Source organism: Cryptomeria japonica, chromosome 2 (genome assembly GCF_030272615.1).
Source record: "Cryptomeria japonica chromosome 2, Sugi_1.0, whole genome shotgun sequence".
NCBI classification, from domain to species: Eukaryota; Viridiplantae; Streptophyta; class Pinopsida; order Cupressales; family Cupressaceae; genus Cryptomeria; species Cryptomeria japonica.
Window position 1 is genome coordinate 104771543 of NC_081406.1, and position 72089 is coordinate 104843631.

Genomic DNA, 72089 nt, shown 5'->3' on the forward strand with positions numbered 1-72089 from the left:
AAAGCTGATTGTAGTACTGCAGGAGAGAGATCAGGCTATTGACAGGGTGGTCCAGTTGTAGGAGAGAGTGAGGGTTTTGGAGGGAGTATAGGGACAGGGGCCATCTATAGAGGCATTGGCGAGGGAGGTACGGAGAGCAAGTGGAGAGGTTGATTATCGGCGGGGCCTATATGAGCAGGTGGTACCATCTAGTCAGTGAGCATTGAGCTATTCACAGATGTGGCAGGCTAGATCAGAGCGATCTCAGAGGATGCAAAGCAGTGGGGGTGTGATGGGTCCTCTACGAAGAGATAGGTCAGGGGGTGCAGGAGCTAGTGGGGGTTTGATGGGGCCTCCACAGAGAGATAGATTGGATGGTGCGGGGACTAGTGGGAGAGCAGGTGGCGATGGTGGTGCAGCATCTGGTCAGAGTGGCATCTGAGAGAGAATTGTGCATATATATATTTGTATTGTTATTTTGGACTATGTCTTGGATGGCTCTTGGTAGCCGATTTTGTAGACTTCATTGTACTTTGATACATGAGATGATATATATGAGGAGATCCCATATTTTGATTATATGCATATTGTGATGTACGGATGCTATGCACGATGGTGTTTTTATGAGTTTATTTCTTAGATGGATACGTGTATATGTATGCATTTATGAGATGATTCCTATATGCATGCTTTTATGATGACTTATGATGTTGGATACTGACATATGAATGTAGGTTTATACATGTGTGCATGTTTTGTTTGATGTAATGCTTTATGTATGTAATACCATGATGATGATGTATGCTTATGATGATTTATGAACACGATTTTGGTGTTTCTTGTTTGATATATTCGAAATGATGCATGCAATATTTTGAATGAATGGTTAGATAATGATATGCAATGATGTTAATGCAAAGAATGAATGGTTTATGTATGGATATGCATCTAGATGTTTATAGATGAATGTAATATGGATAAACAAAATGTAAAGTACAAATGTTTATATGATGATGTCTAAATGAATGCATATGTATAATGGATATATAAAATGGCATGAACCAACGTTTGGAGACAAATGGTTTTATGATTTTAAATGCCTAAATATGATTAAGTAAAAATGATAATGTGATGATAATGCAACTTATGGTTTAATAAATGCACCTTAATTCAATTAAAAAAGGATAATGAATGCAATGTAAATGAATCCTAAAATGAGCATAATAAGACACTTAATAATGGATGAATGAATGCATTTTTCAACTAATGAATAGATAAATGAATGGGTGCAATGATAAATGAGAAAGGATGATAAAGGATGATAAAATGATAATTGATAACTGACACTAGATGAATGCATAGTAAATGGTTAATACAATCAAGGACAATTTGATCATATGAATGAATCTAATGATTATGCAATGATGTAAATGATATAAGAAGACTAATGTCAATGAATTAAATGAACTATATGCAATTTAATTAAAAAATGACATGAATGTACTTGATACAAAATGCAACTAAATGTGATGATGATATGACCATGATGAATGCAAGGTTTTTTGAGACTTTGCATGATGCATTGATGATGTATCAGAGTACTCGGTCGTGATTGTATCCAAGGCTAGCTCAATTCTTACATAATTGTTTAGATTAACCTTGTTTATATTTGCATACAAATCATACATATGAATGAGTGAATGGATGGGTGATATGCAACGAAATGCAATATATAAACAAATGAGATGAAATGACGATCCATAGTGCTCTATTTTCATCATTGAGCTTTAAAATGTTGTAAGAAAATACAAGCATCTTGACACAATGATTCAAGATTACCAGAGTAGTTCTTACATAGATTTTGATATAGCAAGTTAATACAAATGACTTTATATAATGGGTCAAGTTGACCAGAGTATTGCTTGCGAAGCTGACAAGGATCATCTTCGTTTATGCATGATTTGGATCGTCCTCCTTGATCTTGGGCTGATCATATCCTGAGACAAGTTCACACCTTAATAAGAGACAAAAACCTTTATCCAAATTGGATGAGGAGGAACCAAAGAAGGAGCATTGTTCTTGTAAGCAAACATTATGTACATAAAGAATAAAGAATATGGATCCTTGGTAATGGTTCATGCTCATATGGTCGAGGTATACGCTGTAGTCAGCAAGCCGTAGTGATCTATGATTGCATTTTGCATAAGATCATGTAGCTTAGTGAAATTCCCACGTAGACACCATTAGTACATGCCCCAGAACTTCATCAGGATAAAGCGCAAATGATACACAAACAATGTGGTAGGAACCTGATACAGATAAATGAATGACTGTACTCATAAATCAACCAAGTATTTGATAGCTTAACATAATTTCTTGTCAAAGAAAACGCCATTTTTGTCTTTGTTTTGGTAAGGAAGGATGCATCCTTGTTGAAGACAGTTTTTGAGTGTTGATGTTGGTTGTTTAGTTGATTGGAGAAGTGATCATCATGCGAGAATTGTTCAATGTTTGTTTTGTATCTGTTTGGATGAGTATGTACAATGTGTGGCCATGTTTTTGTGTGATTTTTGATGTTTTATCATGTTTTTGGATTTTGTGATTGTTTTGAATGTTTTTGGTATTTTGATGATTGTTTTGAATGTTTTTGGTATTTTGTGAGATAGTTTTCAATGTTTTTGGTATTTTGTGAGATAGTTTTGAAGAAGAACCCAATGAATCACAAGATAATGTAGAATCTAATTCCATCGAATAGGTTAAGGGCATTGCCCCCAATTTAGGACATGACTATGAATAAACAGGATGCAAGACGCATGAAGTACTTTCTTGATTGCAGATTTATAACAAGCCATGGTTTGGACAGATGGATGTGTGTATGTAGTGGATGTGATCGCAACAAGCCTGAAAGACAATGGAGCCATAGCTGCTACAAGTGGTGCCTGTTTGCCAGGTTTTCACCATCGCACTTACCCAAGGTGCCACCAGAGTGGTTGTTCATCGTTTGGATGCATGATTTCTTTTTACTCTTTTTTTTTTTTTTTGATGTTTTTGTATTTTCTTCAGGTCATTTATCTGGATGTTTTGGTATTTTTTCCCGTATATATGGGAGCCTGATGCTCTGTACAGCTTTTAGGTATAAAACTGTTTGAGGTGCATGTTGTTGATCGGATCTGCTAGCAATTCTCCTTCTGACATAGCCAACTGATATGCCCCGGACCCAAATACAATAGTGACAACATATGGACCCAGCCAATTTGATTCAAAATTTCCTTGATGTTCTCGGTTGGGTTAGTTACGAGGATTTTCTCGAAGAACAAGATCACGTACCTCGAATGTATGAGATCTAACTTGATGATTATAGCTTCTGCTCATGCGCTGCTGATAGGCTTTGAGGTGATTGTATGTAGCTTGTCGCTTCTCATCAAGTAGCTCTAAGTCTTGGAGATGGGATACTCTGTATGCTTCATCATCGATGAGATTGTGCAGGGAAACCCATAGTGATGGTATCTCGACTTCAATCGGTAAAATAGCTTCTGCACCATAGACCAATGAGTATGGAGTTGCGCCTGTAGGGGTTCGAATGCTAGTTCGATATGCCCATAGTGCTGGATTCAATTGAACGTGCCAATCATGACCAGCATCATTGACTATCTTCTTTAGGATCCTCAATATATTTTTATTTGATGCTTCGGCCTGACCATTGCCTTGTGGGTAATAGGGTTAGTGGAAAAGTGATGTTGGATGTGAAATTTCTCACAAAGTTCACGGACATCCTAATTTTTGAAAGGGAGACCGTTATCTGTGATGATGGACATGGGTACACCATACCGGCAGATGATGTAATTAAGGATGAATGAGGCGACCTTCTTTCCAATGACTTGGGTAAGAGGAACAGCTTCGATCCACTTTGTGAAGTATTCAGTGGCAGTAATAATGAATTTGTGACTATTTGATGAAGATGGATGGATTTTACCCACAAGGTCAAGGCCCCATTGACAAAAAGGCCATGGTGTTGTTATTGGTTGCAGTTCCTGTGCTGGCACATGTATCAGGTCTCCATGAACTTGGCATTTCTTGCACTTTCTGACAAAGTAGTAGGAGTCTTTTTCCATGGATGGCCAATAGTATCCATTGCGCAGGAGTTTCTTGGCTAGTGACAGACCGCTTGCATGAGTTCCACAAATTCCTTCATGTACCTCTTCCAAGGCCTTTGTTATCTCATCTTGTTCCATACATCGAAGGAGAGTACCATCAAGACTACGTCGGTATAGGGTTTTAGTAATAATGGTATATCGAGCAGTTTGGCGAATGAAGGTTTTACGTTGGTTATTTGATTGGTTAGGAGGAAGGGTGTGATCATGGAGATAGGTGTAGAACTCACTGTACCATGGGGATTCGAAACCGACAAGGTGGAATATCATCTTGGATTCGGGGATATCATAAGCAGGGATCCAAAGTTGTTCAACCAAGAACTCGTAGCGTGTTGAATTCTATGGAAGATCTAGGAGACATGTGATGGTAGCCATAGCATTAGCAGCTCAATTCTGATCTCTTGGTATCTATTCAAAGGTGATAGTAGTAAATGATGCCTTTAATTTGTCCACCATGTTTTTGTATGGGATGAGTTTGTCATCCTTGGTCTGATATTCATTAGTTGCTTGTCGAATGACCATTTGGGAGTCGCCATATACATGTAGTTCTTGTAATTTCCATTGTACGTCTAGCCTGAGTCCTGTGATCAAGGCCTCATACTCTGCTATGTTGTTGGTGCATGGAAATGTGAGCCTGTAAGACTTTGGGATGCTGTCACCTTGAGGTGTGATAAACAGAATGCCTGCCCCCGAGCCATGCCTAGTGTACGAACCATCAAAGTATAGTTTCCATGGTTGTGCTATTGTGATCATGAATATCTCTTCATCTGGAAAATTGGAAATGAGGGGATGATCACCTATGAGGGGTGCATCAGCCAACTGATCTATAATGACTTGTCCTTTGATAGCTTTATGGTCCACATACTTTATGTCAAATTCACTTAGAATCATCACCCATTTGGCCAAGCGGCTTGTCAATGCTGCTTTACTGAGTAAGTATTTGAGTGGATCAATCTTTGCAATGAGTTGTACCTTGTGTGTCAACAGATAGTGCCTCAGTTTAGTGGCTGCTAGGATTACTGCTAGGCAAGCTTGCTCAATAGGTGTGTAATTGAGTTCATAGCCCACCAGTGTACGAGAGATGTAGTAAACATCGCACTCTTTCCCTTCTGCATTATGTTGTGCCAATAGTACACCCAATCCTGTACTTGTTGCTGATATATAGAGTAACAGAGGTCTACTTGGATCTGGTGAGATCAACAATGGTGTATTCATGAGATAATCTTTAAGCATCTGGAATGCTTGCTGGCATCTTGTATCCCATTGAAAGCGGATGTTTTTGTGTAGTAGATGTGTAAAGGGGTGACACTTATCTACCAGTTGTGCAATGAATCTTCAGATGGATTGTAGCCGTCCTTGTAATGTCTTTAGCTGACTAATGTTCTTTGGAGGTGGCATGTCCATGATTGCTTTTACCTTTGTTGGGTCAACCTCAATATCTTTGCTTGAGATAATGTATCCTAGAAGCTTCCCGGAGGTTACTCCAAAGACACATTTCTTTGGGTTGAGTCGAACATGATATTGTTCCAGTCTATCAAAGATTTTATCTAATATGTTGAGATGCCCTTCTCTGGTGAGTGATTTTGCTAGTAACTCATCTACATAATCTTCCATCATAGTATGCATCATGTCATGGAAGATGGTGGTCATTGCTCGTTGATAGGTTGCTCCTGCATTCTTTAGACTGAAAGACATTACATTCCAGCAGTATGTACCCCATGGACATGTGAAGGCTGTCTTATGTTGATCCTCTGGTGCGATCATTATCTGATTGTGTCCTAAAAAGCCATCCATGAGTGAAAGCATGGAACACCCTGCTGTTAGGTCTACTATGATGTCGATGTTTGGTAGGGGGAAGTCATCCTTAGGACATACCTTATTCAGATCTCTGAAGTCAATACAAATATGGATGCCCCCATTTGGTTTGCCGACCGGCACAATATTGGATATCCAATCTGCATAATCAATTGGTCTAATGAAACCAACATCCAGAAGTTTCTTGAGTTCTGCTTTGACTAGTACTGCAATCTAAGGATGCATCTTATGAAGCTTCTGCTTGACAGGTTTGGCTCCTTCTGCTATGGTGAAGTGATGCATGGCTAAATCAAGATCAAGTCCAGGCATGTCTGCATATGACCATGCAAATTTAATCTAGCACTTCTGAAAGAACTCTATGAATTTAGGTTGTTCCTTTTGAGTTAAAAGAGATGCCAGATGTATGAGGTGAGGAGTTTCAGGAGTCCCCACATTGTATTCTTTGGTTTCCTCGATGAGAATCATTGATCGTTCCTATTGTGTGCTGCAAGGAAGGATGTCAAACCTTTCATCCTCAGGTGCCTCAGAGAGGTTTTCACCATTGGATACACTCTTTCTTTTTACTTTTGTTGAATCAAATAGTGCCACGGTGTGGTTTTCACTAGAAGATCCATGTTTTATTGATATATTTTTGCAGCTGAAAGGTTTGGCATCTGCCCCGAAATATGTTGCGCTATTAAGTTCAATGGCGAATCCAGCTTTGTGATCCCCACTTGGTATGTTATCCCTTAATTCCAAAAAGTCAATGATGGCCTCATCATTTTGGAAGTGGTCAAGACATGGGGGATTAGGTTGGTTCCATTCGATGAGTTCTGAATAATGGGCATTACTTCATCGATTAGGTTAAGTTCATTAGATGTATCAGTGCAGGTTAAGACGTTATGGTGAAGGTCATTGATGGTACTCTCCCTATCAGAATCAGGCGTAGGATGTGATGTAGGATCTGTGGAAGAAGTTTCCAGCTCAGGAACCCAAGAGGTCTTTATCTGTGCTTCTTCGTAAACAGGGATGTCTTTGCGAGGTGGAGGTATTGATGTGTCTTCCTCATCTGAAGTATTAAGCTGAATGGAATCAAATTCCCATTCATGTGAGTCGGTCTCTGAATCACTTTCCAACATCCAATTACTATACCATACTGGGATGTCCTTTGTGTTAAACATTGCAGGTGTGATCGTTTGATGTACCTTTGTAGATGAAATGATCGGTGTTGTAGGAAGGATGATGGGGATCAATGAATCCAATATGGGGAGTATCAGTAATGTTGACTGAGCTGCTTCTGCTGGAACTGCTGGTGTTGTAGATACTGCTATGGGTTCTGATACAGTTGCTGCTGCTAATGGTGCTATTGATGTTATTGTTGTTGCTGATGGGATTACTAGTTTGATTGGTGGTATGATTGGCATTGTAGATGGTTGTGTTGGGATTTTGAGCCTCGGTGGGGCAGTTGTGATGGTGTTTGATGCTTCTTTGATAATGAAAGGTGTCCTCTTTGCAATAGGCTGATATAGTGCTTTGTTGGGTTTTCCTTTGAATCTAAGCTTAGGAAAGATCTCCTTTTCAAAGCCTAGGCCTGTATTATCTTTGGGCTTTAATTCCGGTAGCAATGGTTCATGTCTTCCTTGTTTGCAAGGTCCCAAAGCACTCTGACCATCATAACCCATTCTTTGCATAATGAGGAGGCCTTTGCCATACTGATCCGTGGGAAGTGTAGCTTGCGGTATATCAGTGGTGATGGGATCTTTATAGATCCATTCCACTAAGTCCTCATCTTTGGTTTCTTCTTCTTGACTCTTCCCAAGGATGAAAGGCATTAAAGCACATGCTGGCGTGATCAGTGGTTGTTGAAGTAACTGTTGCGGTTTGCCATGTGTTCTAGGAGAAGTGGGCATTTATCCCACACAAAAGAGTTGACTTAAGTTGTATTTCCCAGGACCTTCCTCTGCTATTTTCATCTTAAGCTTTTCTTGCTTGGGTATAGTGGCGTTTGAACTGGCAAGAGAGGCTAGACTTATATATGATGTGGAGGAAATGGCTTCTCTATTGTTAGGAATGGTAATCTCTGGTTGATGACTAATATTATGAGAATATGTAAAAGGATTTGCATCGCCCAGGATTGTGATCTCTACACCGTTATGTGGGAACTTGATATATCGATGGTAGGTAGATGGAACGGCTTGCATGACATGTATCCAAGGTCTTCCTAACAATAGATTGTATGGAAAAGGAAGGTCTAGAACCTAATAGATGGTGTGTTTCACCGCAAGGCCCACTCAGATTGGTAGTACCACAGCTCCTTTGGATGAACGCTCTGCGTCGTCATAGGCTTTGATTGTGATCTTCTTACAGGGATCCACTGATTCGATTGCATATCCCAAAGCGGTGACCAACTACAGTGTACAAATATTTAAGCCTGCTCCATTGTCAATCAAGACTCACTTGATCCTATGTTGGTTGATAAAGCCTTCAATGTGTAGTGAAGCGTTATGAGGTTGCTGGAAGGAAGAGTTGTCACTTTCAGAAAAAGTGAGACAAGGTGATGACTTTAGACTTCCAACCATGGCTTGGAATTGATCTGTATTTAGGTTTGTAGGGTCTTGGAGATCTTGATCCAAGATTGTTTTATGAGATGGAGATAGGCGCAATAGCTCTAAAATGGATATAAGCGCAGGCGTTTTGTCTAATTGTTCCACAAGATTGTACTGCTTTGGTATGGAGGTGGTGCCTTATGGAGCTACCTTTATGGTAACCTTTCCACGACGTGTAACAACATTACAATTGGAGCTGGGATTTTTGATGGTTATAGTTGCAATTTGTTCACTAGCATCATACAGGTGATTTACAGTATAATTATACGCAGCCTGCGTATAATCAATGGTATCAGTTCCTCTCTTGGAAGTGGAAGGACCCCTTTGATCTTGTGATGGAAGTGGATTTTTGAACATCAGATGATCATTGTTTGTTGTCTTTGGGTCATGCCCTTCGATTTCGATTTCACCTCGTTCAATAAGATCCTGAATAAGATCTTTCAATCTGTGACAATTACTTGTCTTGTGTCCTCTCCCTTGATGGAAATCAAAATGTTCAGTATCCCTCCACCATGTAGGTTTGACTTGAGGTTCATAGTTTCATGTTTTAGGTAGAGTTACCAAATTTTGAGAAACCAGTTGTCGTAACACTGTTTCGATGGGTTCCCCTAAGGGAGTGTATGTTCGCTTTTGTTTTTGTTGACGAGGTTTGGGTTCATCATGAGATGTGATGTGGCCTTGATTTGAAGGAACGACTGTGTTAGTCTGAGGTGGGGGATTCTGTCCTGCAAATCGAACTACAGGTTGTGCACTTTTGATAGTTCTGGCATCCACAACCCCATCGTTGACGATATTTTTGTTTTTGTTCTAGAAGCTTGGTTTGTCACTATGGAAGCATGGGCGAGGACCATCCTTTGGTTCATTATAGATTTTGATAAGTCCTTTCTTGATGAGAGCTCACTCACATTTTAAGCCCTTGGTGATCATGTCATTAAAAGAGTTTGTGTCTTTGACATCTAGGTGAAACTCCATTTCTTCGTTTAAGTTGGAAATAAATATTTTCACTAGTTCTTGTTCAGGTAACTGAAGAGAACGTCTGCTAGACATTTGACGCCATCATTGCAAGAATAATGAGAATAGTTCACCTGGTTTTTGTTTAGTGTTACACAGATCAGCCATGGTGATATCATGTTCAATGTTATGAGAGTAATGTGCCAAGAACTTCTGAACTAGCTCTTCAAAGGTCCTAATGCCACCTGATAGTTGGGAAAACAATGATGTGTTTGTTCCTCCCAAGCTTTGGGGAAAAAGTCACATTAGGTATGTGTCCTCATATTGAACTTCAAGGCAAGCTGAATGAAATTCTCTAACATGATCGCGAGGATCTCCCTTTCCTCTATATTTTTTGAATTTGGGTGTTTCGAATCCTCGTGGAAAAGGTGGCATATAAAGATTCCTATCAAAGGGATAGGGATAGATGTCATTGAGTGAGAATTGATTAGTTTTCACACCACTATGAAGTTTTTGGGCGAGATTTTCAACTTGTTGCCGCAATATCTCTATTTCATTTGGAGGAGGAGGTGGTGGGTTACCTCGAGGAATGTTATATCTGATGGGATCTCTACCTCTTTCTTCTTCATGGCGACTTTGTCATTCTGATGCTTGTCTTAATTGGGCAAGATCAAAGTCAGAGGGGAGCTTGGCTCCTTCTTGAGAGAGCTTTAAAAAGTGAGCATCCGCATTGCTCCTGAGTATTTCATCAAAAAGTCTGTTAAAAAGAGGGTTATGCTGGGCCCTTTCTATTGTTGTAGGAGTAGGAGTACTTGGGCTTTCGTCATTCGCATTTCCTCCAAGTGCTTCTTGAAATTCATTGATATTTTCCTCCTCTTCTTCTTCAATTTCTATTTCTCGTTGCCTTGACTGTAATTGGGTTTGAGCCATTTTGTTTATGAGTCTTTGTTGAAGTTGGGTGAAAATGATGATGAGTTGTTGATGAAATGAAAGACTAATGGTTGATGAATTGTGTTGCATGTGGATCTCTAGCACTTAAAGGTAGATGTGACCAAAATTCTTTCTTTGAATTGCTTGTTTGTTTTTGATAAGGTTTGTTGTGATAAGGTTTAGAGAAATCTGAGATGTGTTATAGACTTAACTACCTAGTAATGAGAGGATTCACTCATGAACTAGTTTTAACCTGCGTAGATATGTCTCTTAGGATGAGCTTATCCTAGATGTAGAAACAATCTAAAAAGTGATGGGGTGTGTTTAATTCAAGCAATATCCAAAAGAGAACTTAGGACAAGAACCTCTTAATGTTTTGAGAGTTGGAACAGATTGATGATGAAGTGATGATGTATGAATGAGATAATGGATGAAACGTTTTAACTTCAATAAAAGCTTTGTGTCACAAATGGAACAAATTCTACCTCTTCCCTTTCGGGCATTGGTGGCATTTCTCGAGCTATGTTGTATGTGATACAAACATTTGGGAAGAAGTTGGGATTAATCTTGCCTCCTTGGTTTTTGTGATAACTCAAAGCTCTATATTGCATAAAAGCTCTGCAGTTTAATGATTTTGAATCAAATTCGTTTGTTTTGCCTTGAAGGTAGAGACGCATGTGATGTAGAAAAACTCTATGAGAGACAAAGATTTGTCTATTTAGATAGAAGAATTTCCTCCTTTTGATCAAAGCCTTTGAACTCAATGGTCTTCTTTTCAAGTTGATGTTTTGGTGAAGATTCTTCTTTCTCAAGATGTGAAGAATGGTCATAAAGTTTGATACTTTTCTCTTTGTTTTTGATCTTTTGGTTGTTTTTGAAAGATGTTTGGTTGGATGAATACTTTTTTTGATTTTTTGATTTTATAATGTTTCTTTGACAAGAAAACAAAGCAAGCACACAAACACAAGAATGTTGCCTTAAAGGCACAAATGAGTATGGGTCTAGATTAACCCAATCCTTGGACTTTTTATGACCCTTTCCTTTAAGTGTATTTTAGGTGCTTTTCTATCCAAAGCCTGAAGTCAGCTCAATTTGTACTTGGTCTTGACTCAAAATGAAAACACTTCAAACACTTTGTATCCCTAAGGTCAAATGGCCAGTTGTGATAAATTTAGCCCACATCTTGATATTTCTTCGACTTTGGTACTACATACCTTATGAATCCCGTTGTGACAGGTAAGGATGTGATATACTAAGTCTTGCGCGAGTATAAAAAATAGATGATCCCTATGATGGGGGAGTCACCACTTTTATCAAGCCACAAGTGACTTTTCAAAAAGCTATGTTTCTACTCAAGGAAATATGTATGGTGAGTATCTTGGGAGCAAAACCATCTATGCTCTTGCACTAAATTGTATCTCAAATATTCTCAATCAATAGAATGGGTGGGCTACTACTTAAAGGTGTTTAGTAATGTTCGATGTTTTTGGACATAAGTTCATTCTGCAGTGACTCACTTAAGAGCCTTGTAACTTGTGGTGGGGCCCATTTGTCCTTTCGGCAAGTTACACTATAGGAACAGCTATACCCAAGGCTACAACTTTTGCTCTCACCTGATTTCTATAGCGGCTCGAAGGATTTACCACGTGAGGTCGTTCCCAAGAGTGATGTGTCTCTTGGCAGGTCTCTCTTAAAAATATAAACTTTGAGTGTTACTAACACTTTTCTCTTGCACCTAGGACCACAAAAGTCAAGGGAGAGGATAGTGTGTGTTAGAATTAGGACCACTCGATCAACTCTTTTGCACAAGTGTGTCAAACACGAAATGCACTTGTTCTTTTTAACTTGCCATCGCAATGTGTTTTAACTATTTAGAGATGTTGCTCCAACAATCATAGTGTTCTTTTTAACTTCAAATGCAAAGTTTTTAGCAAACTAGAACTTTGAAAATCCTAGTCAACTTAATTTGAAGCATGTATGCATGAAAGAAAATCGCTTTGCAAAAATTGAAACAAGTTGATTGTGAGTTTTATTTGCACCAAAAGGGAAGTGTGGATTGTGAATTCTTAGTTTTGATGCAAGAAATAAATTTGTTTTGTCTTGTTTTAAGCACCAAATAAAGTGAACCTAACTTGCAAGAAAACAAATTTGTTTTGTTCAATTTTAAAGCACTAAAAACAAATGATCCTAACTTGCAAGGAAATGGAAGATTGTTTTTGTCCAATTTTAAACACCAAAAACAAATTTATCCTAACTTGCAAGAAAAGGGAAAATTGTTTGTTTTTTTTTGTTCAATTTTAAAGCACCAAAAATAAAAATTTTTATTTTATTTTATTTTTAAGGAAGTTAGCTTTAGACTTGCACAAAAAGTGAACAATTAATAAAAACCGAACCTATGGTGGGCTTCTACAAGCCTAAGAAATTTTACTTTTTTGGTTACAGGGTCTTTTTTACAACGTTCTGTTACAATAGCACTACTTTGTGTTTAAATAGAAGCGCTATTTAACACAAATGCGCTAATATAAATACAACAACGCTAAAAGAAAAAAAATTGACAGCAACTGCAAAAGCACCAAAACAATTTCAAAAGTGCAAAAACAAGTTCAAAAGCGTTGAAACAATGTCAATAGCGCCAAACTTGGTACAATAGCGCTATTGTAAGAACAATAATGCTAGAATAATAGGTTGCAATAGTGCTACAACGCGATCAAAAGTGCTAAAGCGCGACCTGTTGTCAATTTCAACATTCAAACATGTTGGTTTTTATTAAAAAAAATTAGGTGTTTGGATTCACGTTGGGTTCACCAAATGATACTCTGCAAAAAGGACAAGGTTAGTCAATGATAACAAAACACAAACAAGAAGAAAAGCCGAATTGTTAATGTCAGAAATTATAAACAAAATACTTTCCTACACAAGCATATCAAAAGAGATACCAAAAGCATGAGAGAATATCTAACTAGGAAGGTAAATATGATGAGACATCTCCAAATGCCTCCTAACATGCTCTTAGCTTCTTCTCCCTTGTTCCTCTCCTCTCCAAGTTCCAAACTAGTGTAGCTCTCAGCAGCTTTTTGCACTATGGATGTTTATGGAGATTCAAGATTAAAGTATTTGCTCTAAATATGAATGAAAGCTAATACTAAATGCTTTAGATACTAAGATGATTTGTTTTAAACCAAAATGACAATTATATGAGTTATTATGCTAAAATGCTCTCTAAACTTCACTATAGATTAAATGCATACAAGTTTTCAAGATCTGGATTATGAAGAAATGGGCTCTATTTATAGGAAAAATAGAGCAGGGGATGGTTGAGATTGAGTAATCTCAACAAGGGTCAGGATTGAATGATTTGAGATCCATGTGAGGGCTTTCAACCCAATCCGAGGATGACAAGTGTCAATGTGAGATAGGTTGAGAGGAGAGGAAATAAGCATTAAATGCTTGACATGACCTGAAGGTTAACTTGGGAGTTAAGGTCAATGGTTGGGTTGAGTGAATAAATTCTTTATTCAAAGAATAAAGCTTTTATCCAATGGATAAATTCTTGTGCAAAGGCAAAAGGGATAAACATGGTCAAAGCAATAAATGCTTGAGGAGACACATGAGTGCAAGTTGAAATAACCATAAATGGCTATGTAAGAGCCATTAGTGGTTTTGGAAGACTTTGGAGGTTAAATTGTTGAACACAAAGCATTAAATGCTTTTCAAAGACTTTGAAGTCTTTGAGAAGTGACTCCATGTTGCTTAGGAATGTGACAATAATTAGGGGATGGATTAGGTTAATTAAAAATGGGTTAGAAGAATCTAGAAGGGGATTAGATTTACAAGTGGGTTTGGTGGGTGAGGGAAAATAGGATTTTTATTTAAAATAAATTAATTTATTTCAATAAATGTGTGCAAGTTGCATTTGTAAGAAAATGCAAGTGGGGGGGATAAATGATTTAAATAAATGTTTGATTTAATTTATTTAAAAGAGGAATAGGGGATTTAAATGAAATAAATATGATTTATTCATTTAATTGATTTGAATTTGGTTTAATGAATTAATTAAAATAAATTGAATAATTTATTTAATTAATAAGAGAATGTTTGGAGATGAATTAATTAAATATTAATTTAATTAACTGATGGCTAGTGGATTTTTAATTAAATAAATAGCAAATATTCATTTAATTAGAATGGATAGATTTATGTGACTATAACTTCTATAAGTGTTTTATTCTTGACTATGTGCAAATATATTTTCTTATTGTAGTCCTCTTATTGTTCACACATATTTATAGTCAATCATCATTCTGTGCGCTACCACATAATATTGTTGAGTCCACCAAAATAAAAATCATACTATTTTAATGGTATCTTGAAGATTTATATGTGTGTCCCAATCTATATTTTGATAAATGATGGGATATGCTAGAGGGTCTTATTTAGACTATTTTTCTAATGAGCATTGGTTGTAATTTTTCACTAAGCAAGCATGCGGTTTCCTCTGCTCATTTAGTATTCGAGGCATCAAGAAGGTAGCTTTCCTCTGCTCATTTAGTATTCGAGGCATCAAGAAGGTAGCTTTGGAATTTCAACTCTTATGGAATTGCTTAATAATTAGAGGAGTGCACTATGAACCACAAGCTAGGTTCCTCCAAATGGTATTGATCGTGCATCATACCTTGTTTGGTCATTCATAGGCATGATCATAGTCCTTTCCACATCGTGATCATTTTCATTATCACTAATATAGCATGGATGGTTTGCTTCCCCTCATTGGAAAGCATCATACACTTTCACCCATATTGAACCCTTCAAAGTTTCATGACAAGAAGTTAAGAAAAAAACTCCCATACGTAAATAGCAAAAGAATGTGCAGAGAGGGCATAAACCTCCCATATCTACATACTCAAAGCACTTATATCACAATTCTTCTGATATCTAACTAACAGTGAACTTTGTTAGCGGCCGAACCTGACAAGACCTCAACCTGTACTCCCATAGACTTGTAAATCTCAGTAATCATCTTATTGTTGAAATCTTCAACACGCATCTTTTTGGGGGTCTGTTTAATTCTCAATTGAGCAAGATTGAACATCATATTCACATATGAATCTCTCACTTTGGCAAGCCATGATTTTGCAGAGAACTTTTCTACAGATTTAGTATATCTCAGCTTCAGCTTCGGCACAAATTTGAGCCTCCAAACAATCCTTGCTTTACTCCCACCCAGCTGTATTGATCTCAATCGCCTTCTTTCTCCATTAAACTTATCAAACCTTGTGTATCTTCGTCTCTTCATTAACCTCTTCACAGACATAGACAATCCTGTTATATCAGAAATGGCCGCCATTTTTGATAAATTGGAAGAACTATTTAGACTTTCTGTGCAAAAGTTTTCAGCATTTCTGGCTATTTATCCATGTTAAGTCAAAAGTGCCATTGCTTTTCCTTGTTTTCATAATCTGGTCAATGTCAATTAGTTTACTAAATCAGCAATAGCCAGACAAGATTGACGTAGTCAGCCCTAATCATTCAAACAACCCATTTAATAAAATGGGTATTGATAGATACGTATTGAATGAGTTTTTCTTTTGAAAGCTTACGCAAACAATGCATTTGTATTACAAACCGACAAACTTATGGATCAATTTTTTTTTGATAAGGAAAACAGTCATTTGGCAACATGCTAAACTTGTCACACAAGCAAGACTTGAAGCTATTGGTTAAATCATATTTGATTTGAATGATTGGCATGAGTGTAAGCATGAGTGTACTCTATTGGAGAAAGTTGGGGATAGAACATTTAGTTTTATCTATTAATTTATTTATTTTCTCCAAAGGAATATTATGAGTTAGTGGAAGTTTGAAATAATTGAATTATATGATAAGATGTAATTGTATTTAAAGAAATATTTTTATTTGTTTAGAATATTTTAGAAATCATGGATTGAGTATTTTGAAGTGTATATTACAAATTTTAAAAGGAATTTCATTTAGTAGTATTATCATTACATCAACAATCTAAGAAACTTACATGATTATTTGTTATTTTCAATCTTCTTTAAAGCTATTGACTTTAGTATGGCATAACTTTTCTATAACTTATTATGAGTTTTGATAGGAAGCCATTCGTTTGGCCATATGCTAAATCCATTGCAAATATGACGAAATTAGGGATAGAGCATGTAGTTTCTATTATAAGATTTGATTTATTTGTTTCTATTCTAAGTGAATATTATGAGTTAATTAGAAGCATGAAATAGTTAAACTATATTGTAGGATATTATTATAATTCAAGACAATTCTTTATTTGTTAAAACAATCTTATGAGTCGTGTAATTAATAACTTCTAGCCTATATTAATTGTAAAATTTAAAAGGAATTTCATTTAGTGATATTAGCATTACATTATCAACATTCTAAGATATAATTCATGACTACTTGTTATCTTGGGTTTTATTCATCACATCATGTATAATAAAAGTACAACTCTATATGAGATGTCATATGATAATTTAAGCACCTAAATCAATCAACCAAAAGTCATCATCAATGATATTAGTAGAAACAAATGCATGACTACTATATTCATCATTATTATAGGACATGACAAAAGAATCACCTTTCTTCTTAGACTTGTAATCCCTATTTATGTGACCTTTCTTCCTACAATTCTAAATATTTAGACTTGTCTTTGCCCTTAGAATTTGTATCCCATTCTTTTCTTACCTTTATTCTCCTTAAACCTCTCTCTAATAAGTAGGGTACCAAAAGAAGTATCATCCATTTTCTTCTTTCTAATTTTCACACTTGACAAAATACCAATTACTCATATAAATTATAAAGTTTTCTCATGTGTGTATTTGGTAAGGAACAAAGTAATAAAATACATTTTTCCTCTTCATCCATCTTGACTTTTATTTATGCAAGTTGACTTATTATCATGATAACGTAATAGATCATTGATTCTCGCACCATTTTTTGAGAATATAATTTATTTTTCAATACAATTTTATTAATTTAACCCTCAAAATAAAATAATGTATTTTCCTTCTGCCATAATGATTTTGTAGTCTAGTCCTTAAACACAACTATTCACATAATCTGATAAACATAACCACATATTACGTCAAGTTTTCTTATATAGTTTTATCCAATCCTAATGTTAAATAGACTTAAGGATCTGGTCAAAGAAGATATCATAACCCACAAATATATTTGTAACAAAAGATATTCCATTTTCAACTTCCATAATTCAAAGTTCCAACAATTACATCCTTAATATTGTCAATGATTTCATATTTTCTACGTGTAGCCACCACTACTAGGTCCACACTAGTAGTAACACATGGAAACATAAAATCATTTTTTACTACTTTTGGTACCTTGTGTCAACTAATAGAATATTGTCTTGTTAAAAAATTACATCACATAAACTTTAGCTTTACGACAAGTGATCTCGCATCACTTTTCATGCTTCTAAAATATCTTTTATATGCAGATATGAGTGCTTCTTCTACATGAATTGTAGTTTTGGACACAACACTAACATATGTAAACTAATCATATATATTGTACACCAACGTGCCACCACAACTTCACCACATGCAAGTCAACATGTATAATATACCCTAACAAGTTTGAAAATCACTACATTTCATCAAAGCGCATTCTATATACAAACTCTTCTTACATGGATTCTTTATAGTTAAATATCACCCAAGTCCCAAAAGTGAATTTTTGTTTAGTTTTGGGCCCATATGAGAGAATGTATTAATGCAATTACATAAAATGAAATGATTCAATCTTTTATGATATTGTCAAATTTCCTGATCCCTTACACATCTCCACCTATGCCCATTCCTATAAACTTGAATTTATCTTTTTCATTTCCACACACATTCACATAAATCTAACATTATATCATCTTTCATGTCCAAAGATCTATTTCTCACTTAGATATTATTGTTCCCATATCTTGTATCAATCTATGGGTATGGGATCAACCTCACACCCCCATATCTAAAACTTCAAATGTTAAATTTATATTCAAATGTTGGTCAATTTCCACCTATTATTTATTTTCCCTAAGATAGTTCAAAATATGTTTCATATGATTATTTCTATGTACTTGTATTTAAATGTATTTACTTGCATTCATTTCTCATCCACATACATTATTGATTATCATTTAGATTAAAGGAGAAGATTCATGTAGGAGTAGTTTCGTAATTGTATAATCTTGCTTTAGTAAAAATATTTACTTAATGTTTATTTGTATTCTATGTTTTTTCTTTATTTCCATAGGTTTTTTATTCTTTTTGCAAATCTATTTTCTTATTCCAGTAGATGTTCACACAATTATAATTAACCACCTCCCATGTGGTACAATATATTATTATTGAATCCTCCAAATTGGAATGATACTATTAGGACCTTGAGCATGTTCATGTGTGCCCCAATTTATATTTTGATAAGATACAATATGTTCTTTTGTGAAATGAGGCCTCATTAAGAATATTTCTCTAATAAGGATATTGGTTGCAATTTCTCACTACCTAAGAAAGTAAATCTAGTTTCCTCTACTCATTTTAAAATTCACTTAAGTAGGCACAAAGAAGGTGGCTTTGGAATTTGAATTCTTATAAGGCTTTCTCAACAATAGAGGGAGTGCCTTATGCACCATAATTTGGGTTCCTCCAAATGGCATCTATCATAGCATACCTTCTCTACTTATTCATAGGCACCATCATCCTCCTTGCCACAATCATGATCATTTTTCATCATCGCCAAAATAGTGAGGGTGATCTATAAATCCTCACAAAAGAAAACATCTAGTTCCAAGTAAGCTATTGCCATGCACTCGCCTTCCACCACAAATTAGTAGATTATGAATCCACTGTCAACAACGAATCCTTCTTCTTGTTGGAGTGTTTTGATCCCTTGAAAATGTAGGAATAATTGACTTCTCGGGATGGAATCTAATGACTCTAAATACGATAAATGAACATTGTCTAATCAATAATACACATGAGTGATGATCCTCCTCGTCCATCCCCTAATATAAATTATATTTGATTATATAAACTTTACACACAACTTTGTGAACACCAAATTTTTACCAATCACCCAATAAATAAACTAACCTTCTAAACGTTCTCAAAACTTTACAATACTTAAAAATCTTATGATACACAAACCCACATATTCGACATTAAAACCTCCACTGGGATTAGTAAAATCTCGAAATATTCATGCATCTGTTAATGGATTTGTGTCTTACATATCATACATAATGGATATTACAAGTATGCTTCATCATATGTGAACCCTTCACCCATAAGGGAAGCTTCATCATACAAGCTCACCCATTCTGAGCCCTTCAAAGTTTCATTACAACAAGTTTCAAAAAAACCTTCCATAAGTGAATAGCAAAAGAATGTGCAGAGGGGGCATAAACCTCCCATATCTACATACTCAAAGCACTTATATCATAATTCGTCTAGTATCTGGCAAGACCTCAACCTGTACTCCCAACGACTTGTAAATCTCAGTAATCATCTTATTGTTGAAATATTCAACACCCATCTTTTTGGGGGTCTGTTTAATTCTCAATTGAGCAAGATTGATCATCATATTCACATATGAATCTCTCACTTTGGCAAGCCATGACTTTGCAGAAAACTTTTCTACAGATTTAGTATATCTCAGCTTCAGCTTTGGCACAAATTTGAGCCTCCAAACAATCCTTCCTTTGCTCCCACCCAGCTGTATTGATCTCAATCGCCTTCTTTCTCCATTAAACTTATCAAACCTTCTGTATCTTCGTCTCTTCATAAACCTCTTCACAGACATAGACAATCCTGTTATATCAGAAATAGTTGCCATTTTTGATAAATTGGAAGCACTATTTTGATTTTCTGTGCAAAAGTTCTCAGCATCTCTGGCTATTTATCCAAGTTAAGTCAAAAGTAGCATTTCCTTTTCTTGTTTTTCAATTAGTGAATTAAAAATAGCAGTAGCCAGACAGGATTGACGTAATTCAGCACTAATCATTCAAAGAACCCATTCAATAAAAATGGGTATGATAGATAAGTATTGAATGAGTTTTTCTTTTGAAAGCTTGCTTGAATTACAATCATGAGGATATGTAAAGGAGAGTCAAACCGACAAGAATAAGATGGCATAACTTTTGTATAACTTATTACGAGTTTTGATAGGAAAACCATTTGTTTGGCCACATGTTAAATCACTGCACTCCAAAGTTAGTGAATGACACACAAGCAACAATTAAATTATTGGATAGAATAGCTGTCAGCATTATCATTCATAAAGAAATAATATTATATATTAAAAAAAATGGGTGGGTAGATATAAAGTCACATTTCAGTAATCCAAACAAGATTTGGATATCTCTTTTAAATTTTTCATTATATTTAATTCTTATAATAAAAATTAATGTAGTCCATTTTAAATATAGAGAAATTAGGGATAGAATATTTAGTTTCATCTATTAAAAGGCTGGGTTTAGTTGTTTCTTCTTTAAGTGAATAGTATAAGTTAGTTAGAAGCATGAAATAGTTAAACTATATTGTAGGATATAATTATATTTAAAGACAATTCCTTATTTGTTAAGAACGTCTTGTGAATTATGGAATGAATAATTTCTAGTCTACATTGTAAAATTTAAAAAGAATTTCATTTAGAGATATTAGCTTTACATCAACATTCTAAGACATGTGTCATGACTACTTGTTATCTTAGACTTTATTCATCGGGTCGTGTATAATAAGAGTACAACTTTCTAAGATATCATACATGATAAATAGCACCTAAATCAATCGACCAAGAGTCATCATCAATGACATTAGTAGAAATACATGCATTGCTATTGTATTCATCATTATTATAGGACCTAGTAGAAGCATCACCCTCCTTTAAGATTAGAATTGCAATCCTTCTTTATGTGACCTTTCTTGCTACAATTCTAAAGTTATAGACTTGTATTTTCCCTTAGATTTATTATCCTCATTCCTTTTTTACCTTTATTCTCTTTAAGGGCACCAAAAAAAGTATCATCCATGGTCTTCTTTCTAATTTTCATGCTTAAAATTTTTTAATGACATTTTTTAACTTTAGCGATACAACATTATGACTCATCTTGACATTTATTTATGCAACTTGACTTAATATCATAATAAAATACATTTTTCCTCTTCATCCATCTTAACTATTGAACTATTCAATCTTAAGCCTTGATGACCTAGCCACACATTTAATATTACCTTCTCACAAGATCTTTAAAACTTCTTTGTTACCAAGTATACTTAAAAATATATAAAATAAATCAATTATTGTATGGTTTACCACCACATAGACTAGGCTTTGGACTCCCAATGAATTAGTAAATGTTCAAACTACAAACATGTTCTTTATCACAAAATTATTGGGATTTGTAACCCTATTGAAGATTATTGATAGATAACACTTAAAAAACTTAAGGTTATGTGCACAAAAAATATTCATTAGTATTTGGAAGATCTATCTAATAGATTCATGGGAATAAATGTAATAACATGCATCCACAAGACATGGGAAACTCTTACAAGAGAAAACGAAGCACCAAAAGTGCTTGCAATTATATTATTTAGAATCAAAGACTCAATACAATAAGGTATTTTTATAGAGCCTCAATCTATAACATACTTCTTCAACAATTTCTCTTATTTTCTCACACTAGAAATGCTCACTCAAGTGTTAAGATATTTAGTCTATACAATCATACAACCTTCCAACCTTGGCATCATCACATGAAATGATATATTTAGATATGAACATGGGAATAACAACCATCTAACTATCCAACCAATATGTGGAATACTAAGAGTCCTAAAACTATATTATGCCCATATCATATAATGTCAACATACTACACATATCACTCAATCTAGTGTCTCTGTTTGGATAGTTGCCCTACATATGTAGATACTCCAACAAACTATGAATTAATATTTACATATTTATTATTGTCAATAATTTAATACTTTGGGTTGGGTCCTAGATCGATTCGTTCAAGAATCTTGTTATAGGACCAAGAGGTCATGATGTCCTATATCCCCCATCCCCACAATACCAGATGACATGTCACATCAATTGTTGGTCACAATATAAGTTTATCAAACACACTACAAATTATAGTGGGGATCATTGATTCTTTTAGTCTAATTTTTTTTTTTTTTCATATCTTCTATACATATAGCCACTACTACTAGGTCCATGCAAGTAGTAACACATAGAAACATAACACCATTTTTTACTACTTGTGGTACCTTATGTCAATTCTTAGATATTTATTATCTTGTTCTAAAATTGCATTGCATGAACTTTAGCTTTATCACAAGTGATCTTGCATCACTTTTCATGCTTATAAAAAATATTCTTTTTATATGCAATGATGAGTTCTTCTTCCATGCGAATTGTAGTTTTGGACACAACACCAACACATGTAAACTAGTCATGTATATTGTACACCAACATACTACCACAACATCATAACATGTAAGTCAACATGCATAATATACCCCAACACTTGAAAAACATTACATTTCATCTTAGTGCAAATTCTATATACGAACTCTTCCTACCTGAACTCTTTATTTTGAATATCATCCAAGTCCCAAAAGTGAATTTTTATTTAAGTGTATGTGCAGGATCATGAGGGGCCAAAAAGTGGTGACATTCTAACTAAAGTCCTAATTCATAGGTTGATTGAAAAATATATGTAACCTTCAAATGGTATCACATGTTTTGAATCCAAAACATGCATCACATTCTATACTTCATATAATATAGGATTCAAAAGAAAATAATTGAATTTCATAAATTTTTAACCAAATTATGGTGGTCAGACATATGAGTTTTTATATTTTTCAAAAGTTGTAGTAAAAAAATCATAATTAATTATTTATTTTAAAAAAATACAAAAAAAATGTGTCACATTCAAACATGAATCTTCTACTTATATCTAAAATCTTATTAAAAATATTATGATTTGATTGTGGTTAGGCTAGTTAGACATACACCTGCTTCTTCTTTTTTTTCTGAAATTTTAGTACTACTGCATTGAAATTTCAAATTTTTGTCAAATAGATTTTTTTTTTCCTTTAAAAAACAGCAGTAGCTTAAAAACTACATTCAATTTGCTACATATTCTATTCTTAAATATTTTTGTAACATTTTTTACAACTTATTCAAATTTTTACGTCAAGTTGCCTAACTCTATTTTTCTGAATTTCATTGCCACTTAAGAATCTGTTTGCCCCACCATAATCCTACACATACCTTTAATTTTATGTCGATTTGAAAGAATTTATTAACACAATTACATAAAAAAAAAATGATGTAATCTTGTCTAAAGTATGCACATTTCCTAATCCCTCACATATCTCCACCTACACACATTTCTATTTAAACTTAAATCTATCTTATCTATTTTGACACACATTCACATAGAACTAACATATATAGTATTCCATGTCCAAACTTCTATATCTCACCTAGATCATAGTCCTTGCCACAATCATGATCATTTTTCATCATTGCTAAAATAGTGAGGGTGATATATTTTTCCAAATGGAAAAGCATATAGTTCCATGTAGGCTATTATCATGAACTCACCTTTGACCACTTATGCGTAGATTGTGAACCATTATTGATAATGAATCCTTCACCTAGTTGAGATGATTTTATCCTTTGAAAATATAGGAATGATAGACATCTACTAAAATGGAAGACACACTCTAAATATAATAGATGAACATGTCTAATCAGTAATGACCATGGGTGGTGATCCTCCTCTCCATCCCTTGATACAGCTACTTAAATTATATTTGATTTTACACACAACTTTTTCAACAACAAATTTATATAAATCACACTTTTATTCAATAAACCTTAGAAACATTCTTTAAAATTTACTATCTTTAATATCTTATAAAACACACATTTTCGACATTAAAACCTCCAGTGAGATTAGTAAGTTTCACAAAATACAAGCATCTTCTAATGGATTTGGATCTTACTTATTATACATACTGAACATTAAAACCATCCTTGTCTTATCCTGATAAGGGAAGCTTCATCATACACATTCACCCATTCTGAACCCTTCAAAGTTTCATTACAAGTATAAGAAACCTCCCATAAGTGAATAGCAAAAGAATGTGCAGAGGGGGCATAAACCTCCCATATCTACATACTCAAAGCACTTATATCATAATTCGTCTAGTATCTGGCAACACCTCAACCTGTACTCCCATAGACTTGTAAATCTCAGTAATCATCTTATTGTTGAAATCTTCAACACGCATCTTTTTGGGGGTCTGTTTAATTCTCATTTGAGCAAGATTGAACATCATATTCACATATGAATCTCTCACTTTGGCAAGCCATGACTTTGCAGAAAACTTTTCTACAGATTTAATATATCTCAGCTTCAGCTTTGGCACAAATTTGAGCCTCCAAACAATCCTTCCTTTGCTCCCACCCAGCTGTATTGATCTCAATCGCCTTCTTTCTCCATTAAACTTATCAAACCTTCTGTATCTTCGTCTCTTCATTAACCTCTTCACAGACATAGACAATCCTGTTATATCTGAAATGGCCGCCATTTTTGATAAATTGGAAGCTCTATTTTGATTTTCTGTGCAAAGGTTTTCAGCATCTCTGGCTATTTATCCAAGTTAAGTCAAAAGTGCCATTGCTTTTCCTTGTTTTCATAATCTGGTCAATGCCTATTAGTTTACTAAAACAGCAGTAGCTCGATAAGATTGACCTAGTCAGCACTAATCATTTAAAGAATCCATTCAATAAAATGGGCATGAGAGATACGTATTGAATGAGATATGCAGAGTTTTTCTTTTGAAAGCTTCCGACAAACAGTGCATTTTATATTACAATCATGAGGCCATGTAAGGGAGAGTCAAACCGACAAACTTATAGATCAAAATATTTTATTTTCGGTCAAATATAGCGTGGCATGAACTTTCTATAAATTATTGCTCGCTTAAATGAGGAAAACGATCGTTTGGTGATATGCTAAACTCTTGCACTTCAAGATGCGTAAAATGTCAGACAAGCAAGACTTGAAGCTATTGGATAACAACTAAGCTCAGTATAATTTTGAGACGTGGGTTTTACAAAAAAGTAAAAATTAAATCATATTTGATTTGTATGGTTGTCATGAGTGTAAGCATCACTCTAGTCTATTGTCAATATGGAGAAATCTAAACTAGAAGATTTCCACAATCCATTCAAATATTGTTAGCAGTTTTTGGATTTGATTGTGTGAAAAATTTTGACAATCAACGTTTTGAACCACACTCTGTGATTCATCATCAGGATTCAAGGAGTTGTAAAATCATGGAGTGTGATTCGAAAGGTTGATGGTCAAAATTTCTCACACAATCAAATCCAGAAACTGCTAACAATATGAAGAAAGTTGGAAATTTTACATTTAGTTTCATCTATTTAAAGATTGGGTTTATTCTTTTTTCTAGGGATATTATGAGTATGAATTAATGAGAAGTGTGAAATGGTTGAATTCTATCATAAGATGTAATTGTATTTAAAACTGAAGTAAATATTTATTTTTTGTCAATAAAAGTGGAAGACCATTAATTTTATTAATTATAATTTTGTATACAAACCTGGTTCAAAGAGCACTGGTAGGAAAGAACCAGGCAAATAAAACCTTTGGTCTTACTCATAAAAAGTCCCAGTGGGAAGATACAACCGATTACATATGAAGAAGAGAAGTGAAAACCCAAACCAGCCCCAAATCGTTCCCAAAAAACCATAAAGGCCAACAAAGCTCGTTACAAAGATAGTACCCATCCCCCCAAAATATGTGAAGCAGATACACAACTATCAAAGAAGAAGCTGAGCAAAGAGCATCAGGAGGGCAGATACCAAGTACTAGACCTCTCCTCAGGAGGAGACAAAGGCTGGGAAGCAGCATCATTCTGACTATCCGGAGCAACCATGAGAAGAGGCACGACTACACTCGGAAGAGACATAACTGCCTTCATCGAATCAAGGAGGAAATGTATACCTGAAAACACATTAATAGTCATAGCCAAAATATCTGGTGAAACATGCTCTAAAAAAGCTACAAGAGCAAACATTGTGTCATCATATAGGTTAGAAATCAAACCACCTCTTAAAAGTGAAAGTAATTCATAGTGCCATCCACTAGATAGTAATTCAAATCGAGATACAAAACTACCATAAGGAAAAGCATCATGCTCAAAATGATAAGAAGACAAAGCATAATCGAAATTAGAATCAGAATAAAGAGAGGGATGAAAGTATGCATCCAATAATGCTCGAGCCAAAGAAGCATCCAAGAGCATGTATCCATACACACAGTAATAAAACAAGAAGCAACTTCAGCAAGGAAAATATTAGTATTCTCCACCAACCACCGTCTGCCCACCACCTTACGAAAAGAAAGAGAAAACTCCGAAGAATGAATTCTAAACAGTCTGCCAAGTTTCTCATCGTCAAAAGCATGAGGATCCTGAAAATCACACTGCTTAATATGCAAAGAAACTCTATAACCAGCAGCCTCCATCACAAGAAAAGAAAAATGAAAAATAAGAAAAACAGCAGGATGTCGCGAGCGTATAAAAAAGAATTGAGACATCATTAATAAGGAAGCCTATCACACAAGTGGCCAGAGAAAGACCCAAGTGTAATAAAAATGATATAAGCTCAGAGATCTACACAAGCTAAATCACAGATCACCGTACCAACAAGCATACACAAGCCACCAACTCATAGGAAAAACAATCAATAAACAACATTAATGAGCAAGCATAACTTTGCATAACTCCTGTAGCCATTTGAAAGATATTCGCACAAGTCATATCCCCAACACCGTACCAACAAGCACACACAAGATGCCACCTCTGAAAACAATAAACATAAGCAATGCCAAATAACAGATGTGCAAGCCATCACTGTGGACTATAATCATTAACTCATAGAAAACATCAAAGATGTTGTGCAAGCATTCCCGTACAGGCTTTATGATAATGCAAATAAGAAAGGATAGTCAGAACGAAATCAAATCAACTCTAGAGCTAGACACCGACCAACACAATCTTTGAAATAATGAACAAGCATGCAAATTTAATGTGGTGAAGTAAAGCGGCCAGAAAGGCCCCATACACCATTGCACTAAACTACATACATGTTAACAATTCCAAACAAAATGTAAGGTCAAGGCAAAGCAAAAGAGTATGACCGAAAGGAGATCTTAAGACTTTGAAGGCAAAAGAGGAAGACAACTCTCATCTACATCAACCAAATTTTGAATATTCTCATTTAAAGCTTTATTTGCCAAAAAAATAGCGACATAATTAGGCTCTCTGTAACAATGAGAAATAGAGAAAGAATTCAAGAACTTAATCTGCAATAGAACCTTATCCAACCAATATTGTGAATGCCAAGAATTACAAGTTCGATTAGTAAAGGCATAAAAGATAACTAAAGAATCTTCTTCAATCACAATGTCTTTAAGATTTAATGAAATTAGCAAATCAAGCCCAACAGAGAGAGCATGAATTTCAACCACATTATTCGTACCATCAGGAATACATTGACATCTAGCTTTAATCACTCTAGAAGTTTCATCAGTAACCACAACTCCAATTGCAGACTTCCCTGGGTTACCCCAAGAAGCACCATAAAAAATTAACTTAAATTTGGATTTGGGGGGGGGGGGGGGAGCTAACCAAACCACCTCCTTTCTGTTAGTTAAGGACAACCTTTTCTTAGAAAAAGCCCCTTGAGAAGGAAGTAAATGTAAAGCCGGCCAATGCCTTATGATCCAGTTATCCCAAGAAGTGAAAGTGCATTATAAGTTAATGAGAAGTGTATAATAATTGAATTATATGATAAGATGTGATTATATTTAAAGGTAAAAAAAATTATTCGTTGAGAATATTTTACAAATCATAGAATGAGTAATTTCAAGTTTATATTACAAATTCTAGAAGGAATTTTATCTGGGATATTAACATTGCATTCACGTTTTAAGAAATATAATTTCATGATTACTTAGAATCTCTATTAGGATTTGACATAAAGAAGAAACTACCATTGTCATGTGCACTCACAATCACAAAAAAATGAAGTTTTAATACAATTCTTATTCAAAACTTTGCTACACATTGATAACAAGCATCTAAAAATTAGTATAGATTTGATTCAACATTTTGGTTCAAATACATAATCATAATTTATTGATCTATAGTAAAAATTAAGCTTGATAGAAAAAAATAGAAGTTTTACATATTTTGATATGTTCATCTAGAAATATATGCACTTCATTGACAAATTGTTGTTAGACATTTAACAATGTTATACTTTGTATCAATCCAACTTGCTAATTGTATTGACTATTCAAATTTCTAAATAATAATGCTAGCACATTTCTCAAAAATTTAAGTGATTTAGTACTTCAAGATAGCCAATGTTCTTTAAAATTTAAGAAAATGTCTTATGACGAAAAAAAAGACAGCATATTCACACTCTTTCACACACCAGCAAAACACAAAGCAATTGCCTTGGCTTCCACCTAGAGGGAGGCCAAAAGGAGCGCAAGAAGGGGTAGGGAGAGATTGGGAAGCATGAAGAAGACAAAACCTTGGTATACAAATCAAGACTTTGTTAGGCATTCACAAAATAGCAAGTTGTAAAACCATCACTCTAAATTCTACCACTTTATTAAAGTGAGAAGCAAATCTAGAAGAAAAATGTTTCTTTATGAAAAAATTGGTGATTGATTGGTAACGACAAAAGTAGAAAAATGGTGTTTAGAAAATTGGGGATTAGGTTTCAAGATCACTTTTGTGTTGAAGGGCATTTCTTTGGTAAATTACCCTAATGGAGGGACAAAGAATGAAGTACTTGCATAGAAACATCATATGATAGACATACTAGGGTGGTACATTGTGAACTGGAGACCAAATTTCAATCCTTTGGGAGAAGAAATAAGGAAAGTCCTGACTTGATAATTTTCTATAATCATCCTTCGGAATACTAGAATGAAGATTCATTGGAAACCTTAGCTAATAAAATTGGAGAATTCATTAAGATAGATGGAAAGAAGCAATCAAAGAATGTGTTGTGTATGGTAGAGTTTGACTATTAATGAAACCAAACACACATGTACAAGATGAACTAGTGATCATCACAAAACAAGGCATATGGAGGCAAAAGTTGGAAGTGGAGTAAGAAATGAAATCATGCAAAATATGCCTCAATATATAGAACATAAGACAATCAAATGCCCACAAAAGATGAGGAAGGAGAACAAGGCTCAAGGATCGGGAGACCCCTAGAGGGCAAGACAACATGAGCCAAGATATAGAATAAGAGACATAGGAAATGTGAAGAAAACTGGCATCTCCACAAGATGTAGAAAGAAAAGATCATCTAATTGAAGAACAAAATAAACAAGAACAAGGAAAAACAAGAGGCTCATTCGTGGAGGAACCACATTGAGATGATGAGAATTGAATCAAATAGTTTGAGATAGATAAAGATGCAAATGGCTTTGAAGTTTAAGGTTAAGTTTTGCATAAAAATGATTGTAGGGGAATCACACAAAGAAAGTAGCAAGGAAACAAAGAAATTGTTTGTATTTTAAATGAAAAACCCATGATAGGAGATGGTGAGTAATCTAGAAGAGTGAGAAATTGGAGAAGAAGAAAAGTGGGAGGAAGAAGACAATATAGAGGGTGAAATTGGAGAAGAGGAAAAGGGGGGATAATAAAATCTAAATTTAGATGAGGAGGAAGAGAAGATGTGGAAGCTAGGGCTATTTCAAACAAATTTGTCAAAAACATTCCCAGATTGTAGGGAGGCAAAAAGAAGAGGTCGTAAAACTTTCGAATAAAATCTTTACCTAGTTGGAGAAGCGAAAGGCCAACAAAAATAAACAATGATGCTAAAATCAAGAAAGGGAATCACCCTTCCCTATGGTCCATGACGTTCTTTCTAATCATGAAATGTTAGAGGCATGAATGCCCCTAACAAAAAAATGCTTAGTCAAGTTGTAGTTGGATAGGTCAATTTCATACATCTATTTTTAATTTACTAGAACCTCAGGAAAAATAATAACATTGTGGAATCTATGATAGGTGGGATACATGAAGATGGTAGAGAGCAGAGACTAGTTGGTTAAGGTAAATTTCAAAGCAATTCTTATAAATGTATGAGACAATCTCTTGTATAGAGAAAAAATAAGCCTGGAGTGGTCTCACAGAGGTCAGACGAGCCTCCCTAGATAAATTTATCATTTTGGAGGGAGATTTCAATGCTATTCTCTATGGAGAGGATAAGAAAGGGGGCGTGTGCAAGAAGTTGAGTCCACTTTTTGGCCAAAAAGTGTAAGTGTTTTCCTTGATTTTCAAAATTTGCCACATTTGACCAAAAAATTTGAAGCACTTAGAGATTGAATTTTGAAAAATGTTATTAATATGAAACGTAGCATTTGGAGTCTAGTTTCCAAATATACATAGTTTATTTTAATACCTAGTTAATATAAATTGATCTTCAAAAGGGATTTCTAAAAACCACTATTTAAAAATGTTTGTTTGAAGACCATACCATGCATGTGTATCATGGTCACCACTTTTTGACATAAATAAAAGTTTCTTTTTGTGAACCCTCTTAAGAAAAGATCTGTAAGACATTGAAGATTCATGAGGAAATTTTTTTGTAATTTTTTTATTAGTTTTTTATTGACCTTAATTATTGTTTTAAAAAACCCTTATGTACAACCACCATAATTAGACATAAACTTATCATTTTATGAATTTTTTTTTCATTTTGAAAATATTTTTTATTAAATAAATAAGAAAAAATGATATTTCAAGTTTATGGACCAGCTTTAGTACAAATTAATTGAAAAATAAAAAAAATCAAATCTAAAAAAAATTACATATTTGGAATCTGCACATTGTAATCTCTAATGGATTTTAATTTTGTCTAAATTTTTTGTAAAAAAAGGCATCAAACATATGCCAATAGTTAGTATTTTCTTATTGACATGGTCCAACATTGTACTTACAACTCCAAAACTCAGGTTTGGGCATTTCGGGCCTTTCCCAACCTGAATCCCAAGGCACATGGCGGGGTGGGTTTTCAAATTTTAAATAGCAAGGCCCCATTATTCAAATGTAATGGGTACCCGTTATTTAAAGTGCGAAAATGAGTTTGTAGGCTTTAAAAAATATACTTTTACAAAACGGAGCCCCATTTTTTAAATAATGGGGTCTAGTTATTTAAAAATGGGGTCCTATTTTTTTACATAATGAGGTGCCATTATTTAAAAATATATGGGTATGTGAAGGATCATGAGGGGCCAAAAAGTGGCAATATTCTAACTAAAGTCTTGATTGATAGGATCTATAACTTTCAAATGGTAACACATTTTTTGAATCTAAAAAATGCGAAATATTCTATAATTTGTATACTATATGATTTTTAAAAAATGAATTTCATAAAGTTTTGACCGAGTTATGGTGGTCAAACATGCAAGTTTTTTTATATTTTTTACTAGTTGAAAAAAAATCATAATTAATTATTTATTAAAAAAATACAAAAAAATATGTGTCACATCTAGACATGAGTCTTCTATTTATATCTAAAATCTTATAAAAAAAATATTATTATTTGATTGTGGTTAGGGTGGTCAGATAGACACCTGCTTCTTATCTTTTTCCTGAAATATTAGTACTACTGCATTCAAATTTCCATTTTTTGTCAAACAATTTTTATTTTTTTCAGAAAACAACTAGTATTTTAGAAACTACATTCAATTTGCTACAGATTCTATTCTTGCATATTTTTAAAATAATGTTGGTAACTTATTCAAATTTTTACGTCAAGTCGCCTAATTTTTTATTTTCATTGCCACTTAAGGGCCTATTTGGCCCACCATGAGCTTGCACATACCCATATATTTTTAAAAAGTGGGCCCCCATTTTATCAATTTTTGGCTCAGGCACCTGAAGCGTAATGAGTGCCCATTTTCCAAAAATCGGGTCCCCGTTTCCAGCAACATTTTTCCTCACAAGAAAAATTTCCCCAAATTGACCATGTACTCATCTTCTTGCACTTGCCCAAGGGGGAATAAGAAAGAGCAATCACAAATTGACTTTGAAATATTTGAGGAAGATAATAGTCTCACTAAAGTTCCACAAAAATGGAGCATATACTTGGAGGAATAGAAGATTAGGTTTCAATTATGTAGTAGAGAAGTTGGATCGCTTCTTTTGAAAAGAAAATGTGTATCAACCACAAAGTGTTTTTGAATGTTTCATAATTCCCCTTCTAAGGGTCAGATCACTATCTAGTATAGTTGCACATTAAAGGGGATAAAGCTCCCAATAGATGCCCCTTTAGATTTGAAAATATGTGCATGAAGCCAATGGAGTTTATGAAAAATATTGAATATTTGTTGAAAGAGGCAAATCAAGATGACTCAAAGATGCTGAAATTATCATTAAAACTAAAATTTGTAAAGGGAAAATGAAAAATGGAACAAAGAAGAATTTAAAAACGTCTTTGAAGAAAATAAAAAAGTGGAAGAAGAACTAGCAGTTTTAAATAAACATGTACTTTTGGCTAGGATGAATTGAGACAATTATTTGGAAGAAAAAAGGTTGTTAGGTCTACATGTAGAGATTTTGGCAAAGGAGGAAATATTTTGGAGAAGGAAATCTAGGGAGGTGTGGTTAAAAGAGGGAGATAAAAAATCAAATATTTTCCACCAATCAACAAAAGTAACCTGGAGAATGGTGAACAAGATTAGTCAAAATAGATTACAAGAGGGTGAATCACTAGAAGATCAGGAACACATCAATAAGGAAGAGGTGAAATTCTTTCAAATTTTTCTTAGTAATGCATATAAATCCCTTCACAAATAATATCCTAAAGCTCATTACAAAGAGGCAAAATAAATATCTGAAACAACTATTTATAGAGGATGAAGTTAAAACAATTTTTCTACAATTGCACTCAAATGGGTTCCTAGAAAGTTTTCACAAATGTTGGCACATGTTTTGGGCATGATGTGTGGGAAGCAAGTGACAAGTCAAACAAGCAAGGCAAAATTATGAAAGATTCAAAACATCACATTCATAGCTCTTACTCCTAAAAACGAGTAGGTTTGTTCCTTGGAAGACTTTTGATCAATTTCACTTTGTGACACAATATATAAGATTTTCGCCAAGGAAATAGCAAACCGTTTGAAAACAATTCTCCAAAAAATAATTGTTGAAGAGAAAAGCAATTTTTTTCTTGGAAGATGTATTGCAGAGGGAGTAGTCATTTCAGAAGAAGCAATACACGAGCTATAATTTCAAAGGGTTTGAGTGTGATGGTAGTTAATTTGGACATTAAAAAAGACATATGATAGACTGTATAATGGAGATTCCTCTTCAAATTCATGGAGGCATTTGGCTTTGATTAAAGTTGGTTGACCTAGATTTTCAACATATTTGCGAGCCCAAGATTCTTAGTGATTGTCAACGGGAGCCCACAAGGATTTTTTGAGGTTTCAAGAAGTTTGAGGCAAGGTGATTCACTCTCCCCTTTCCTTTTTATAATCATGGCAAATTCTCTAGGAAGAACATTCAATGGTTATGCAAATGGGATTGCTAGAAAGTATTTCAATAACCTTAAATCTTCCTCTTGTGTCCCATCAACAATTTGTGGATGATATGATAATTTTCAAGGAAGAAAAGAGAAGGGATGCAAAGGTCATAGGATATTTTGAATGATTTTTCTTCGACTTCAGGGCAAATTGTAAGCACAACAAAACCAAAGAGTTTTTTACTAGGAAAAAAATCAAGGAAGTAGGCATAAATAATGAGGATATTAAGATTCAAAGTGGGGTCTCTACCCATCACATATTTGGGTCTTCTCATTTCCAAGGGCCTAAGATCTACCAAATTGTGGGATATTTACTCACATAATACACTACGAATATGGCCTTATGGAAAGGAAAATGGTTGTCATGGGTTGGATTAATTATTATGTTAAAGGCAATAATATTGGCACTCCCTATTTACTTGATGTCTTGCTTGACTATGTCAAATGGGATGGCTAAAAATTTGATACAAAAAATGAGAAATATCTTTTGGAAAGACACCGACAAGGAAAAGAAAATTTCTTTGATCACTAGGAAGAAGATTTGTAAAGAAAAATGTGATGGAGGGGTGGGTCTGACAAATCAAACTTCACAAAATAAAGCTCTTGGAGCTAAGCTAGTTTGGAGGATGTACTCATAACCCCAAGAAAAAAGGGCAAAGATATTAAGACACAAATATTTAGATAATACAGAGAGAACAAGAATATTCACTATTTGTAAGGCCCCTACTAGGTACTGGATTTGGAACTTTATGTTGTGGAAAAATCTAGTAACAATTGTATGTGCAACAAAGGAGCACAATGGGTGTGTATGTTTTTGAAGTTGAGAGGCTATAAGATTGTTATGAAGGTTAGTATTAAACTAGTTAAGTCTGTAATGGTTTTAGAGGGTGGTATCTAAATTAGAAGAGTCTACAAGTGGTAAAGAGTTACTATAAAGTATATTTGGTGTTGGCATGGATGAATTCCATGGGCGTTATAGTAAAGTCTGATGGTTGTATAGATGGATGGGCAATGATTGTAGATCTAGTTGTACATTATGGAGATTCATGATAGAGGGAGGCAAATATCAAGTAGGTATTAGAGGGGGTGAGTAGTAAAAGAGTGGTAGAAGAAAAGGGCTACAATAGTACAAGTGGTGCTATGAGCAACATGGGTAATAGAGAGGAGACTTGAAAGGATAAGGGAATGGTCATGTTGGGGTGGTGAAATAAATGCAGGAAAGGATTTCACAATAAGGGAGGCCACAACAATAGTGAGGAAGCTATTGGGATGAATGAATTATGGTCATAAAGGTCCTAGAGAAATTTTAGGTGAAAAAATAGATAGGTTATGTATGATGGAGATAGACCTTTAATGCCAAAATTAGGTGGTAGGTGGAAAGGGTTATTAGTCCAGGCTACAAAACATTCATATTAATTATAAAGAGGATGTTGTGTAGGCTCAAATGAGTTGGAAAGATTTGTTTAGTGACCACTTGTATCCTACTAGCATCCATGAGAAGCATGATGTACACAAAGGAAGGATCATAGGTGATCTAACGGAGGTTATGATGCAGAAAGCGTCGTCATATAGCATTTTGAATGTTGATAAGAATGTCAAGGCAAGTGCATTTTTAATGCCTAAATATTTGGCTAGGATCCAAAAAGGCTCATGGTTAGACAAGAAGGTTCCAAAAAACCAAAATGCTTGCATAGATTTTGAAAGGAAATAAGTAAAATAATAGTCAACATAAAAGAAAGTTGCATAGAAAGGAAAGAGGAGGAGAAGCATGAGGAAAGAGGAGATATCATCATCCCAAGATACATCATGAGACTAGAGATGAAAATGGCCAATATAGAGGTTGAGGAGAGAGAGAGTGGTGGTAGAGGAAGAGTATGTGAAAGTTAAAGAAAATTTATTGGGTATTTTGGGCATGAAGAGGAGGTATACATAAAGTTGAGTATACCATGAAGCCATGTACAAAGATTAGAGAAAATGAAGACACCTAAAACTTGGGTAGAGGTACCAACAAGAAAAAAGGTTGCGAATAGGCCAAAGAAGGGATAAGTTGTCTATAAGACAAGGTTGATAGCATGGAAGAGAGAAAAGGAAGTTGCATGGGTGAGTAGCTAGAGAGAAAAGGCATGAGTGAGTAGTAGAGAAAGAAGCTCTTAGTGAGGCCAACAAGGTTGTGTGCAAGGCCAATAGTGAGGAAAGGGAGAGGATTAGGATTACAAACAAAGAGTTCTATGTATGTAAGAGAGGGAACTAGGGAAGCACAATTTCCTATAAGTAAAAAAAGAGAGATATGTTATGAATTAAAACATGTCATTTAAGTTTGTTGTTCAAAATAGTGTCATATGGATGTGCTTGGGTTCATGTATTGTTTAGTCTCCTTTGTTGTGTGTAAATGTTTGTATACGAGGAGGACTATAATTAGTAGTGCTTAGACTATTAGTCATCATAGGGTGATTTGCAACAAAGGGAAACTCTTTTGGCTTCCAAATAACACCCTAATAGAGATTTGAACCTGATGACAAGAATTGCAACGCCACGAATTGACCATCACATAATGCCATTATAAACACATCTAATTCAGTACCTTAGAACAGTTATAAAGCTCCGTGTTGTTATGCATCACATTCAGTTTCTTACCATTAAATTTAGTTTTAAATTATCTACTCCTACAGCTGCAACTGAAACTATATTTGCATTATCTTGATAAGGAAATCTTCATCATATATCTTTTATACATTCTGAAGCGTTCAGATTTTTTGTAAAACAAATAGAAAGAAGCCCACATATGTGGACAGCGGAAAAATGTGCAGAGAGAAAATAAACATTCTGAAACAAATTACATCAATTGTTCTCACATTAACTGACGATGAACTGTGGTAGCCGAGCGTGGCAATATCACAACTTCTACTCCCACCGACTTGTAAATCTCAGTAATCAACTTATTGTTGAATTCTTCAACACTCGTCTTTTTGGGTGTCTGTTTAAATCTGGATTGATCAGGATTCGACATCATATTCACATATGAATCTCTCAACTTTCTAAGCCATGACTTTGCAGAAAACTTTTGTGCAAGTTTTGTATAGCTAAGCTTCAACTTTGGCACAAATCTGAGCTTCCAAAGTAACCTTCCTTTGCCCCCGCCCAATTTAATTGCTCTTAACCGCCTTCTTTCACCTTTAAACTTGTCAAGCCTTTTGTATCTTCGTCTCTGCATAAACCTCTTCACAGACGCAGAAAATCCAATTATATCCGAAATGGTTGCCATCTTTGATAAAATCTAAGGACTCTTTTGATTTTCTCTGCAGAAGTTTTCAACATATCTGGCTATTTGTACAATTCTGTACTGCAATTTCATTTCCTGGTTTCTGTTCCGGTCAAACTCAAAGAGAAAATGTATGACAGATACGTATTGCACGAGATATGCTTTGAGTGTTGTTTGCAGTACAAGCAATTCATTTCGCATATGAATCACGATTTTAATTAAAGGAAAGAGTCAAACTTAACAGCTGCTGACTAAACAAATTATAAAGGTGCACAAATCATTGAGAGAATATATCGATTCTAGACGAGGATATCAAGGTAAGTGTATTTTTAATGCCTAGAGATCCAAGAAGGCTCCTGGGTAGACAAGAAGGTTCCAACACAAAGATAAGTGTGTTTTTAATGCCTAGAGATCCGAGAAGGCTCTTAGGTCGACAAGAAGGTTCCAACATAAAGATTTTGAAAGTTAATAACTAAAATAATAGTCAACATAAAAAGAGAGTTGTATAGAAAGGAAAAGAAGAGGACACGCAAAAAGGAAAGAGGAGGAGAAGCACGAGAAAAAAGAGGAGAAGCACCAAGTATATCATGAGAGTAGAGATGAAAATGGTCAATAGAGAGGTTGAGGAGGGAGAGTGGTGTTAGAGGAAGCGCATGTGAAAGTTAAAGAAAATTTATTGGTATTTTAGGCATGAAAAGGAGGTAAGAGTCGTCTATTCTCCATACAAAACAACATCTAATCAAAAATACAAAATTTGCAAATCACAACGGATTTTTACGCAATTTCTACTATTTTGATCCTCTTAATCTGCCTTCTCAATGCTGTAAAAATGCAAAATCTGAGCTAAAAAACAATTGTATTATGCAAATTTGTGTTTTTGATCAAGTGTCGTTTTGTATGGAGAATAGCCAGCACCGAGGGGGTATACATAGAATTTAGTATACCATGTATCAAGGTCAAGTAGAGAGTAGGGAAAATGAAGACACCTAGCATCTGGGTAGAGGTACAACAAGAGAAAAAGGTTATGACTAGGCTAAAGAAGGGATAATTAATGTATAATACTAGGTTTGTAGCATGGAAGAGAGAGAAGGAAGTTGTGTGGGTGAGTAGCTAGAGTGATAAGCCATGAGTGAGTAGCGAAGAAAGAAGCTTTTAGTAAGGTGAACAAGGTTGTGTGCAAGGCCAAGAGTGAAGAAAGGATGAGGGTTAAGAGCATAAACAAAGAGTTGAGTATATGCATGAGAGAGAATAGGGGAAGCACAAGTTCCTACAAGTAAAAAAAGGGTTATTTTATGTAGTAAAATGTCATTTAGGTTTATTGTTCAAAATGGTGTCATATGGATGTGTTTGGGTGTACATAGGGTTTAGTCTCCTTTGTTTTGTGTAAATGTTTGTATTTGAGGAGGACTAGTATGTGTAGCTATTATAAGTAGGTGGTAGTTAGTAAGGGTTAGGCTATAGTTATCATAGGGTGATTTACAACAAAGGGAAACTTGTTTGGCTTCATCATTACTATGTTTTGGTCTCTAGGTGTCACGAGTAGGGTGCCTCCATGAGAGTACCACTAGAGCACCCATGGCCACCATTACACGTGCAAGATTGATCACACACTCATAGATTTAACTCTTAAACTCTAAAATTCATATTTAAGTTCCTATATATTCTTGTCCTAACTTGATTCAACTTGTATATCTACTTGTATCTAAAAATATTCAATTACATTCATTTATCATCCACAATTATTATTGACTTTCATTTGCATTAAAAGAGAACATCATCCAATTGTATATTAGATTGGTACACTAAATGGAATCAAAATCTCCATAATTATAGTAGGATGCAAGCTTATTTGTTGAACTTGCCAATCTTAGCGTGACTATAAGGTCACCTTATCAAAGGAAATGATCTAGGAGAACAAATCCCATGTAATACATTAATATCCCCTAGACGTTTCTAAACAAGTTGTCAATCCATGACATTCAATGAAAGATAGACAATTCGGTAAAACAAAAAGTAAGCGTATAGAACCAACATGATTAGATCCACACATTATAAAACAAATCTATGTTTAGAAACAATAGTAGAGTAACATAAAAATTTAATAATAGACGCAACATGTTTAGATCCACACATTATAAAATAAATACATGCATACAAGAATTAGGGTGTGTGCCACATCAAATTCAAGACCTTTTTAAAAAAATTGGAGGCAAATGCTTTTGATTAGAGCTATGAACAGGTGAGGTCATATTTGGGAACCTCATCCCCAAACTAATATTTGCAATTACATCCTAATAGAAGTTCAAATCTTAAGTAAATTGTATACCATGAGGTCAAGTATAGTGAGTAGGGAAAATGAAGACACCTAAAAGTTGGGTAGAGATACCAACAAGAAATAAGGTTGCGAGTAGGCCAAAGAAGGGATAAGTTGTGTATTTAAGACTAGGTTGATAGCATGGAAGAGAGAAAAGGAAGTTACATGGGTGAGTAGCTAGAGAGAAAAGAAGTGAGTGAGTAGTAGAGAAATAAGCTCTTAGTGACACCAACAAGGTTGTGTGCAAGGCCAAGAGTGAAGAAAGGGAAAGGATTAGGATTACAAACAAAGAGTTTAGTGTATGTATGAGACAGAATGAGGGAAGCACAATTTCCTACAAGTAAAAAAAGAGAGATATTTTATGTATTAAAACATGTCATTTAAGTTTGTTGTTCAAAATAGTGTCATATGGATGTGCTTGGGTGCATGTAGTGTTTAGTCTCTTTTGTATTTGAAATTGTTTGTATACAAGGACTATAGTTTGTAGTGCTTGGGCTATTAGTCATCATAGGATGATTTGCAACAAAGGGATATTCTTTTGGCTTCCAAATAACACCCTAATAGAGATTTGAATCTTGGTGACAAGAATCACAATGCCAGAATTTAACTATCACACTATGTCATTATGAACACATCTAGTTCAATACCTTAGTTAGAAAACTGCGTATTATTGTGCATCACATTCAATTTCCTAATATTAAATTTAGTTTTAAATTATCTAACCGCTGCAATTGAAATTTTCTTTGCATTATCTTAATAAGGAAATCTTCATCATACATCTTCATTCATTCTGACGCGTTCAGATTTTCAGTAAAACAAATAAAAATAAGCCCACAAATGTGGACAGAGAAAGAATGTGGAGAGAGGAAATAAACATTCTGAAACGAATTACATCATAAATTGTTCTTACATTAACTGACGGTGAGCTGCGGTCGCCGAGCCTGGCAATATCATAACTTGTACTCCCAGCGATTTGTAAATCTCAGTAATCAACTTATTGTTGAATTCTTCAACACCCATATTTTTTGGTGTCTGTTTAAATCTCCATTGATCGAGATTCGACATCATATTTACATATGAATCTCTCAATTTTCTAAGCAATGACTTTGCAGAAACCTTTTGTGCAAGTTTAGTATAGGTAAACTTCAACTTTGGCACAAATTTGAGCTTCCAAAGTAACCTTCCTTTACGCCCGCCCAGTTTAATTGCTTTTAACCGCCTTCTTTGACCGTTAAACTTGTCAAGCCTTTTGTATCTTCGTCTCTGCATAAACCTCTTCACAGACGCAGAAAATCCCATTATATCAGAAATGATTGCCACTTCGATAAAATCTAGGGGCTGATTTGATTTCCTCCGCCAAAGTTTTCTGACATATCAAGCTATTTGTACGATTCTGATTATACAATGTAAATGAGCTTGCTTATAAAGAAAAGGTTATAGAGAAATGCGAGTACACAATCATGACATGTGGTCGGATCATGACATGTGGTCGGATGAGATACAAGGGTAGGTAGGAAAAACAATAGATAATTTCATTAAAAGTGGATCACCCATCAAAGGTGGAATTTCTCCTACAACCATATTTCCTAGATGTGCAATTTTCAAAGTGTCTCATATGCAAACTACAATGAATACATTATCCTAAGCCAACTTAAATAAATTGTAATTATGAGACATTATTTACACCAACAATCCACAAGTATTATTGACTTTCATTTAATTAAACGAAAACATCATTCAATGACACATTAGATTGATACATTGAATGTAAAAAAAAATTGCATAATTATTGTGGGACATATGCAAACTTATTTGTTGAGCATGTCAATCTTAGCATGATTATAAAGTCATCTTATCTTCTCATGTAATTACGTCGAAAGCGTTTCATTATATGAATCGCACCGACTAACTTCAATGATCGATGGTCAATGTCGTTTGAAAAACGATTGCATGTCTTTGAGCCGTCGGATTTTCTTTTTCTTTTTCCTAACTATTTCTTCAGTATAGGACAGCATTGAATCCCTAAATTACTAACGTCTCGTGAAAAGGGAAAAGATAGAAGTTAGTTCTTTCTCTTCGTGATTGCCCACGTAGCACATTGCAGAGAGCAACTATAAGGTAAATCATCAAGAAATGCTACTTATGTTATTTAGCATTATATATACGGTGGTCTACTCTGTTAATTATAATTAAATTTATAAATTTTTAATTCAATTATTCTTTATTTAAATAAAAAAATATATCTATCTATATATATATTAAAATTTATTTTTTAATAGAAAGATAAGTATATTAATAGTAAATAAGTTAAAGATTTATATTATTTTATTGATAGATTTATTATAGTTTAGATTTTTAACAATATAGATAATTTTTTTATAATTTAGTATTTAAATTGTTTATCATGTTTGTTAAATAGTCTTAAAATCATTATTTAAATTAAATATGTGTACTTATTATTTAATATCATATTAGATTTAACATAATATAAATTATTGAACACACACACAAATATATATATATATATATATATATATATATATATATATATATATATATATATATATATATATATATATATATATATATATATATATATATATATATATATCTTATTTATTAGGAGTGATAGTAAGCTCACCTTTCATTTAATATTTAATTGTTGGATATTAACTAGCATAAATATCTTTAATAAATATGTATAAATCATTATCAAGACATATTTGATTTTCCATCTTTGGTAATTGTAACAAACCCTTTCACCATGATAACATTATTTTATCAATCTAAATACTTTAATCAATTTTTAAAAAAATTGGATTGTATAGTGTTTTAAAATTAAAAATCATTTTTCAATTATGAATTCATAATATTTGAATAAAATGATCAAATTAAAATATTTAACACTTTATAAACCAAAAACTCTCTTTTTGTCAATGCTTCACTTCACAATTTCACTATTAGTCATACTATAAATTCTTAAATGTGTCTCTCACGATTACCTTTTCTTCTTAGATAATGATGCACTAAAAAGAGGGTTGGTGAATTCTCTTGCATAAACATATTGGCAATCACATTATTCTAGGCCTTTTGTAAAATGGATGACATCTCAATTTACATACTTGCATCTACATATAATGTTGCTTATTGACCACTAATAGGACTTGGATGAACTTTCCCATAAGTAACAAAAATATCAAAATTATAGGTACCTCAAGTAGCTTCATAGCAAGCTCTCTTTGTATTATCAAATCCTACATAAATGAAAACAAAAAACATAACTAGTAAAACATTTTCAAAACACATGCATTGATAGGTACGTAAATATGTCATACAATATTGACTTAAGTTCAAGAGGACCTTGTTGTATACACTATTATAATTTGCATAAACAATTGATGTGTTGGGATCTGACTAAGCTTGTTTGTTCACTCTTATAATGCATCCAAGTTGATCTCGATCTTCAATGAAGCCTAAAGGCATTGCTATTGGCAAGAAACCTGTGAAAATCATTTCTTCTTCTAACATATATGTTTCTCCTCCTTGAATTAATGTCTACATTATTTTTTTGTCAAATAGATATGGAAATAAAAAAGACCAATCAATAGGAGAGTTCTCGATTTAAAGGATAACAAACTTGTCTTATTCAATTAAAATAAAAATTTGTTGAATCTCAAGTGCATGTGGATAAAAAATAGTGTTCTGTCAACACTAGAGGATTAAAAGAAATCTCTCCCCTCTCAAGCTATTTCTCCCACCTTGTTGCTCCATCTATCTTTTTATCTCTACCACTCTCTCCCTTTCTCTTCATATATATATCTATCTCCCCTTCTCTCTATCTCCCCTACTATATCTTTATCTCTAGTTCTCTTTATTTGTCTATCTATATTTACCTCTCTCTCTCTCTCTCTCTCTCTCTCTCTCTCTCTCTCTCTCTCTCTCTCTCTCTCTCTCTCTCTCTCTCTCTCTCTCTCTCTCTCTCTCTCTCTCTCTCTCTTTATATATATTTCCTTATATCTCTATCTCTCTCTCTCCCTATTGATATTTTCTTATATCTCTATCTCTCTACCACTCTACCTCACCATCTATATATCTCTCTATATCCCCCTCTATGTCTTCCTCTGTACCTCTCCCTCTTGGTATATCTATCTATCTCTCTATCTTTATCTCTCCCTCTACCTTTCTCTATCTCTCTATTTGTCTCCATCATCCTCTCTTGGTATATCTATCTATCTCTCTATCTTTATCTCTCCCTCTACCTTTCTCTATCTCTCTATTTGTCTCCATCATCCTCTCTTGCTCTATCTTGATCTCTACCTATATTTTTTTATCTATCCCCCTCTATCTCTAGACATATCTCCCTCTCCCTACCCCCCTTCCTTTTCCTAGACCTCTATATCTATGTATCTTTGCCTCTCAATCTCTATATCTCCATATTTCTTCTTCCATCTCTCCCTCTATCTTTCTCTTGTTATCTCTTCATCTCCCTCTATTTTATATCTCTTCATCTCTTTACCCTTATATCTCTATATCTACCAAGAGACCCCATGTACAACACATATGTATACAAAAAAGACACCAAAATTTTCCCTACTTGACCTTGGACACAATTCTTCGGCATACCCATTGCACACCAACGTGCAATTGCTAGTTAATACACTAATCTCCCCTCAACATATCTAAACACTCTCAATCCATGTCATTCAATGAAAGATAGAGAATTAGGTAAATTAAAAAATAAGAGTGTAGAACCAACATGAGATTTGGATTCATTATAAAAGAAATCTATGTCTAGAAGCAATAATAGAATAACATAAAATTTTCTATAATAAACCCAACACGATTAGATACACACATCATAAAATAAATCTATATCTACAAGAATTAGGGTGTGTGCCACATTAAAATCGATACCTTTTTTAAACTTGAGGTAAATGCTTTTGACACCTCTTGTTATGAATGGGTAAGGTCATAGTTGAAAAACCTCATCCCAACATGAATTACATCATATACATTCTGAAACTAATTACATCATAAATTGTTCTTACATTAACTGACGGTGAGCTGTGGTAGCCGAGCCTGGCAATATCACAACTTGTACTCCCACCGACTTGTAAATCTCAGTAATCAACTTATTGTTGAATTCTTCAACACCAATCTTTTTGGATGTCTGTTTAAATCTCGTTTGATCAAGATTCGACATCATATTCACGTATGAATCTCTCAGCTTTCTAAGCCATGACTTTGCAGAAACCTTTTGTACAAGTTTAGTATAACTAAGCTTCAATTTTGGCACAAATTTGAGCTTCCAAAGTAACCTTCCTTTACGCCCGCCCAATTTAATTGCTCTTAGCTGCCTTCTTTCACCGTTAAACTTGTCAAGCCTTTTGTATCTTCTTCTCTGCATAAACCTGTTCACAGACACAGAAAATCTCATTATATCAGAAATGGTTTCCATCTTTGATAAGGCAAAGGACTCTTTTGATTTTCTCTGCAAAAGTTTTCAACATATCTGGCTATTTGTACAATTCTGTAGTGCAATTTCATTTCCTTGTTTCTGTTCCGGTCAAACTCAAAGAAAAAATGTATGACAGATACGTATTGCACGAGATATGCTTTGAGTGTTGTTTGCGGTACAAGCAATTCATTTCGCATAAGAATCACGATTTTAATCAAAGGAAAGAGTCAAACTTAACAGCTGAGTGAGCAAACAAATTATAAAGGTGCACAAATCATTGAGAGACAATATTTCGATTCTCGAGGAGGATATCAAGGTAAGTGTGTTTTTAATGCCTAGAGATCCAAGAAGGCTCGTGGGTAGACAAGAAGGTTCCAACATAGTCAACACAAAAAAAGAGTTGCATAGCAAGGAAAGAAGGGGAAAAGCAAAAGGAAAGAGGAGAGCACATGATCCCAAGGTACATCAACGAAAATGGCCAATAGAGAGGTTGAAGAGGGAGAGTGGTGTTAGAGGAAGAGCATGTGAAAGTTAAAGAAAATTCATTGGTATTTTGGATATGAAGAGGAAGTAAGAGTTGTCTATTCTTCATATAAAACAATATCTAATTAAAAACACAAAATCTGAAAATCACAATAGATTTTTAAGCGATTTTTACTATTTTGATTTTCTTAATCTGCCTTCACAATGTTGTTAAAATGCAAAATCTGTTGAAAAACACATGGAAATTTGTGTTTTTGATTAGGTGTTGTTTTGTATGGAGAATAGCCGGCGCCGAGGAGGTATACATAGAATTGAGTATACCATGTATCAAGGTCAAGTAGAGAGTAGGGAAAATGAAGACACCTAGCATTTGGGTAGAGGTACCAACAAGAAAAAAGGGTTATGAGTAGGCTAAAGAAGGGATAATTAATGTATAATACTAGATTGGTAGTATGGAAGAGAGAGAAGGAAGTTGTGTGGGTGAGTAGCTAGAGTGATAAGTCATGAGTGAGTAGCAAATAAAGAAGCTTTTAGTGAGGTGAACAAGGTTGTGTGCAATTCCAAGAGTGAAGAAAGGGTGAGGGTTAAGAGTATAAACAAAGAGTTGAGTATATGCATGAGAGAGAATAGGGGAAGCACAAGTTCGTACAAGTAAAAAAAGGGATATTTTATGTAGTAAAATGTCATTTTAGTTTATTGTTTAAAATGGTGTCATGTGGATGTGTTTGGGTGTATGTAGGGTTTAGTATCCTTTGTTTTGTGTAAATGTTTGTATTTGAGGACTAGTATGTATAGCTATTATAAGTGGGTGGTAGTTAGTAGGGGTTAGACTATAGTTATCATAGGCTGATTTACAACAAAGGGAAACTTGCTTGGCTTCCTCATTATTGTGTGTTGGTTTCCATGTGTCACAAGTAGGGTGCCTCCATGAGAGTTGCACTAGGGCACCCATGACCACGATCACACGCGCAAGATTGATCCCACACTCGTAGATTTAACTCTTAAAATTATAAAATTCATATTTAAGTTCCTATTTATTCTTGTCCTACCTTGATTCAACTTGTATATGTACTTGTATTTAAAAACATTCAATTACATTCATTTATCATCCAAAAGTATTATTGACTTGCATTTGCATTAAAAGAGAACATCATCCAATGACATATTAGATCGGTACACTAAATGGAATCAAAATCTCCATAATTATTGTGGGACACATGCAAACTTATTTGTTGAGCTTGCCAATCTTAGCATGACTATAAAGTCACCATGTCAAAGGAATTGATCTAGGAGAACAACTCCCATGTAATACATTAATATCCCCTAGACATTTCTAAACACTGTCAATCCATGACATTCAATGAAAGATACAGAATTTGGTAAAACAAAAAGTATTTTCGATAATAGACACAACATGTTTAGATTGACATTGTAAAATAATTATATGCATACAAGAATTAGGGTGTGTGCCACATCAAATTCAATACCTTTTTTAAATTTGGAGGTAAATGCTTTTGATTATAGATATGAACAGGTGAGGTCACACTTGGGAGGCCTCATCCCCAACATGAATATTTGCAATAACATCTTTATAAGGATTTGAATCTTGGTAACAAAGATCGCAACACCATGACTTAACCATCATACTTTACTATTACTGACACATCAAATTCAATATTTTAGAACAGTTATAAAGCGGAATATTGTTATGCATCACATTCAATTTCCTAACATTACATTTAGTTTTAAAGTATCTACACCCACAGCTGCAATGAAAACTATCTTTGCATTATCTTGATAAGGAAAGCTTGATCATACATCTTCATCCAAACTGAAGCGTTCAGATTTTCGGTAAAACAAATAAAAATAAGCCCACATAAGTGGAAGGCGAAAGAATTCCAGAGAGGAAATAAACCTCTCAGATACAGATGTGCAGAGAGAATATAAACCTCCCATATACATTCTGAAACCAATTACATCATAAATTGTTCTCAGATTAACTGACGGTGAGCTGTGGTGGCCGAGTCTGGCAAGATCATAACCTGTACTCCAAGCGACTTGTAAATCTCAGTAATCAACTTATTGTTGAATTCTTCAACCCTCGTCTTTTTGGGTGTCTGTTTAAATCTGGATTGATCAGGATTCGACATCATATTCACATATGAATCTCTCAACTTTCTAAGCCATGACTTTGCAGAAAATTTTTGTGCAAGTTTAGTATAGCTAAGCTTCAACTTTGGCACAAATTTGAGCTTCCAAAGTAGCCTTCCTTTACGCCCGCCCAGCTTAATTGCTGTTAGCCGCCTTTTTTCACCGTTAAACTTGTCAAGCCTCTTGTATCTTCGTCTCTGCATAAACCTCTTCACAGACGCAGAAAATCCCATTATATCAGAAATGTTTGCCATCTTTGATAAAATCTAAGGACGGATTTGATTTTCTCTGCAAATATTTTCGACACATCTGGCTATTTGTACAATACTGAAGATTGCAATTTCTTTTCCTTGTTTCTGTTCCGGTCAAAGTCAATGAAAAACGGAGATTCTTCGAAACACTTACAATGCATGAAAGATACGTGTTGCACGAGATATGCTATTCATTTCACATAAGAATCACGATTTTAATTAAAGGAGAGAGTCAAACTTAACAGCTGGCTGAACAAACAATTTACAAAGATTCACAAATCATTGACAGATAATATTTTGATTCTCTTCCTAGAGATCCAATAAGGCTCCTCGCTAGACAAGAAGGTTCCAACTCAGAAAAATGCTTGCAAAGATTTTGAAAGGTAATAGGTAAAATAATAGTCAACACAAAGAGAATTGGATAGAAAAGGAAAGAGGAGAGCCCATGATCACAACTCACAACTCACACCATGAGAGTAGAGATAAGAATGGGCAATAGAGAGGTTGAGGAGAGAGAATGGTCTTAGAGGAAGAGTATGTGAAAGAAAGAGAAAATTTATTGGGATTTTGAGCATGAAGAGGAGATATCATTAAGACAAATGATTATTAGTAGGTCAAAGAATAGATAAATTATGTATAATATTAGGTTGGTAGCATGAAAGAGAGAAGGAAGTTACATGGGTGAGTAGCTAGAGAGATAAGTCGTGAGTGAGTAGCAGAGAAATAAACTTTTAGTGAGGTGAATAAGGTTGTGTGCAAGTCAAGAGTGAAGAAAGGAAGAGGGTTAAGAGTACAAACAAAGAGTTGAGTATATGTATAGAGAGAATAGGAGAAGCACAAGTTCCTACAAGGAAGAAAAAGGATATTTTATGTAGTAAAACGCTATTTTAGTTTATTGATCAAAACGGTGTCATATGGATGTGTTTGGGTGCATGTAGGGTTTAGTCTCCTTTGTTTTGAGTAAATGTTTGTATTTGAGGATGACTAGTCTATGTAGCCATTATAATATGATAGTTAGTAGGGCTTATGCTATTATTTATTGTAAGGTAATTTACAACAAAGGGAAATTTGGTTGGCTTCCACATTACTGTGTGTTGGTTTCGAGGTTCCACAAGGAGGGTGCCTCCATGAGAGTAGAACAAGGGCCCCAGTGACCACCATCAAACACATGTGCAAGATTGGTCCCACACTCATAGATTTAACTCTTAAAATAGTTTTTACCTAAGTTCATATCTATTCTTTTCCTACCTTGATTCGACTTGTATATGTACTTGTATCTAAAAACATTCAGTTAATTCATTTATCATCCACAAGTATTATTAACTTTCACTTGCATTAAAAGAGAACATCATCCAATAACACATTAGATCGGTGCATTAAATTAAATAAAAAATTGCACAATTATTGCGGGACACATGTGAGCTTATTTGTTGAGATTGCCAGTCTTAGCATGACTATAAAGTCACTTTATCAAAGGGATTGATCTAAGAGAACAATTTCCATGTAATCAATGCATTAATCTCCCCTAGACATTTCTAAACACTACCAATCCATGACATTCAATCAAATATAAAGAATTAGGTAAATCAAAAAGTAACAGTGCAAGAAACCAACATGATTAGATCAACACATTACAAAACAAATCTATGTCTACAAGCAACAATGGAGTAACATAAAAAATATATAATAAACCCAAAATGATTAGATCCACTCATCATAAAATAGATCTATGCCTACAAGAATTAGGGTGTATGCCACATCAAATTCGATAATTTTTTTCTAAATTTGGAGGTAAATGCTTTTGACTAGAGCTATGAGCAGGTGAGGCAACAATCAGGGGACCTCATCCCCAACATGAATACTTGTAATAATACGGTCCCAATAATAGATAAGTTGGAGATATTTTCCATAGCAAATCAAATAATGATATTGCTTCCAAGATTCAACTGTGTAGTTTTCGAGTCAAACTCATTGACCCATGTTTCATAAGCAGTGGTTCACACAAACCCATCTCTCATGAGAATGAATGGTCCACTTAGCACTCATTGCATCTAGGTGATGCTCACAAAGGTGAAACATTGGGCCTTCCTAGGAGGTCACCCAGCCCAGTACTACTCGAACTCAAGCGTGCTTAACCATGGAGTTTCCTCCAAGGCTAAGTGGGTTTAACCTTGGAGGAAACTCTAAGTGATTTTAACCTTCAAGGAATCTTCGTGGTTAAGCGTAATTCAGTTGGAGTAGTACTGGGATGGGTGACCTCCTGGGAAGGCCCAATGCTTCACCTCTATGAGCATCGCCTAGATGCAATGAGTGCTAAGTGGACCATTCATTCTTATGAGAGATGGGTTCATGTCAACCACTACTCATGAAACATGGATCAATGAATTTGACTTGAAAACTACACAATTGAATACTGATAGCAATATCATAACCCCAAAAATAATTTCAACTTTCATGATTAACAACCATCACACTATAATTTCAACTTTTGTGATTAACAACGATCACACTAGATACCATTACTAACACATCAAATTCAATATTTTAGAACAATTATAAAGCTGAGTATTGTTATGCATCACATTCAATTTCCTAACATTACATTTATTTTTAAACTATCTACTCCAAAAATTGCAATGAAAACTATCTTTGCATTATCTTGATAAAGAAAGTTTCATCATACATCTTCATGTTGGGAGTGGTTGTCGTTGCACCAAAAGATCAACATGTCAATGCCCGATACAACCACTAGACTTATAAAATCCACAGGAGGCAATTAAGCTATGTCGCAAACACACCGCTTTTGTTGCACAAAGACCAAGGGCCAACTCCTTGCAACAATCCCCCCTCAGCACAAGCGGGGTTTCAACCCGTGACCCAGCTCTGATACCATTTGTTGGGAGTGGTTGTCATTGCACCAAAGATCAATCTATCAATACCCGATACAACCACTAGACTTATAGAATCCAAAGGAGACAGTTAAGCCATGTCACAAACACACCGCTTTTGTTGCACAGAGACCAAAGACACACCTTGCAACACTTCATCCAAACTGAAGCGTTCAGATTTTCCCGATAAAACAAATAAAAATAAGCCCAGATAAGTGGAAGGCGAAAGAATTCCATAGGGGGAAATAAACCTCTCGCATACAAATGTGCAGAGAGTATATAAACCTCCCATATACATTCTGAAACCAATTACATCATAAATTGTTCTCACATTAACTGACGGTGAGCTGTGGTAGCCGAGTCTGGCAAGATCATAACCTGTACTCCAAGCGACTTGTAAATCTCAGTAATCAACTTATTGTTGAAATCTTCAACACTCGTCTTTTTGGGTGTCTGTTTAAATCTGGATTGATCAGGATTCGACATCATATTCACGTATGAATCTCTCAACTTTCTAAGCCATGACTTTGCAGAAACCTTTTGTGCAAGTTTAGTATAGCTAAGCTTCAACTTTGGCACAAATTTGAGCTTCCAAAGTAACCTTCCTTTACGCCCGCCCAGCTTAATTGCTCTTAATCGCCGTCTTTCACCATTAAACTTGTCAAGCCTTTTGTATCTTCGTCTCTGCATAAACCTCTTCACAGACGCAGAAAATCCCATTATATCCGAAATGGTTGCCATCTTTGAATTTCTCTGCAAACGTTTTCAACATATTTGGCTATTTGTACAATTCTGAAGTTTGCAATTACATTTCCTTGTTTCTGTTCCGGTCAAAGTCAATAATTTTTTTATGATAGATACGTGTTGCATGAGCTATGCTTTGAGTTTTGTTTGCACGTGTCGTACAAGCAATTCATTTTTCATGAGAATCCCGATTTTTTTTAAAGAAGAGAGTCAAACTTAACTGCTGACTGAACAAACAATTTATAAAGATGTCAAATTAAGTGTGTTTTTAATGCCTAGAGATCCAAGAAGGTTCCAACACACAGATTTTGAAAGGTAATAGGTAAAATAATAGTCAAACACAGAAAGAGAGTTGCAAAGAAAGGAAAGAGGAGTAGAAGCACGAGGAAAGAGGAGAAAGAGGCACGGCACATCATGAGAGAGTTGTGTTAGAGGAAGAGTATGTGAAAGTTAGAGAATGGGTATGAAGAGGAGGTATATATAGAATTGAGTATACCACACAAAAAGGTCAAGTAGAGAGTAGGGAAAATGAAGACACTTGGTATTGATGAAGGATATGGAAAATTGTTTCTCAAATTCTTAGAGGCCAACCATAATCCAAGGATTCAAGAATTAAAATCCAACATGATAACAATGAAGGTCATTCTAATGAACACAAATGCTAATAAAATACTAACAAATAAGAAAACAAATGCATTCAAACGAACTCTCACTCCATTGCCTCCTATCTACAAGATCTTGCAATTAACATTTGTGCTCTTAGATTTTTAGTACTAAGCACAAGAAGCTATGAAGAATAGAGAATGGTTGATTCGATTGCAAGTAACTTGAAAATGTGAAATATGCAAAATGATCTCAAAACGACATTATTATGTCCTAGTTTCAAAAAGCGAGAGACTCAAATGTGAGAAGGAGCATTGATTAAATAGATGTCCTCATCGGAGATATTAAGTTGTGGGAAGAATGTGGTATAAAGGAGGTGGTTGGAGGTATGAGCATTTGTCTCACATACTCCAAGTGAATGCAATCAAGGAAAGTGGAAGGATATAAATAAGATGGATGAGAAGTGGTGAAGATTAGAAATGTATAAATTATAATGGATTTATGAAAGGAATGAGTGAATTGATTAAATAAAAAGATTTAATGAATTAAATATAGGAAAATAGAATTATGATAATGCATGGGGACATTTTAATAAAAAAAATTATGTATCTTCACATGCCTTTTGAGTAAAGGTACCAATAAGAAAAAAAGGTTATGACTAAGTCAAATAAAGGATAAGTTACCTATAATATTAGGTTGGTAGCATTAAAGAGAGAAGGAAGTTGCATGGGTGAGTAGCTAAAGAGATAAGCCATGAGTGACTAGCAAAGAAAGAAGCTTTTAGTGAGGTGAACAAGGTATTGTGCAAGCTCAAGAGTGAAGAAAGGGAGAGGATTAAGAGAACAAACAAAGAGTTGAGTATACGTATAAGAGAGAATAGGGGAAGCACGAGTTCTTACAAGTTAAAAAGGGATATTTTATGTAGTAAAATTTTATTTTAGTTTATTGTTAAAATTGGTGTCATATGGATGTGTTTGGGTGCACGTAGGGTTTAGTCTCATTTTTTTTGTGTAAATGTTTGTATTTGAGGAGGACTAGTCTGTGTAGCTATTATAAGTTGGTAGTAGTTAGTATGGCTTAGGCTATTAGTTATCATCAGGTGATTTATAACAAAGGGAGACTCATTTGGCTTCCACATTACTATGTGTTGGTCTCTAGGTGTCACAAGTAGGGTGCCTCCATGAGAGTAGCACTAGGGCACCCATGACCACAATCATAGATTTGCAAGATTGATCCCACACTCATAGATTCAACTCTTAAAATTCTAAAATTCATATTTAAGTTTTTACCTACTCCTATCCATTCTTGTCCTACCTTGATTCAACTTGTTTATGTACTTGTATCTAAAAAAATTCAATTAGATTCATTTATCATCCATGAGTATTATTGACTTTCATTTGCATTAAAAGAGAACATCATCCAATGACACATTAGATCGGTGCATTAAATGGAATCAAAATCTGCATAATTATTGTGGGACACATGCAAACTTATTTGTTGAGCTTACCAATCTTAGTGTGACTACAAAGTCACCTTATTGAAAGGATTGATCTAGGAGAACAATTCCCATGTAATTAATAAAATAATCTCTCCTAGACGTTTCTAAACACTACCAATCCATGACATTCAATGAAAGAGAGAATTGGATAAATAAAAAAGTAAGAGTGTAAAACCAACATGATAAGATTCGTGCATTATAAAACAAATCTATGTCTACAAAAATTTCAAACCTCCGTTTTTCATGGTGGTGTTTGTTGGTTGGGATCTCCCCCCACCACCCACGGACCCCGTTTTGGACCCTGCGATGCTGACACTGTCTATCACATCCTCTCTTGGTCTTACAGTGGTTCCTCCTTTCGGTCCGGCAATGCCTCAGATTGATGGTTCTTCTTCGAAGAGCTCTCTAGCCACACCCGTGGTATCTGATTCTGATCATATTCTCAATGTGCCGGTTGTTCTAACCACATAGCCTCTGGCTGTTAACACGAATCTCAAAGGTCGGAAAAATGTGTTGGTTGGAAATATTGAGACTGAGGACCCCAACTTCGTCCTCGTCTACTCGCAAATTGAGGAGGGAACATCTTTAGAGCTTCTTGACATTGTTTTGGATCGCATTTTACAGAACATGGCCAATACTTTGGTGGGAAAGTTCTTCTCCCTGCTCCCCACGGTGGAGATGGTCAAAAAATGGGTCAAGGACAAATGGAAACTGAAAGGGAGTGTTTATGTTACTGTCATGCCTAGCGCCCTCTTCCTCTTCAAATTCACTGTTGAGGAGGATGTCGCCCTTGTCCTCTCTGGATGCTGGTCCTATGGTCGAAACAACCTTTCCCTCTGTCATTGGAAGGTTGGCTTTGACCCTGCAGCTAACTTGCAGAAAACTGCTCCGATATGGGTTCGGCTCCCGGGGGCTTCCCCTTGAATACTAGGATGAGTCCATCTTTAAATGGATTGGGAACTCCTTTAGTCATTTTGTAGGTGTTGAAGATATCACCAGAACCAAACTGTGCCAAGTCTATGCTCATTTCTGTGTTCAAGCTACTGTGAGCATGAATCTCCCCAACTTCATAACCATCAAATCCAAGCTTGGTAGCTGGACTCAAGCTTTGGTTTATGAAAATTCTACCCTCTTCTGCCAAAAATGCTGCAAATCTGGGCATGTTATTTCCCAATGCAAGGCTCTGGCCCCCCTGTCCCTTAAGCTTAAGGTCTCGGCCCTGGTGGAAGATTCACTGCCAAATGCTCCTATTATTCATCAAGATCTGGTTGTGGGGCTTGTTGTGACTCCTACTCCTGGCCTGGACCTACCTCCCTTAACAATCAAGGACCCAGTTATGGAAGAATAGCCCTTTGCTGAGAGTATCAACAATCTTCTCAAATCTCTTGCAAAGATTATGGAGGAAGCCTCTAATTCATCCCGGAAGGAACAGTGTATCTCCCCAACGGTCAGCTCGGTTTCACTGGTTGATCAACTGGAAGATGGTGAGATTGCGAGGGACCCCTCTCTCACCCCGGAGATAGCTCGCTCCCCGTTGGTGTCTCCCACCCTGAACCAGGGTATCCTCTCACCTGGTTATCCTGGTGTGTCATCCAGTGGTTGCATGACTCTTGTTGATGAGGGTTGAATTACTCAAAGATGCAAGACCAAGAATGCAAAGCCTAATGTGGGGACGGATCTCAAAGCGAGCCAACCATTGCAAAGACTATCAAGACAAAAGGAAGCAGCAAGGGATATTGCCAATGGCAGGCATCAGACCTTGGAGATGTCCATAAAAGGTAAGAAATGAAGGTCCTCTCCTGGAACATGAGGGGCCTTAACAACCCCCAAAAGCAATATGCTCTTAAGAAGTGTATTTTTGAAAATAAAATTAGGGTCCTTCTTCTCCAAGAAGTTAAGATGTCTATGTCCTCCTTTTCCCTTGTTGCAAGGAAAATTTGGCCTGGTGCTAAGTTTGTTATTAGTGATGCTACTGGAGCCTTTGGTGGCTTGGTCACCATGTGGGACCCCTCCCATTTTTCTACCAGTCTTCTCTCCTCCTCGGCCAACCTTTTGGTCTTTGAACTCTCTTCCCCAATGGACTCCTGCATTCTTGTTAATGTTTATGCTCCCAATTTTAGATCTAGTAGATTAAAGCTCTGTAACGACATAACTGCTCTAATACAAAATAATGTCAATGCCCACTGGTTGATTGCGGGTGATTTCAACTCTCCTTTGATCCCCTCTGAGAAGTTCGAAGGTGTTCCAAAGTACTCTCACAACATGACTGATCTTGTCGACTTCATTGGTAGGAATGGGTTGATGGATATGGAACTAATGGGGCAAAAATTCACTTGGTCCAATCTTAGGAAGGGAAAGGATCTTATTCAAGTCAAACTTGACAGATTTCTCATCTCAGGCAACTGGGAAATTGGTCCAGCCTTGAAGCTCACTGCGCTCCCCAAAATAGTCTCTGACCACAACCCCCTGCTCCTTTGGAATACCGCAAATGTTGCAAGGAAGAATCATCATTTTCGATATGAAATTATGTTGAACTCTCATCCGGAGTTCAAGGATTGCATTAAAAGATGGTGGAGCACCAACATACCTGGTACTCTTATGTTTAGGATTGCCCAAAAGCTCGACTTGGTCAAAATAAACGTCTAGGGCTGGAACAAATACACCTTTAAGGATATCTTCAAGCAAAAAAAGGAGCTCAACAATAAACTAACTGTTATCCAAGAGTGTATTGATCAAGGTGACTCCCTTGAAGCCACCCATATGGAGGAGGCTTCCCTCCAAAGAAAATGGAAGGAAAATTCCCACAAAGAGGAACTCTACTGGAAACAGAAATCTAGGGTTCAATAGCTCAAAGAGGGTGATAAAAATACAACTTTCTTCCATAGATCTACTATTATCCATAGGCGTAGAAACCACATCTCTTCCCTCATGGATGACAACAATCAGGTGGTAAACAATGTTGATAGTTTGAGAAGATTGACTACCAACTATTTTGCCACTTTATTTAGGGACAATGATGACCTGGGGACCCCTGCTGGGGAGGACCTTCTTAACTGCCTCCCACCACCCCTCTCAGTGGAAGATAACAACCTTATTTTGGCCCCTATTTTTTAGGAGGAAGTCAAGTTTGTTGTTTTTTCTATGGGCCCATTCAAAGCCCCGGGTCCTGATGGTTTCCCCCTGGCTTTTTTTCAAGATTTTTGGGATGTGGTGGGCCCTGATGTTGTTCTGGCTACTAGAGAGTTTTTAGATCGAGAAGGCTTCTTAACAAACTCAATCACACCTTCATTTCCCTTGTCCCTAAAACTTAGGAGGCATCTACTCTCAAGGACTTCCGCCCTATCAATCTCTGCAACACTATTTATAAAATCTTCAGCAAAGTTCTTGTCGATAGGCTCAAACCTTTCTTGGATCCTTTGATTAGCCCGTCCCAGAAGGGTTTTGTTCTAGGTAGACAGATTCTTGATGCGGTCATCTCAACTCATGAGATTATCCACTCCATGGATAAGTGTCATCCGCTGGGGATGGTTCTCAAGCTTGACATCTCCAAGGCTTATGATAGGGTCAACTGGAACTTCCTTTTCAAAGTTCTCAAAGCTATGGGGTTTGGAGACAAACTCATCAAACTTATTGGGGAATGCATATCTATTGACACCTACGTTGTGCTGCCAAACGGGAGCCCCCTAGAGAAGTTCAGGGCCTCCAGAGGGTTGCGGCAAGGGGATCCTCTATTCCCTTACCTCTTCATCATCCTTGCTGAAGTGTTGGCCTCTAACTTGAACTCTATGGTTCACAGGGGCACTCTTCTGGGCATCAAAACTGCCTCTACGACGCCCCCCAATGTTCTACAATAGTTCGTTGACGACACTATTCTTTTTGGTATCTCCTCTGTTTGGGAAGCTAAGGCTTGGAAATCCTTTCTCAACGCCTATGCTCTAGCATCTGGCCAACCCATTAACTATGAAAAGAGCAGCATTTACTTCTTTCACACTAATGTCCAACTCCAAGATAAAGTCTGCAGAATCCTTGGTTGTCAAAGGGCCTCCCTCCCTGGCACCTACCTAGGCCTCCCCTTGACTGTTAAAGATGTCTCTAATCCCTTTTGGATCTCTATCCTTGAAAGATTGCAGAAGAAGTTGGCTGGTTGGAAAGGTAGATTCCTAAGTAGTGTTGGGAAATTGTAGATGCTTCCCTCCTCTCTCCAAGGGATCCCTGTGTACTTTCTCTCCCTATTCAAGATATCTGCGGCTATGGTTGCTAAGCTAGAAAACATTCAAAAGACTTTCCTCTAGATGAGAATAGAAGAAAAGAAGAGGCTCACCTTGGTGGGCTGGGACAAAGTTTGTTTTCCCAAGGCCATGGGCGGATTGGGAACCTGTAAGATCTCAAGGTTCAATAAGGCCCTTATGACTAAAATTGCTTGGAAGCTTCTGAATAAGGATACAGATTGAAGTAGGATCATTAGGGCTAAGTACCTGGGCAATGGGGACTTTTCCTCTGTTCTGAAGGAGGAGGGCCTTTCCAGGGGTTCCAATATTTGGAATAACATCTTGAGCTGCAGGGACCCTTTATCTCATGGTTTGAGATGGCTTATTGGAAATGGCAGGAACATTCTCTTCTGGGAAGATTGTTGGTTAGGAGAGAGACCCCCTGCTTCTTCCCCCTCCCTAAGATGGCTACAGGATGCCACCAAAGGCTTCTTTGGTGAAAGGGTCGGTGATTACTTCAGTAATTGCACTTGGAGGGCCTTGGAGGACTGTTGCATTGACCATCCCTTCCTCCTCCCTGCTGCTAGAGAGCTCTAGAAGCTTTTGGCTGGTATATTCCTCCCCCCGTTTCCTAGGGAGGACAAACTTATTTGGAAGAGGGACCCCTCTGGAGACTTCTCTATCAGAACTGCCTACACCAGCTTACTTAGGGAGCTTGTTTACTCCTCTATCTGGAAAGAGGTCTGGAATCCCCAACACCTCCCCAAGGTTAATTTCTTCTGGTGGACTTCTCTCCTCAATAAAATTTTGACCCAAGACAACTTGGTCAAACGGGGATTCCAATTCCCTAACAGATGCATCCTTTGCAAAAATGATGAAGAAAGTCCTGCACATCTCTTCCTTCACTGTGCTTTCACTCGGGAGCTATGGGGGATGGTCTACAGTAAGCTTAATATCTATTGGGTTATGAATTATAATTTGTTAAATCTATCTTAGGAGTTTTAGGGCCCCTCTTCCAACCCCCTTATCGAACAACTATGGAAGCAGATCCCCCCCACATGAGCTGGTGTATCTGGAAGGAAAGGAATGACAGAATATTCAGAGACAAAGAGGCCTTTGTGGAAACTGTGTTTGCTCAGTTCCTTAAATTGATTCTTGAGAATATCTTTGTTTCTAAAACCCAGATGGCGTCCAAGCCCCCCTCTACCCGAGACTGGGAAATTGCTAGACATTGGAACCTTCCCCCCTGGTTCTCTCTTGTTGACTTCTCTAAGAGACTTCTAAGACAAAGCACGGTCTGGTTCCCCCTAGCTACAAATTTTAAACTCAATTTTGACAGGGCTACTGGTAGAGGGGTTATTAGATCCCATCTAGGGGCCCTTATTGCTGCTTATGTGGGTAACCTAAATGGGTATTCCTCTAATCAGGGTCAAGCAATGGCCTTAGCCTAGGGAATCTGCATTGCCCTCTCCATGGGAATCAAAATTATGGACATTGAGAGGGACTCCAAGTTTATCATTGATGTTGTCAAATGGTGGAATAAGCTTAATTGGACAATTGAGGGAACCATCAGGGACACCTTGAGGTTCATCTTCGGGCTTGACTTGTTCAAAGTTATGCATATCTACAGGGAAGGTAATCGTGTGGTGGACGCCATGGCAGCCATTGACCTAAACCTCTTAGGCCTAAGATGTTGGAGGAGTCACAACTTCCTCCCAGACCATGTTAACTTCCTTATCCAGGAAGAGAAATCCAAAATCTTCACTAATGATTGAGCAGCTGCCAAGTGCTTCCCTTACCCTCCTCTCTTCTGTCGGGGTAGTCTGGAGGTGGTGGTTTCATAATTCAAATATTGGGAATATCCCTTCTGATGTGGTGGTGACTCGTTTAGCCAGACTGGCGATGATGCACGTGTTGTTGTGCTGGCGTTTCACTTGGGGGCTTGCAGAGTCATGATGAGGTACGACTGGATTGGAAACGTGTTGGTTGCCGCCGGTATTTGTTGGCTCTTAATGCCTCGTAACTAGGAAATCATTTCTAAAGGTGACTTCATTTTTTCCCATGTGCCCAAATTCATTTCTCATTTATTGACGTCGGGCTCGCACACTTCCCATTTTCTCTTCTTGGCTTGCTTCTCGAAGGGTCTCTAGAACTTTCTCTATTTCATGACTAAAGAAGCTCTTTTGGTGGAGGACATAGGGCGTGATAGAGTTAGATATGAATCAGATAATCCGAATGATTTTAAAAATGACCCCCTAGTCTGGAACTTCTGTGTTGAAGGTGGGGTTGCCGATTTTCTGGATTGCCTAAAGGGCTATGATGAGCAGTTCTCAGCTACTTTTGCCTCCTCCTGGTCTGGGAGGTAGGTCTTGCTTGATGGCATTGCCTTTGATGTCTCTGAGGATACTATTTCCCAAGCTACAAAGCTAACCCTTGATGGCCGCCATTGGAAGTATACTAGTCATGTTGCAAATAGTGAAGGTTTGAAACAGTTCTTCCATAATCGTGAAGAACCTGTCAAGATGCAAGGTGAGTTTGCTTCAGAGGAGCTCAAGCACCCATGGAACATGACCTTTCTCATGATCATGAATTACTTCACTCTCGAAGGTAGGTATAAGGTATTCTACTACTACCATTTACCCCTCCTCAATCACTTCTGTAACAATGATTTGCTTTGTCTATTGTTTTATTTACTGCACTCTATAGAGAGATCTGTTAAAGACAGCATGGACCCCAAGAATGGGGATAAGCCTTCCTACCTCCTCCACCAGGGCCCCATTTATAGGTTATATAAATTCCATGAGGCTCTCTACCCCCCCTGAATCTTTCGCTCTCTCAGTCCCCCATGTCGACTCCCCAACAGCTCGCAGCCCTGTCTATGGCTTTCCCTAGATTCTTCCAATATTCCCATGAGGGCTTTGCTACGGCCACCATGTCCCTGCCTTCTTATGCCTCGGTAGTTTCCTTATCGGCGGTCTCCCCTAGTTTAACTCTTTCTGCCTCTCCCAGTGCTTCCCGCTCCCTGTCCAAGGGAAAAATAAAAACCCCCGCTAAACGCAAACATATTGTGTTTGATGACAATTCTTCCTCTGAGGATGCTGAGAATGAAAATCCTTCCTTAGATTCTGAGGTTAAAAGGAGATTCTCTAGACTTGCTTCTAAAAGCTACAAAAAGAAGACCTCGATGATCAAGAATCTGGACTCTGAGGAGGACCCCATTAGGGACAAGAAGGAGGAGGGCCCTAATACCACTATGCGCGCCCATGATGGGGATGTTGTGGATGTGAATGTGACTGGGGACCCCATGGTTTTGACCATTGTTGGTGTCGTTGACATGAGTATCTCTTAAATGCAAACCCAGGACCTCATTGAAGATAAGGATACGATCCCTATGAACATGGACACTGAGGGTCTTATGGGCGTGGAAATCTTTGATAGCAAAGCATTGGAATCTAGTAATTTGGACTCGGATTTTAAAATGACTGAACAGGTGATGCATTCTATCCCTCTGATGGGTCTAGTTAATGATAGTGATAACTCCCTTGTTGGTGGTGTGCCCAAAGAGACCAAAGAAACTATGATGACATGGCTGCTGAGAATCCCCAAGAGGTCCCTACTCTCCAACAAATGGAAAAGTTGAGCATGGATGTGCTAGAAATCACGCAAAGAATTGAAAACCTTGGCCCTGTGCTTGATCTGTAGACTATCAAGGAGGATGTCAACTGGCTCAAGAACAAGATGGAGGCTTGGGAAGCCCAAATGGTGGGCCTTAACAAATTCCATGTGCAGGTTCTACATAGCTTCGTACTCACCCTCTCTCTGCTAAGGGAACACTATGTAGACACTGAGGAGGACAAGAAGGAAGCTAGGTATCTCTACAAGTTCCTATCAAACAAATGGAATAGTTCTATGGATGCCACTGGGCTGCGCAAGGCACCCCTGTTGTTTGTTTTTGTTTTCTGTTGTTGTTTCTGATTTCTAAAGACTTGGTTCCTGATAGGGAGAAACCCACAAGAGGACCAATTAAAGCTAAGTATAAACTTCTTGTTAAGAGACTCCTTCAAATGAGAGTGGAAAGGTTTTGGTTTTCTTCATAAGGCCCACTTTCAATGTTCACAAGCTTCACTCAACCCAAAACTTCCTCCTTGAGCTCTTCCCATCATTTGTTCATACACTTGCTCAACTCAACTCCTTACTCACATTCCTCAACCCCTGCTCACCACACATTGTTTATGATGTTTCTTGGTAGCATTTATATTCTTCAAAAGGTTTAGACAGGGAGTTAAAACCCTTCATCTATTCATTTCTTTCAAATGAAAACCAAGAATTTTCCAAACTATGAAACTTACTCTATTCTGGTCATGGAATTACAGTCATGAACAGTCATTAATAACTCTCAAAATATTAATTAATAGAAAAATCACTTTGGTCAGATTATAGAAATGCAAGTCATAGAACTTTCCTCCAAGTTATAGAAAGATCCAACGGTTTAATCCCAAGTTGTGATGATTTTTGAAAAATAGGGCTAAAAAGGACTACTAGCCAACTAGGCCTAATTTAGGGTCTTTTTGCTCATACTGACCAACGATGGCCATTTCCACCTTAGGAGTTGTATTGGATGCTGTTAAAAATTTCAAGGCTCAAGGATTTTTGTAGTTTTAATTGCTGAGGAGGTTGTTTGGGGACTGTCCACCATTTTAGGCATTTTAGTAGGGTTTACTAGGGTTTAGACCCACACAACATAGGAAACCAATACTGCTTCACCAACCAAGCTTCCAAACTATCAAGAACCTCCTGCCACACCATATTTAGCCCTCCTCTATTTCTGTCTTGCAGGCATTAATCCAAACATATGGCATTCAAACTGAAACTGTCATTAAATTCACAAAAACAGTGAACTCACTATTATGCACTCAAACTGAGAATGCTTTATAGAAAGGAACCTGCTCTAACAAACCAAAATGACTCTCAACACCCTTGGGAAGATTCTCATACCTCTGTCTCATATATTTTTCCACTCCAATTGTTTTTGGGTGCAAATTTTGAGTTTTAATCCATGACACTAGCCGAGTAACTCATACTTGCCTAGTATTCAATCAAATCCTTCTTCCAGTCACAACTCTGGCACAAAATAAGACATATATACACTATGTACATGTATACCAACTTGACCAAGTCCATTTTTGGGAGCCCAGACCTGGATTAGTCAAGTTGTTGCATTTTTAAGCCTCAAACCCTTGACAGGGCAGCGAACTGGCAAAAACTAAAAGATTTTATTTGATGAACCAAAACTCAGTAAAAACCCTAACACAAAGAATGAAAAACCTTCATAAAACCATGACACAAACTCCCATGAAATAACAGTGCAGAAATATTGCTTTGTACAGACTGTTACAATAATTTTTGCTTAAAAAGCATGAAAAACAGTCATATTTCATTAACTTCTTCTTGCTAATACCAAGCCAACCTATTTACAATGTTTGAAGTGTCCTTATATAGGCACACTCAAACCATTTCAACTCTTATGGCATCCATAACTACCTTGTAGAGTGATTTTACAACTTTTCTCACTTTTTGTCAAAATGTTGCTTGACAACATTGGCAATTTTTTACTCTTAGTGCATTTTTGGCCTACAAGACAAATATCTTCCACCTAACCATTTGAGATGGTGTCAAATAATTAAATATACCTACTCCAATTCCTTTCTAAGCTTGTTACAAGGTTTTTAACACATTTCCACTATAATGCCATTTTTGGCTTACAAAGGCACTATAGGCCAAAATTGGAAAGAAAACTTGAGAAAAAATATCTAAACCACTCTAAGATAAACCTAAACCATAATGAAACCTAAAACACACACTTGGACTCTTACAATAGTCCTTTATTCAATTCTTGATCCCATCAGGATCAAACAAGCCAAAATTGTGAAGGTGCTCCTAAACCATACTCCCCAAAATTGAAAAACTTCCAAGTCCTCTTGGAAATGTTACCTGCAAAATAAATGATACTTGCAAATCATATAGGCTTCATCTTGACCTTTGGCATATACTTGTCTTCAGATTCATCATGCATGGCCAAATGAAAAGCTCCTTCCTTCATCTTCACTCTAGGCCCTTCAAAAATCAACATCCACCATAGCTGTAGTTGCTCATAAGGTGTAGATGATACCATCAACTGCCATTCCATCAAACTCTCAGTCCAAGAACAAATCCATGAATAGATATGAGAAATCTCAATGAACTTCATCTCAAAGTGAGGAGAAGTGCTCATTTGTGGGGACCAATAGATGTGCTTGGTGTCATGCATTAGTAACCTAGGATAGAGAATTGCTCCCATAAAGGTCATGACACCTTCATAAAGACTAATACCAATTTGATAGTGTTCATGCATGTAGACCTCTTTAGCAACATAATGATCAGTAACAACTATCTATGTATCCTACTTGTCAATAGGCTTCTCAAGTGCATGTGACCCTTGTACCATGTCTTCTTCTTGTCCAATCTGCTCAACAACTCCATCATCAGGATAAAGATTATGTGCTCCAGCGACATTGGTCTCTAACCCTTGCTCATCCTCAAGAATCTTTGCCATATAAGGTTCCTCTTCAACTCTTTTCTCCTCACTCTTCTCTTTAGCATGCATCTACTGCTCAAAGTCACTGAATGGACTGTCTACCTCTTCAACTTCACCTTCTATGGTACTTGGGGTCACTTCTTCCACTAAACTTCCATTGTGTAATGTTGCACCATTTGCTTCTTCAACATCTTCCTTTCTATTTTTCTCTAGTTCCTCTTTAAGCTCCCTTAATCTTGCTTCATTTGCTTCTAAAGCCCTTCTTAAACTTCTCAACTCATCTCATTTCTTTTCTTCTTCTTCTCTCTTCGTTCTTTCAACTTCTTGTTTCCTCAACTCTTCTTCCTCTCTTTTCTTCTTTCCACCAAACATTAGTTCTTTCCACTTCTTGTAAGCACCTACTATCTCTTTCTCAGATTTTTTTAACTCCATCTCCACCCCTGTATCTTAGACCTTTCGCTTGCTCTGATACCAATTTGATAGGGAGAAACCCAAAGGAGGACCAATTAAAGCTAAGTATAAACTTCTTGTTAAGAGACTCCTTCAAATAAGAGTGGAAAGGTTTTGGTTTTCTTGATAACGCCCACTTTTAATTTTCACAAGATTCACTCAACCCAAAACTTCCTCCTTGAGCTCTTCCCATCATTTGTTCATATATTTTCTCAACTCAACTCCTTGCTCACATTCCTCAACCCATCAACTTCAACATATGGATACCCCTGCTCACCACACATTGTTTATGCTATTTCTTGGTAGCATTTAGATTCTTCAAAAAATTTAGACAAGGAGTTAAAACCCTTCATCTATTCATTTCTTTCAAATGAAAACCAAGAATTTTTCAAACTATGAAACTTACTCTATTCTGGTCATGAAATTACAGTCATGAACATTCATTAATAACTCTCAAAATATTAATTACCAAAACAATCACTTTAGTCGGATTATAGACATGCTAGTTATAGAACGTTCCTCCAAGTTATAGAAAGATCCAACAATTTAATCCTAAGTTGTGATGATTTTTGCAAAACAGGGCTAAAAAGGGCTACTAGCCGACTAGGCCTAATTTAGGGTCTTTTTGCTCATACTGACCAACGATGGCCATTTCCACCTTAGGAGTTGTATTGGATGCTATTACAAATGTCAAGGCTCAAGTATTTTTGTAGTTTTAGTTGCTGAGGAGGTTGTTTCGGGACTATCCACCATTTTAGGCATTTTAGTAGGGTTTAGACCCACACAACATAGGAAACCAATACTACTTCACCAACCAAGCTTCCAAACTGTCAAGAACCTCATGCCACACCATATTTAGCCCTCCTCTATTTCTATCTTGCGGGCATTAATCCAAACATATGGCATTCAAACTGAAACTGTCATTAAATTCACAAAAACAGTGAACTCACTATTATGCACTCAAACTGAGAATGCTTTATAGAAAGCAACCTGCTCTAACAAAAAACCCTAACACAAAGAATGAAAAACCTTCATAAAACCATGACACAAACTCCCTTGAAATAATAGTACGGAAATATTGCTCTATACGGACTGTTACAACAATTTTTGCTCAAAAAGCATGAAAAACGGTCATATTTCATTAACTTGTTCTTGCTAATACCAATCCAACCTATTTACAATGTTTGAAGTGTCCTTATATAGGCGTGCACTCAAACCATTTCAGCTTTTATGGTGTCCATAACTACCTTGTAGAGTGATTTTACAACTTTTCTCACTTTTTGTCAAAATGTTGCTTGACAACATTGGCAATTTTTGACTCTTAGTGCATTTTTGGCCTACAAGACAAATATCTTCCACCTAACTATTTGAGATGGTGTCAAATCATTAAATAGACCTACTCCAATTCCTTGCTAAGCTTGTTACAAGGTTTTTAACACATTTCCACTATAATGCCATTTTTGGCTTACAAAGGCACTATAGGCCAAAACTGGAAAGAAAACTTGAGTAAAAATATCTAATCCACTCTAAGATAAACCTAAACCATAATGAAACATAAAAAACACACTTGGACTCTTACTATAGTCCTTTATTCAATTCTTGATCCCATCGGGATCAAACAAGCCAAAATTGTGAAGGTGCTCCTGCACCAGTTCCTTTTTGCTGATAGTTGTTGTTAATTGATGTTATGGTGTTGTTTATGTGCTATGATTTTTAATAGTTTTGCTATGTAAAGGGTCAGCGCCCTTGTTCTCACTGCTTTATTAATCAAAAACAATGGAGTAACATAAAAAAAATTATAATAAACCCAACATGATTAGATCAATACATCATAAAATAAATCCATGCCTACAAGAATGAGGGTGTGTGCCACATCAAATTTGATATTTTTTCTTAAATTCAGGGGTAAATGCTTTTAGCTAGAGCTATAAACAGGTGAGGCCACAATCAGGGACCCCATCCCCAACATGAATACTTGCAATAACATCTCAATAGACTAAAACTTAACCATCACACCATGTCATTAGTATTGTTATAAATCATAATCAATTTCATTTAGTTTTAAATTATCAACTCCCACAGCTGTAATGAAACCATCTTTGCATTATCCTATAAGAAAAGCTTCATGATACATCTTCATACAATATGAAGCGTTCAGATTTTCGGTAAAACAAATAAAAATAAGCCCACATAAGTGGAAGGCGAAAGAATTCCAGAGAGGAAATAAACCTCCGATATACAAATGTGCAGAGAGTATATAAACCTCCCATATACATTCTGAAACCAATTACACCATAAATTGTTCTCAGATTAACTGACGGTGAGCTGTGGTAGCCGAGTCTGGCAAGATCATAACCTCTACTCCAAGCGACTTGTAAATCTCAGTAATCAACTTATTGTTGAAATCTTCAACACTCGTCTTTTTGGGTGTCTGTTTAAATCTGGATTGATCAGGATTCGACATCATATTCACATATGAATTTCTCAACTTTCTAAGCCATGACTTTGCAGAAAACTTTTGTGCAAGTTTAGTATAGCTAAACTTCAACTTTGGCACAAATTTGAGCTTCCAAAGTAACCTTCCTTTACCCCCGCCCAATTTAATTGCTCTTAACCGCCTTCTTTCACCGTTAAACTTGTCAAGCCTTTTGTATCTTCGTCTCTGCATAAACCTCTTCACAGACGCAGAAAATCCCATTATATCAGAAATGTTTGCCATCTTTGATAAAATCTAAGGACGGATTTGATTTTCTCTGCAAATGTTTTCAGCATATCTGGCTATTTGTACAATTCTGAAGTTTGCAATTTCGTTTCCTTATTTGTGTTCCGGTCAAAGTCGATGAAAAAATGTATGATAGATAGTATTGCAGGAGATATGCTTTGAATTTTGTTTGCACGTGGCGTACAGACAATTCACTTCACATAATAATCACGATTTTTATTAAAGAAGGGTCAAACTTAGCAGCTTCTGACCAAACAATTTGATTCTTAGTCAAATACAGCGGGGCATAAACTTTGTATTCAATTTGGAAAGAAACTTGTAATGTCATACCATCCCTTTCAGTTAGATTGAACGATCAAATTGTTGGAAAACATGAATGATAGGTAGGACCGTAGGTTCCATTATTTATATATAGGTGGAAAGCAAAGCAATTTATTAGAGGGACGTTAAAAAGGTGCATGTTAGGTGATGGTTGTAGGTTCAATTATCTTTGCAAGGTTATAATGGTGTATGTTAGGATTAATGATGGTCATAGATTTCATTACTTCTAAATAGGTGGATGGTAATTCATTAGAGGAAGGTTATAATGGTGTGTATTAGGAGTAATGATGGTTGTAGGTTTGATTACTTTTGCATAGGTATAGAGCAATTTTTTAGAGGAAGGTTATAATGGTGTATGTTAGAATTAAGGAAGCTCATAGATTCGACTACCCATGTATAGGTGGAGGGTAGCTCATTAGACAAATGTTACAGTAGTGTGTTTTAGGGATTTACTTTGTAAGTTGCATCAAATATTGATCCCTTTGTTTGAGAAAAATGTCATTAAATACAATTTTGAAAATTAATTTTGAGATCCCCCTTTTTTTTTTTTTTTTTTGTGTGTGTGTGTGTGCGCGCGCGTGTGCGTGTGCATGTGCGTGTGCGTGTGCGTGTGCGTGTGTGTGTGCGCGTGTGCATGTGCGTGTGCGTGTGTGTGTGTGCGTGTGTGCATGTGCGTGTGCGTGTGTGTGTGCGTGTGTGTGTGCGTGTGCGTGTGCGTGTGTGCGCGCGCGCATATATATATGTCCAATAAAATTAAGTTTGAAAACTCTTTTGTGTATATTTTTATGGTTTATTGTGATCTCTCTACTTATCTTTATGATTACCTCAAATTCTTTTGACAATTTGTTTATCACTAGTAAAAAATGTGTTTTCATTAATTATTTGATGCCAAGGTATACACATAAAATCCCAACGAACAAAATGACATTGTGTAGAGCTACAAATACTGGGTATGGAAATTATATATCCAAATACTATGTGGAGACCTACAAACACTATAACGGGAATTATATATGTGGAAACTCACTATTACCAAAAATCAAAACAAAATTTAGATACCAAATGATAAATTAACCTTAAGAGGAGATAGGTATCTATGTTATCTAATCTAAGTTTATTTTAGTAGCATTGTTAGCGTGGAAAGGGTATACTACCTAATTAGTTCACCATTTAGGTCTATTCACAACTAGTTAAATTTACTAAGGGATTATTGCACTTTATCCTACAATGGTGTTCATCACTAAACAATTACCTCTTTCTCTTATATGAGCAATATATATTATTATTATTATATATTTACATTCTTTAATAGAATAAGTCAATCTCTCATTTTTTTAATATGTCTTTATTGAAGCACCTTGATGTTTGGTTGCTATTTCCATACTAAACTCTTACATGGTATTAGATCTTGTGGGATTGCTTTTTTATCTTTTGAGATATCTAGGTTGTTAATCTTGGTAAAATTTCTATTAAAAATGAGAGCATGATCTTCTCTTGCATCAAATTATGAATTGGAGAATCTAAAAATATAGATAGAAGTGTCAATTTGAGAATTATTTTATGTGTATTTTAAAAGTGAAAATTTTGAAGCTTCATGGACTACATATGAGGGTACCATTGAGTTCATAGTGTTTGAGAAAGTTATTTTTGCCTTTTATTCTATTCAAACTGGATAGGAGAGGCCATATCTACAAGAGATTGTGGTGCAGTCATGGTTAGGAGGGACCTCAAAGAGGTCAATCCAAACCGTGTAGTAGGATTAAAACATAATGGAAACAAGACAAGATGATGGGAGAAATGCATAACTGACTCAATTATATCATGAAAACCAATTACAATCTGGCGACAATATGCGGGCTACAAGATTCGTCTCACGGGCCTAATACATACATGCTCAATTACAATGTCGGTCAACTCCGGACCTCTTAATCTCAAGATAGATCTTCTATGTTTTGATTGAATGAATCCTAAAGCTCAATTAAATTGATTTATATGATATGCAAGGCTCTAGAATGATCCGTGTCGGCCCAAGATGAATCAAATGTCGATGAACAAGATGAAATGTATAAAACCACCAGGTCAACCTCCGCCAAAGAGAATCCTCCAAAAAATCCAAAGGATGAAGTGCGGACCAAAGGGAAGGTCGCCCACATGCCAAGGAGCGTTGGAAACAATGAATTGAAGCTCTGCAAGCTATGGAAAGAATCCACAAGGTTCACCAATGGCAAAAATGGTCCAAGCGGTTCCAATGTTCTAAGCCAGAAAAATGTCTCAAATTTTGGAATCGATAACTTGTCGAAAAAAGATCCAAATGTCCTGTATAATTAGGGTAAGGAAGATAATCATGTCCACAAGAAAAATATAGCTCCGCAAGATCCGGTGAGAAAATGCAAGAAAATGCATAAAGAAATGTTGAAATTGCAAAACGGGAAACAAACTAAAAAGAAATGTTTTTGGTTGATTCAAGATTGTCAAAAACTAGGGATGCTCATGTATCATACATCCGAAGTTGTTGAAAAAAGAGAGTCTCTCACCTTGCTGGAGTCAGAGTGAAACCAAGGCAGTCTATCTCTGCCTGAGAAATCCAAGATGAATCTTCAACTGGTCTATCCTTCCATTTCATAAGATACTCTCTGAACTAGTTGCTTTGGGTACTATGCCCAATCCTACTGTCTGAAATGTTTTCAATCTGATCTAGTTCCTTCTGGGGCATTTTCTTCTCTAAGTCTGTAATACTATCTTCACTGAATTTTGATTCATGATACTGATGTAGATCTGCAATGTTGAATATGGGTGAAATACCCAAACTATCCAATAACTCCACTTCATATGCACTTCCAGAACTGAATTTTCTCAAGATCTTACAAGGTCCAAACTTTATCATTTACAACTTATTATAGGTTCCAACTGGAAATATTTCTTTTCTCAGATACACCATCATTTCATCACCAACTTCAAATTCCTTATGTATTCTATTCTCATCTTCTTTCTCCTTATACTTGTTGTTCATATCCTCCAATTATTGTTTAACCTAAACATGTAAGGCCTTCATATGATCTACAAATTCTTCTACTTCTGCACTCCTCTTGTCTTCACTATTGATCTCTCAATTTTGATATAGCTCTAGGGTGTACTCTGGTAACAATCTCAAAAAGTGTTCTTCCAGTTCTCCTATTCACTGAATTATTGTAGGAAAACTCGGCTTGTACCAAAATCAAATCCCAACTTCTGGTCTTCTCTCCAACTAAGCATCTCAACAAATTTCCCAAACTCCGGTTTACTACCTTTGTCTATCCATCTATCTATGGGTGAAAAGTAGAACTAAATTTCAAATATATCTTCATCTTCTTCTAAAGTGTCCTCCAAAAATAACCAACAAACTTAGTATCTCTATTTGAAACTATTCTCTTAGGTAATCCATGCAAGCTCACTACTTCCTTGAAAAATAAGTCAACTATATGCACTACATTTGATGTCTTCTCACAAGGTATGAAATGTGCCATCTTCAAGAATTTGTCCACCACCACAAATATAGAATCATTATCTCTTTGTGTCTTAGGAAATACATATGAAATCCATGCTTATGTCCTCCCAAGGTCTCTCCACAACTGTTAAAGACTTATAAAATCCAGCATTCTGACCACTACCTTTTGTAATCTGACAAACTCTACAGCTCTATACAAATTTTCTAACATCCTTATGAATCTAAGGCCAAAAGTAATGTTCACTTACCAATGCCACTTTTTTGTCAACACCAACGTGTCCCGCTAATCATCCACTATGTCTCTCTTTTATCAAATTCTCCCTCATAGAACTCTTAGGTATACACAATTGAACTCCTCTAAATAACATCTCATCTTGAATGAAATAATCTAACCACTTGCTTTGATCCATCATAACCGGTTCTTTACATGCTTTCCAAGGTTCTCCAAAATCTGGGTCATCATCATAAAAGGTATTCAATTCCTCAAATCCTAACACTGTCACTCTCATCTTTGTCAGCAAATTCCTCCTTCTACTGAATGCATCA

At 35.9% G+C, this 72089-nt stretch overlaps 5 protein-coding genes across 5 annotated transcripts; all 5 read right to left on the minus strand.

The window, feature by feature from the left end:
- Positions 1-24419: 24419 nt before the first annotated feature.
- Positions 24420-25084, minus strand: LOC131054249 (uncharacterized). The gene has a single exon (XM_057988718.2). The coding sequence runs from the start codon at positions 25072-25074 to the stop codon at positions 24673-24675; it is 402 nt and encodes a 133-aa protein (XP_057844701.1). The 5' UTR covers positions 25075-25084; the 3' UTR covers positions 24420-24672.
- An 11899-nt stretch (positions 25085-36983) lies between these two features.
- LOC131859381 (uncharacterized) lies at positions 36984-37397 on the minus strand. The gene has a single exon (XM_059213039.1). The coding sequence runs from the start codon at positions 37395-37397 to the stop codon at positions 36984-36986; it is 414 nt and encodes a 137-aa protein (XP_059069022.1).
- A 3217-nt stretch (positions 37398-40614) lies between these two features.
- On the minus strand, positions 40615-41007 carry LOC131054284 (uncharacterized). The gene has a single exon (XM_057988762.2). The coding sequence runs from the start codon at positions 41005-41007 to the stop codon at positions 40615-40617; it is 393 nt and encodes a 130-aa protein (XP_057844745.2).
- Positions 41008-47422: 6415 nt separating this feature from the next.
- LOC131873688 (uncharacterized) lies at positions 47423-48075 on the minus strand. The gene has a single exon (XM_059216868.1). The coding sequence runs from the start codon at positions 48052-48054 to the stop codon at positions 47641-47643; it is 414 nt and encodes a 137-aa protein (XP_059072851.1). The 5' UTR covers positions 48055-48075; the 3' UTR covers positions 47423-47640.
- A 19246-nt stretch (positions 48076-67321) lies between these two features.
- On the minus strand, positions 67322-67735 carry LOC131054283 (uncharacterized). Its single transcript, XM_057988760.1, has one exon. It carries the CDS (start codon positions 67733-67735, stop codon positions 67322-67324), a length of 414 nt encoding a protein of 137 aa, XP_057844743.1.
- Between the last annotated feature and the right edge of the window lie 4354 nt (positions 67736-72089).

Coding starts and splice junctions, on each gene's coding strand:
- LOC131054284 (XM_057988762.2), bottom strand. CDS start 41,007: ATGGGATTTTCTGCGTCTGTGAAGAGGTTTATGCAGAGACGAAGATAC.
- LOC131859381 (XM_059213039.1), bottom strand. CDS start 37,397: ATGGCAACCATTTCGGATATAATTGGATTTTCTGCGTCTGTGAAGAGG.
- LOC131054283 (XM_057988760.1), bottom strand. CDS start 67,735: ATGGCAAACATTTCTGATATAATGGGATTTTCTGCGTCTGTGAAGAGG.
- LOC131054249 (XM_057988718.2), bottom strand. CDS start 25,074: ATGGCGGCCATTTCAGATATAACAGGATTGTCTATGTCTGTGAAGAGG.
- LOC131873688 (XM_059216868.1), bottom strand. CDS start 48,054: ATGGCAAACATTTCTGATATAATGGGATTTTCTGCGTCTGTGAAGAGG.